General features: G+C 39.2%; 2 protein-coding genes across 12 annotated transcripts in view; one reads left to right on the top strand and one right to left on the bottom strand.

Annotated features, from left to right (window-relative positions):
• Positions 1–2,721: 2,721 nt before the first annotated feature.
• On the bottom strand, positions 2,722–49,420 carry LOC132956298 (cyclin-dependent kinase-like 5). Of its 4 annotated transcripts, none has more exons than XM_061029684.1 (19): positions 49,220–49,420; positions 45,982–46,203; positions 43,465–43,499; positions 22,898–22,943; positions 22,627–22,763; positions 22,397–22,517; positions 20,881–20,940; positions 17,998–18,088; positions 17,688–17,877; positions 13,635–13,715; positions 12,630–12,796; positions 10,776–11,814; positions 10,286–10,387; positions 9,776–9,881; positions 8,222–8,318; positions 7,888–7,993; positions 7,565–7,687; positions 3,740–3,907; positions 2,722–3,247 (listed from the first exon to the last, which is right to left on the bottom strand). In XM_061029684.1, exons 2-19 carry the CDS (start codon positions 46,043–46,045, stop codon positions 2,912–2,914), a joined length of 3,069 nt encoding a protein of 1,022 aa, XP_060885667.1. In that variant the 5' UTR covers positions 46,046–46,203; positions 49,220–49,420; the 3' UTR covers positions 2,722–2,911. The 4 variants fall into 4 exon arrangements, with proteins under 4 accessions (XP_060885667.1, XP_060885659.1, XP_060885672.1 ...); XM_061029676.1 differs by having other exon boundaries at positions 8,222–8,336; positions 49,220–49,418; XM_061029689.1 differs by lacking the exon at positions 10,286–10,387 and having other exon boundaries at positions 8,222–8,336; positions 49,220–49,419.
• Positions 49,421–55,063: 5,643 nt separating this feature from the next.
• Positions 55,064–57,165, top strand: part of LOC132956355 (sex comb on midleg-like protein 2) — a 486,888-nt gene continuing 484,786 nt past the window's right edge. For 7 of the 8 annotated variants that reach the window (XR_009666014.1, XR_009666015.1, XR_009666017.1 and 4 more), the window contains exon 1: positions 55,064–55,160. The gene's annotated coding sequence lies outside the window, so the exon portion shown is untranslated. The remainder of the gene's footprint in view (positions 55,161–57,165) is intronic. The other variant, XM_061029774.1, reaches the window with a different exon arrangement.

The raw sequence follows: 57,165 nt of genomic DNA, 5'->3' as shown, positions 1-57,165 counted from the left end.
AGGTTACAAGAGTCAAATCAATGTTGTTTTATTTGAGATTTACTGTTACATATGTAAACATGAATATTCTAAAATGGTTAAGCATTCGTTGGTGTGTTTATGTTCTCATGTAAATGCTTTGTTGAAAAAAAGAAAAGAAAAGCAGATAAACACTGACTATGCTACCAATTTGTGTAATTAAAGCACAAAATTAATACTTGATTTCATTTAAACAGTTGATAAACATCCTCTGTTATAAATATTACCAAACAAGTAGTCACACATCAGTATTAATATAATACACGGTGCTCCTTCAGCCAAACAAAAAATCCAAAGAGAGAGAGAGAGAGATGTATTGTGTCGGGTACAGAGTGTGCACAGTCCTTACAGATTGCACATTACACAATACGACACTGTAACCATGGTCTCAGTGTGTGACTGCGTTTGCTTCAGTCCTCGCACACCGCAAACATGATGAACGTGACGGGAGGAAGAATTTACAGAGTCAGAGCGAGATTGCTGAGCCGCACAATCTCTTCAAAGTGCAACATTACAAAGCTTAGGATTTGTTGTCGGCTAAGCTACTTTCATGGCACTTTAACCCAAACAGAAAACAATATTACGGCACAAAACTTCACCCCCCCCCCACTGTGCTGCGGTGTTAAGATTTCTCAGAAGCTAAACTCCCAAGTGGTTCAGGGAGTGCAATCAGTTAAAGATACGCAAGTGCAGTGATTCCCAACAAGCGCGGGGGATACTTCTGCTGTTTCAACAGACTTCATGGAAAGAGTTTAGAGTCTGAACTTATTCAAATCCACAGAGATAATCAACTGATTAAACTAGAGTTCAGCTGTAGCCTCACACCTGAACATTTATTTAGTGTTTGTGAATGAGGACACGACCTGCACGATACGAGACAAATGATAACATTGTTCTATGTTGTGGTTACAATATGAAGTGAGATAAATACAGTAAAACTTTAAATAAAAGCCCATCCCAATTTAATCCCCCAGTCCCTTTTACTAGCCTGGTGCTGCTGCACGTTTGACAAATACAGCAGGTCTCCATTAGAGGCCCTGATGTGTTTAGTGTTGGTTAGTTTGCAGATTAAAATATAAGAGTCTCCCTCTCTCCCAGACAGCGCAGCAGCTTGTTATGGAAGAGCTGTCTTACAAAGTGAGACCAAAGTGATTTTTAACTACATTTATTCATCAACATCCTTCATTTTTGTACACTTTTAAATATTCTTTGTAGTGTACATTTAGAATTTCATGTTCTTTCCCATCTTTGCTGTGCACGAGTTGTGTTAAAATAATTAAGGGCCCGTCTCGTATTGAAGCCTGTCCCAAATAAAGGCAGGGTCATTTCATAGACCGAAGTAAATCAAAGCCTGGCCTATAAATAGAAGTTTTATGGTAAATATGAAATAGTTCACATTAGCTAAATCACAGTTTTCATGTGTATCCTAAATGTTTTGGAAGGACCTTTTTGCAACATGTTTCAAAATTAAAAAAATAATTTCCACCACTAAATTGGCACCACTTAATGTGAGCATAGCTGATAGCTAGCTTAAATGTTGGGAACCACGGCACATTAACACCCAGAATGGCTTTTGTGTTCCTCTAGCTGCTGCAAAATTGAATATCTAACAATGAGAAAAAAAAAAGGTATATAAAGCACATTTTTACAGCTGTTAAACTTGCTCTACATTTTGGATGCATGTGTAAATGAATTCAACTGATTACACGAGGAGAACCAGCTGGAAGGTGCTTGTGTTAAATCTTTAAGTATGAAATGAGCAACAAAGAAACTTCCAAATGAGGGTAGTTATCATATGTCTAGAACTGAATTAACTGGATCCGTGAAGTTTATACTGTATAATCAATCCTTAATGGTGCTTCATAACTCTTTTATATAAGTACAGATTCCAGTAAATAACTGTAGATTATATTATTTACCACGAGGATAACTGTTGAAGTCTGTGTGAGGAGGAACAGTCATGTTTTTGTTCTTTTTGAAATGACTGAGGTGTTATTATAGCTTACATTGTATATGACTTTCTTATATATTATATATTATCTGCACATATTGTGCATGAGGAGTCTGTGCCTAAATGTAGGTTAGTGCATGGTGAGCTCAGTCAGTAGATGCAGTGCTTTGTTTTCGCCTACAGGGGGCAATGTTGGTTAGGATTTCTGTCAGTTAATGGCACCATATATAGTCTAAAATGGCTGCATTACAAAAAGACATAAAACCCCTAAATACTCTTAAAAGAACAAATATATTGAAGCTTTATAGATTGTCAGTGCCAACTCAGAAAAAAAATGCACTTTGATTTCAAGAACAAAACCGCTGTAGCGTCTGTAACCAGTCTGAATGAAGAGTCCCAGTCCCGTGTGAGATGATGAACACAATGTAAAGTTAGCGACGTCACCGACCTCTAATGTAACAACTGATAAAACTTGATTTAGAATGCCTTAGATAGTCTTAAGGAAATACTACGCAGTAAAAGGTACTAGATTTCTATACTGAATAGAAACAAAAATACTTACACTTAAAATCTACACTTGATCTATCCATTTATATATATATTTAATTTGCAATATATTTACTTTATAATACAAATTATAATCAGAATTACAGAAGTATTAATATAAAGTCTATCAAACATGGAAGCTTTAAAAAAAATTAAGACAGAAAAAGGCTTTTGGCCTGTTTGCAAGCAGAGTTTAAAACTGAGGGTTTAGTATGTTTATGTGTGTGTGTGTGTGTGTGTGTGTGTGTGTGTGTGTGTGTGTGTGTGTGTGTGTGTGTGTGTGTGTGTGTGTGTGTGTGTGTGTGTTTTCAGCAAGTGTACTGTTACACGAGGAGGAGCGACAGAGGGGACAAGAAGGAGTCTGTATTTGCTCTGAGAGCAGTAAGGTGACTTGGATCACAGAGCCGTCTCTTTTAGGTCATTCAGGTTCGGCATGCGGGACCTGGAGGGCCGTCCGAAGCCGTGCCCGTTCTGGCCTCCCTTGATGCTCATTTGCTCGGGGTAGGGATTTCCCTCGGGGCGGCCCAGGGCAGTCGGGTGCCAGTTGGACTCCAGCTGTCCGGGCAGTGGGTAGGCGGTCTGGCGGCTCTTCAGCTGGGGCGTGCTGACCCCTGAGTGACCGCGGTTCTCTGGATTTGGCAGCGGCTGGTAGCGCATGTCAGACGGAGCCGTCTGATTGGAGGACGAGGACGAAAGGTGCAGGAGTTTGCGCAGAGACTTCAGGGGCTGACTCTGAGAGGAGCGATGGACAGAAGACATATTTCATTCATATTTTAGAACAACAGTCAAAAACAAAGTGAATGAATAAAAATAAATAATAAATATCGCTCATTTCATCAGAGTCTGAAGACACTTAGCGACAACCCTGGAACAATAAACTGTGTAATAATTTAAACATGAATAAAACAGACTTTGAGAAAAAGAAGTTAAAACTAGTAATAAGCAAATAAACACACAAATGAAAATGATTTGGTTTTTGGTTCTTTTAAATTATTTTGTTCTCTTGTTTGTTTCGCTCAAAATGAAGGAGAAGCAGAAATTAATAACACTTAGGAAATAATAAAATATGTGTAGAATCTAAATGATTATGAACAGGAAGTGTATTAAGGTAGTGTCTCTTTATCTTTATTTATAATTAATCTTATCAAGTTGGAACAGATTGTAGATCACTGAGTTGAGCTGGTTAGTTGACGTGTGTGTTAAATGCTTGATGTTGTTTCTTACCGGAGAGTGTGAGTCGGACAGTTTCTCCGGAGGCCAGTCCTTGTCTCTGTCTCGGTCCCGGTCCTGGTCCCGGTCTCTGCTCTTGTCTCGGGACCTGTGGCGGCTGCTCTGATGACCCGACGACCTGGAGGACTTCTGGATCACCGTGTCCACACCTTCATTGGGAACCTTATCACAGCAGGTAGAGACATCAATCCACCTGTCAGTGGTTATCATGTGACACCTTTGCTCTCCACACAATGTTGAGGACGACAGGAAACACACCAAATGTGCTGAATTTTATTTTGAAAGTACAAAAGAGTATGGAGTCACTAGAGTGCCAAAATAGCGAATTAAAAAACAGATGTGGGAAAAACACTTATAAAGAAACCCTAAAAAAATAAGAAGTGATTTTCATACTTTTCAGAAAATATATATACATTTATTTTTTTAAGGTTTAACTATTTATTTATTTATCTGTTTTAGTCCCTCATTTTCTCTCATTGTCCTCTAACAGATTTCTTTTTTGGCACTCGGATGACTCCATAATAATTTGTCTCTCATCTGTATTTTGAGAAACGAGGCTTTATATAGAGTTCTATTTAAACTTCCACTTTGAATATGTTTGTGTGTTTCCTGTTGTCCCTCTGTAGTTATTCTCGGAGACAGACCTTTTCATTGTTTGGTCACAAAAATAATATAACATAACATGCACAACATGAAGCCGGACACTCGAAGAGTTAATTACAAATGATTTCCTGATTGATTAGATTCTGTTGGGAGATTTTTTGAATATTTATACAATCTGTGAAATATCTGAAGCCTGAGAGTTTTTCAAACGGTCGACTCATTATGCAGCCATTTTCCACCGACTGGAGTCTGACTGCCTGATTCCTTGAGGCCAGATTGTGTTTATTTGTGCTCTGTCATCAGCTGTAACCCCCCCTCAGAGAGTGAACAGAATGAGCACAAAAATAGAAATGTGAAGGGAAGACAGATCTCCAACACCTGTCTCCTTCTGAACGTTTACTAGCACTGAGGTGGCAGTTGGTTTGTCAGGTTCAAATGTTCAAAAACATCTGAAATTTAGCCACTTCACCCCCTCCCCCTCCCTCCCCCTGACTGATGTCTTTAGTCTCATCATGACTTAAAATACAGACCAGATTTGATGTTCTTGACTAAAAATTGAAAGCTCTCTTGTTTATCCTGAGTTCATGAATACAGAGCTGCTGTCAGGGCATCGGCTACAATTTAAATCTGAATCAAATGAATCAAACACAAAAACAACCAACCAGATCCGTTCGTTTCACGGGACACAGCTCTGTGTGTTAGTAAATATTTTCAATTAAAATATATAAAAATATCCACAATCTGAGCATTCAGAGGAAATATACTGCCTCATCCCAATTACACCAAGTGATATCTGTAGTGATTATGTTCCTGATAGATGGATCTGACTGGTTCATGTCAGCAGTGGTGGACAGAAACAAAGGACATTTACTTGAGTACCCTACTTTACTTGAGTATTTTTTTTTTTTTTTGTGGAAACATGTGACTTTAAGTCGACTACATTTGAAAGACAAATATCATACTTTTTGACTCTCGTTACTCGCTTCTTTTGCTCTGAAGTCAACAAATTCATTTTCTTTTCCTGTTTTGTTGCTGCATCTGTATGTGGCACGTCTCTGTGGTTGAATGAAGAGCAAACCCGACTCAGAAAAGATTAAGTAACGGTAATGATGTCCACGGCAAAGAAGGGGCACAAATGTCCAAACTGTATCTTCAGTCCATGTTTGAAACATGAATGTTGTCTCACTGTGGAAAGCCTGGCTGACATTCTCCCTGCTCATCAGGTATTTTTGGTTGCTCCTTTTATTATCCTGTTTATTTTGGAGCGGCCAATCTGTAGCATGTGAGTTTAGAGAATGTAAATAATCACAACATAGCAGAATGTTCTTGACTGCACTCAGTATATTAAAAAGAAAGTCCTCCAGAACTTTAACTCAACTAATAATCTGACTGAACTCTCACGTGTTGGAGGAATATTATTTGACCAAGAGTTTCTATACTTTGACTCAAGTCATGAAGTTGTTTACATTGTCCACCACTGCATGTCAACAAACTAGTTTCTACGTTAATGAATACTCACAAAACGATCAAGGAATATACTCAAAGGGGAATTCTGCCATTTTTAAACCTAGGCCCTCCTTTTTTTTAATATATATATTTTTGTGGTAAAAATATGTTCAAAAACTTGAGGAATTGCTCCATTAATCTGCTTCAGCCTGCAGCCGCGATCAAAGTGTAATGGCTCCAATGTAATCCTGGGGGGCAAATGTATTACAACAGACCATCTATGTTGTTTTTACCCTGACAGACTCAGTGTTTGACATCATAACAAAGAGCATCATCCCTACAGAGACAGACCTTTTTGTTAAAGAATAAGATGCTACACCGCTCTCTTCAAAGCCAACAGACTCCATAGACAAAAAAAGAGTCTACTGCAGGAGCACAACCCCTGCAGGGTATGGGACTGTCACTTTAGCAACAGCAGAATGACAAGTAAGGTAAGGGGAGACGTCCTCGTGTAACTAATCAATCATAGCTGTGAAGGGCATAGCTCTCTCCAATGGATAAAAAAAATAAACCAAATGTTTCGAAATTCCCTCAAGGCGTTGCTAAGATACAGAATGAGACTGAAGTCTGAGTGTGACCTCTGACCACCAACATGGGAGCAGTCATCTTTTAGTCCTAGAAAACATTTCTGCCAGCTTAAGACAGACTCTTTCATTTGTCTGAGATAAGACACCTGAACAACTAGGGCTGTCACAATACCTGAGTTTTAAACTTGTAATAAATAAACTTATCTTAACATGATTCAAGTAAATCAATACCTGTTTTAATACCACAGCAGAAAATATAGAAGTCCAAGCTACAAAATATACAGTAGGTTATTTTCTTGTTTTAATTACCAAAAATCAAAACAAAGTCCTGCACGCTGTCTAAAAACATTTGGGTACTGGAATGTTGACAATGTTTTTGTGTAATCTACACAATGCTCTCTTTCTTTTGGTTCATAATATGAAAATATCTGAAGTGTTTCTAAAGCTTTGCTAATTTTTAATATGATCAATCATTAAAGTTATAGAGATCGTATCATTAAAAAAAACAAGGTATCTAAAAGTATCAAAGTATGTAGGACTTTGACAATCTTAAAAACAACAATGTCACTAAATGACTGAATGAAAAGGGTTTTCCAGGATGTAATGATGTCACATTAAAATTGACGTTTGATCTTTTGGATTAAAAAACATAAAGTCATCATTTTGTTGGACTTTTTGTTAAATGATGTCAAAACTAGCTTAAATAAAATCATCAGTTATGATCAAAAAAACATTTTCTGAAGGATCATAGCGACCCTGGACACCCAGTTCTTTTCAATTCATCTTTAGGTCTACAGTATTTGTTTGTGTTGTTTATTCCCTCAAGGCTCCCTGAAAATGCCACGGATGGATGAACAGCATGAAAACGATATTGTCTGGCCATGGTGCTGTCTGCTTGAAGGTACAAAAAAGCATCTCTCTTAGAAGAGGGGGAACATTTGCCCTGAATGATTACGTTGAAACAATTACAAACGGTTTCGCGGCTTCAGGCGACTAATCAAACAATTTCCAGACTTTTATTTTACCCGGTTAGTCATCTCAACATTATGTAAGAAGAGAGCCCAGGTTGAATAATACCACAATTCACCTCCAGGTCAAAAATCAAACAATTAATCAGTAGTGATTGGTGTTATTTCTGCATGCTGTGAGAGGAGGTGAGTAGGATAGTGAAAAACAGATGTACCATGGGAGAGGACACTACAGGGAGGACTCTCACAGAGGAACTATGCTTTATGTTATTCTTTGGGCTAAATAGAGGGAAAAGACATTTCTTGATGACAGGCGGCCGTCCGTCAGGGGCTTGAATCTGGAATAAAGAGGAACATGACTGGTGGCACAGGGAGACATGATGCACATGACAACAAGAACACATGGTTTTACAACTGTGTCACAGTGCTACAGTAATAAGACAAAAAGCATTAAGAGGAGGGCAGATAGAAATATGCATGGCATCAAGAGCATCCAGACATAGCTTACACAATCAGACGTACTGTACATGGAAGTTACCATTTGAGATTTTTTCTTTTTCTTCTTTATTGCTCTGAAGAAACCCTGCTTCTCCTTTTCTTTGGAGGGCTCTGAGGAGTTCAACACTACGGTGTCTGGGCCAGTCCTGGAAACAAAACAAACAGTATCCAATGTGCAACTTAAAATCTCAACTATTATGAACTCCTAATAAGACTGGCGGTGTCTGTTAAAGCAATTTAATCTGCCAGAAAAAACTGCTTTACAGAGGAAACTAAAGTCAACAAATATGTTTTTAATGTTGCAGAGAAGAATGGTGAACAAGATTTAAAAAAAAAAAAAAAAGGTTCTGTTATGGTTAATAAAGATAAAGTACCAGGGGTCAAAGGTCGGCTGGCGTTTGGAGTGGTTGGATAAACCCGAGCCGTCGCTGGAGCCCCGGCTCTGACCTCTGCTGTCGTGAAAGGAGTTGTCTGGCCGGGGAGAAGGGACTGTTCAACAAACACAACAAATGTGTTCATGGTGGTAGGAAAGGCAACATCAACTGTTCAGCCCACCGCTCCAGACTTAATGAGATTTGCAATCACTGAATGGATTTTCATGTGGTTTTGTACAGACAAACATCATTTCAACGCACTTATGAGTTAAAACATTCACATTTCATTTAGCGCCTACTTGATGGTCAATAACTTTTCTTTTATTAACATATACCTGCAAAACTACATATCCCTCAGATGTATTTAAAGGATTTATATGCGATATTTTGATCCAGCAGATATCGCCCTTGAGCACCAGCATGAAACCAAAACAACTCGCGCTGCATTGTTATGTTAGCATGCTAATGCTAGCGATCTTTATTATGCTCGTATCTTCACACTGCATGTAAATTTACCTGAAATGAGCGTGATCTAGAAACACAGTTAATCAGTGAGTACAGTATGTTATTCTTCTTTTCTCTAGTTCCTCAATTAAACAACTTTTATACACAAGGGGAGGAGTCAGCCGGCCGTCCGGGGCGATGTAAACAAACTGAAGATAGGACTCTGAAAACTCTGAAAACATCACAGACAGTGGGACTCCGGTGTTACACCCATTGTAGACAGTCATGACTCACAGAGTTATTTTCAGAGGAGATACTTGATTTACATTATATTTAAGTGTGAAAAATCACATATAAAGACTTTAAGTAGGGGCTATTAAGTGTGTGTTAGCATGCTAACAAAAGTAAAAAGTAAAGCAGACCGGGACACCTGCAGTGAGGAGTCTCCTTATGACATTTTAATGGACCAAGAATGACATGTGCAGCACTAACTATTATTGATCGAAGCGCTATTCTTCACATGTATATTAGACCAATAGTAGCTCAGTATGTGGGGACTTGGCTTTGCAATTTGGAGGGTCACAGGCTGAAGTCCCAGTATGGACCAAAGTGTGAAGGTTTGGGTCTGGTAGCTGGAGAAGTGCAGATATATACTTCCTGGGCACTGCTGTGTTGCCCCTGAGCAAGGAACCCCCTAATTTCTTGGGGTGCTCATTTACGTGCAGCCCCTCACTTTGACATCTCTCCATCAGTGCAGTGTGTGTTCCTGGTCAACATTTGATTAGTATGTCTCAACAACAGAGTGAAAAAAATGCTTTATTTTCCCTCTGGAAAATGGAATCCTTGCCTTCTCTAGCCAATTTTGAAAACACTTTAACATCACTATTGATATCTGCACAAACATCTAGTATGGTTTGGAATGAAAACTAGATTTAAATCCTACCCCCACTGACTTTAAGTCAACCCTGATGAATGAACATACAATTTGCACAAAATAACACTATGAAGTGCAGTAAACAGCAGTCAAGTGTTTGATACCTGAGCATGAATAGACGGAGCTGCTCTCCTCAGTGCAATGAAAGAAAAAGAAAGCAGTGTGACTAAACCAACCTCTGTAGAAGCTGCCCACCCTCCGAGGCATGGATTCACTGTAGATGTTGCGGTTCTCTTTAGACGAGCCCCCGTCTTCTGTTTGCTGGTCATGATATAAGCCCACCTGAGTCACAACACAAGATCTTGTCACATAAAAAACTAAACCTCTCTATCTGAGCTGGTAATTTTATATACCTAAAAGAACACAATAAAGGGGGCAGGTGCATTGATTTTCACTTTGTCATTTCATTAAAACAGAATATTTAAAGGCTGTATTAATATATCTATCAAACTGCTCTGGTGACAAGCTTGTATGTGCTATCAAAGGTAGTCACATTAAAGGCAGGCAAAGCACACAGAGAAAATGAAGAGGCATCTGATGCGCGGAGAAGGAAAGAGAGAGATAGAGAGAGAGAGAGAGAGAGAGAGAGAGATAGAGCAGTTCATGACAGCAGCATCCACCCACATCCAGTCTACCGAGAGTGCGGATGTGGGTGGGGAATGGTGGGTGCAGGCAGAATGTCGGACCTCGCTTTTTTTCCGCTGTGTGTGAAAAGATGCGGTGTTGTCCCTTGTCGAGTCCCTTATTGGGGGTCTGCTGTGGGTGACCTCAGTGGGTGTCTGGTCACTCTGTTAATGGAGACATGAGCGAAGCATGACGTGAGCTCAGCTTTGCAGCGCACAAGTACAATTACAAGCACACATTTGATAAACTATACAAGTGTATACAGTCTACATAAATATACAGGTCACATCATTATCTCTATATCCTAATATGAAAGGATAAAAATGCATTTATGTTAATTCTGACATTCTTAGAAATCCGGGAAACTAATTAATAAGATCTGGCTGAAAACTGGAACACACATCGTGATATTTTCAGATGCCATGAGTATAAATCCTGTTGTAGAAACTGAGACTGAGGCAGAGTTATCCAACACAACCTGGTGTAGGCATTGATTAGATCATGTAGGCTTTTCTTAAACTGGTAGAGGTTTGATGTGGGCTGATGACTGACCCTACTCATGTCTTCTTCTCTGGAGGAGCCCCCAGAGTGGCGAGGCAGCGTGCGGTGCTGCAGCTGAGGAGACAGGAGCTGTAGGCTGCTGGCTCTGGTGGGCCCGCCCTGCCCCACCACCAGCCCCTCTTCTGCCCCGTGTGTTCTCTGGTGGTCCCTACGTACGTACATGGAGTGGCGGTGCGGCCGCTGCTGAGAGGAGAAGGGGCTTGTGTACCCCTGGCCGTAAGTCAGAGGGTCATGTGGGGCGGACAGGGAGTGAGAGTGGCTCCTTTCGATGCCACCCTCCCCTGGCTCCAGAGTATCCGGTGACTTAGCCTCCTCTGAGGACTTGTGGCGGGCGGACGAGCGCCTGTAGGATGAGTCCAGGGTGTTGCTCTCTCTTTCTGAGCGCATGCTTCCTCTGCTAATCCCACCAGGTCCCAGTCGGTCCATCCGGCGGGCTGCTGGGCTGCCCGGAGCTGTGAGGTCCAGGCAGCTGGAGGGAAAATAGCGAGCTGTCGGCTCGTCAGCGTAAAGATGCACATCGTTTAAGTTCCCCACTGACTTGGCATCACTAAGCGTGCCGTAGCTTTTAGATAAGTTCAGGTAGCTAAACTTGGAGGGGTTTGAGCTGTGAGCCTCCATGTAGTTGTGTCGACTGTGTTTTTCCCCTGACTGAAGCGTGTTGGTCTTCCCCTCTACAAAAGAGTGGCGGTTCTGCTGTGAGCGGAAGTTTGATTTTAGGTACTTGGCTCCTGGTCCATCGGAAACCTTGGACCCCAGGTTCATTTCAAAGTCCCCCTTGCTCTTGGCTTCCCCTGGGCTGAGCAGATGAGGCAGGTTGCTGCTGGCCAGGTCCATGCTGCAGGAGGTGGAGTGGTTGTAGATCTGCGGCTGGTAGTTCTTGGGATGCAGCGTGGGACTGAGGTTGATTGCTGCAGGCATGTTTCCGTTGAGGAAGCCGTCATTGCTGGGGAGGACGTCGTCATGCCGGGGCAAACTGGAGCACTCTCTACTGCTGGAGCGGTGGCTTCCGGAGCTCTTACCTCCATGGCTCCTGAACGAGAGCAGAGAGAGAAAAAGAAAGACATCAACATACTATCCACATACATTCAGTTTTATGCAATAAATGACAGACTGATGATAAACCTGCAGACTTAGTTCAAATCAAAGCCTAGATATTGAGGCATTAAGACTGACTCTTGGCGTTCCACAGGGATTAATCCTGGGACCCATACTCTTTTAAGGAAATATAAATTATACTTAGTCGATGCCGATGATTCAGTCACATTACTGAGTTCAAAATGTGTAAAGCCCAGTAAAGTGGAAAATCGGTATATGGCTAATGGGGAAAAAACAAGTATCACAACATTTTCTTGTCACCAAACGTAAATTTTGGGCCTCTGCACGGCCTCACTTTTGAGGAGATTACAGAATAAAAAATTTTGTCAATTCTTTAATTCCAAAGATTCAGAAGACTTGTTATTTTATAATTTGTTATATTTTAACCTATAATCAGCAATGCTTTTGATACTATAGATACATGTTTGCCCATTACTTATGCAGTTGTTTTTGTAGTAATTATGTTGATCATTATTTCATACTGGATTGAGATCTCTTATGTTTTTTGTTATCTATAGGTAAATTGTTACAAAATAAAATAAACCTGATTAGAAATGTCCTTTAAGGCAATACGGAACATTCTTCAAAAGTGTCTCTGCAGTGATTGCTGCACATGATGCAGATAATATTCCTAAGGGGGCTGTTGACTGTCAACATGGTCCACAATTATATAAACATCTAAATAAATTGTGAATGTGAATCACAGAAAGAACATGTAAAGCTTCCAATGGCTATAGTTCCCATTCTGACCTGCTGGGGGTGGTGTTGTCTCCATGGTGAGGCTTTCTCTTGGAGGAGCGGACAGGTGTAGGTGTAGTTGGGCCTGGTCGATCCACCAGCCGCAGGGTCTGGAAGGCGTGGTGGTTCAGGCTCTGCTCGGTGAGAAAGCGCTCTGTCGGGTTCAGCAGAAGCAGGTTCTGAAAACACAAAAACACACAGAGGGAGCCGGTGAGTCGAGGAGAAACCCTGAACATCCAGAGCTCCCAAACAAACTGAAACAGTCATGCTATCGTGAGTCACCGCCATTAACATAAAAGTCAGGCTGCGGCTACATTTAATTGTGTCTTCTTGTCACAAAACAAGCCAAACAATGATGTGAAATATAATGTGTGACATTTGCTTTTTGCTCGCTCGAATAAAAATGTTTAATACCGTGTCTCCATGGACTTTAATGAGCTCTGAATCTTCACACACAGTGTGGACTGCAGATAACCTTAGAACTATTTTATACCTAAAGCTGCATTTCCTCAGCATCAACAGAACTAATTAAACAGACAGCATTGCATTAACATTTATCATGCATTTCTGTTTAATTAATATCTAAACTAGACTCAACAAGCCTGATAAGTAACTGGAGAGATGCCTGTCCTTGCAGAATTCAGTCCTGAGATGACATTATGTTAGCAGTGAGTCATTATCTGCTGGGAAAAGCGCAAGTGCACAAGCACAGCCCACATTCTTGACATGGAGCTCCTGTTTACAGTGCAGACGCAGCAATAACAGCAGTGCTGGAACCGGGATGTGAGCCCAGAGATGCTGAAACAGTGAAGAGGCATCGTGCAGTCACGACGTAAACACTGCGATAATGATGCAATTATCACGTCTAGTTTGTGCAAAATGGTGTTTTCTGGTGAGTATCTTTTTTATCCCTAGCATGTAAAAAGTAATACACTGAACCTGATAAGGAAGATAGAAATAAAAACATCCCTGCTCCAGAAATGCTTTGGCAGACTTGTTGAACCTGCGATCCAGTACCTTTAGCAGGTCCAGCAGGCCTCCGCCAATGATTCCCAGGTATCTTCGCTCCAGAGTTTGGGGGTGGTTCACAGCAGGGAACTTGAGAACATGAGAAACAGAGAATTAGAGTACAGCAAAAAATGTTGTCATGACATATGTCCAAGTGATAAATGACTGAATAATAAAAAATTTGAAGATTGACCAGGCACCTGTACTTTGATTGTCAGCTAGTGGAGTATGTGTAATCAAATCCTTTTCATTGCAAGTGATTTTAACCAACACAACTTTGTTAATTCCGCCCGTATTGTCCATGAGAATTTTTTAACCTGGGACATCTATTTCTTTGCATGCTGACGTTGTATATGTTGTCTTCAGTGACATGTCTGACTTCCATCCAATATATTCAGACAATGAAAAGTACTTCAGTAAATGATTTTTTTCTTTTTCTCGCAGGAGCTTTGGGTTAAAATATGTCTGAAGATCTGTCGTTTTTTTCAAAGCATTAATACTCTTCAACACTACAACTCAATAAAACAGACATTGTTTTAATACAATTGGTATTAAAAAAAGTATGGACGTACAGAAACCTGAATAGGAGAAAGATCAGGGAGGTAAGTTCCTGCAGTGCTTTGTATGAAATCAACCTGATCTGGTAGTTTATTCTGAATTTTACAGCTGATGTTTAAAAGCAAGTACCATGACAGTGTTGGACTGACAGTTGGTTTTACTCACTAACCTGACGTTTGAAGTTACTGTAAACTTCAATGTGCAGCTCGACTGAGGCACACGTGGGAAATATAAAATATAAAAGGAAAGTGCAAGTCAGCAGTTAAAGCAACATTATGAAGGGATTTGCTTCGGTGTGCTTTGGCGCCGACTGAAGGTCTCTAAGTGCAACTGCACTGTTGTAAAACACACAGCTCTGTTATGCCTCCCCCACTACTCCCCCTCACAGACAACGTGCATTTGTTGACAAGCAGAGGAGTAGTGTTGTGAGAAGCCAAAAAAACATGTCGACTGACAAGGTACAGCAATATTACAGGATTTTGTGCAAATATGACTCTGCTAGTGTCTACAGCCTGTAGTGGAGACATGGTGTAAGATGGATTTATTTATTTATATTTACACTTGCATTGGATGAATTTCTTCACCAGTAAAGCTGCTTCACATGAGACAACGAGGACACTGATAAGAATGCAGCGTGACGTTACATCTCAAACTGTCATGAATAATAACATTATCATGTACACTCTGCTTCATGCTCGGTCACTCTCTCATTGTCTCGTCTTCATCCGTCACCTTCCTCTTTCATCTCTTAGCCTGAGCCCTTGAATCAAAGTAACGAGAAGGGCAAACTGGCTAGTGGCATGAAGACAAACCGTGGCCCGCTGCCAAACTTACATAGTGCTATAAACAGGCGACCGATGTGCTCTGTGGATATGGAAGAGGAGTTACTCTGCCTGTTGAAGGTTGTTGTTCTATTAGATCCACTTTGAAGCTATTTTAAGATGGAAAAATACATTTAGTTTGGAGCCGGATTTGAGTTGAAGAAAACATGACTTGACTAGTCAGAGAGATGAAGAGCAAGAATTAAATTTCCTTTTTAGATATATCTCTTTTCACATTATTTTTCCTTCTTCCTTACAAATGACACTTTTCAGACCACTGTCATATCTCACAGGAGCAGAGTTGCAGGTGCATTTTTTCCTCATTCAATCTTCTTGTGTCAACCTCTCTTTCTGACAATTTTTTTTCTTCTGACTGTTGTGAATCTGCTGTTTGCCAAGAGAGAAAAAAAAAGAGTCCAGAAGCTGTTCTTTTTCCATCACACATTTCCAAGCTTTGCAGAAAGCGCGCCATAGGTGGCCAATGTGATAAAGCAACCATCAAACATCCTGTGCTCACTCACTCAGTAAGTGTTGTGTGGTTCCTTGCTGCTCTCATGCATTAATATTTCAATAAAAAAACACTGTGTGGTTCTTTCAGACACCAATCTCCTCTCTCATGTTCCTCTCTGCTATAATTAAAATAACCCGACTGGGAGAGAGGCTTAAACAGAAAACGTTCAGTGATCAGTGAAGTTTAATGGCAGGGTGATGCTCTCGTTTTAATTCCAGCAGAAATAGAAATGTCTTAATGAAGAGAGCACTGCACTGTAGGAGAAATGACTGGGTATTAGGCACGATGACAAGATTTAAGGCTCCATAGAACCAAAATTTGACAACAGCCAGCCAACAATTATTTATTCCTCAGTGTCCTACATAAATAAAAATGCAACATAACCAAACAGGGTCCTGATCAGTCGGTATTCACTGTCAGGTATTAACAATAGGAGCAATTAACAAACTAGTATCTATATCCTGAGGCGTGGGCAGACAGGGGAAGAGAAGGACGACCCTGGTCTGTTGTGCCACCAGCCTGCCTGCCACAGCAGACTTATCACAGCCTCCCTTCACAGAGCATACAGGATACATGATACACGATGACTCATTGTGATCCAATCAGTCACGGCAAAGCAAACTCAGCCAGATAAAAAAAAAAACAAGCAGAGACAGAGCAGAGAGAGAGAGAGAATAAATAAGAGGAGGCAGAAGAGGAGAGAAGATCAAGCTGAGAGCGATGGAAGAAAATGAAGGAGCGGTTCTGAATGTATCATGGACGGTAGGGGTCAGCAGAGAGAGTAGTAGAGACGGTCTGGGTAAAGACTATCAGTTAGCACCATGTGGGATTTCAACATTAATATTTCATCTCAGACCTCTTTAAAACCGTAATTCAAACAGCTAAAATACAACTTCAACACTATTTGGTTTTATAAATTCTTATCTATGGCCCTGTGTCTATCTAGCGTTTTTTTCTAAGCACCAGCGTCTTTTTTTCAATTGTTTTCAATGAGTAGAGAGCGTTCGCAGCAGAAAGTGGCCACTTGGAGAAAAGCGCAGTGACCAGCGTTTTTTCTTCCGAGCGTTCTTTTTTGCGCAGCCGCTCTGAGCGCTCAAGTTGAAGATCATCTTTTCATCTTTCATCTTTTCAGAAAGGCCGTCACCGTCGCTCTTTTCCAAATATTTGATATTCCCTGTAGTTTTGCCACCTACGGATCGTGTCTTGTACACATGTCCTCTTTGCTCCGTGTCTGATCGGGTTATGTCCAAGTGTTCATTTTTCGGAGTAGTTTTTATTTTTTAATTCTTATTTTAATTCATGCATATAAAGATAGATCTAGTGTCATGATTGACAGCTCTCCTGACAAATCAGAATGACCTTTATTGGCCATGTATGCTTAGACACACAAGGAATTTGGCTTCGGTGAACTGTGCTCTCAGTGTACAAAAGTATAACATTAAATATAAACATAAATAAGCAAAGACTAATATATACAAGGCTACATAAGACAATAATGCAGTGCTGAGTAGTGCATTCAGTTCCTTACAGCTTTATTAACTAGATTAGGAGAGCAGAAGAGGAGTGTTGAAAGAAAACATAAAAATACTATCTCAAAAGTCATTGAACTTTGCATAACCATGATTGCCTGCTTCAAACCAAAACAAGAATCTGTTCTTCTGTGAACTCCACCGACCTGAGGGAGCTTTGAAGTTTTTATCAGTAAGTTAAACTGAAACGTTGTCCGTATTTATATACAGTAATTTCCTGTACCTGCAGAGTGAGGGAAGGGGACCGGCTAAATACAATCAAGGCTTCACACTACAGTATATGCAACTGTAATGCAACAAAGCAAACCAAAAATGTGTACCATAAAGCTTCACCTGAAAGACCGGGTTGATTGTTTGGGAAAGTTAGACTTGTAGTGATAGCATACTAGTGTGTGTGCTGCTGCATTGGGGACCATCAGTAAGCATTAAAGTGCTACATGGCCTCTTCAGTAGCACATGTGTTTGTAATCTGATGCTGTTACAAAAGACTTTATGGTGGTGACTGAATCAAATACATTTGAACTTTTAGGTGGTTTCACTTTAAAAATACACCACAGAAAGTGGGGGAAATATGCAGTTTTTCTTCAGGACAGACAGTAGGTTGTGAAATACTTTCAGTGAAGGTAACATCCTCTCTCCTTACCCTCAGCCCGTGGAATCGTGGGTTGTTGTAGAAGAGCTTCATCTGCTCTGGTGGGAGGGGTCCCAACACTTTCTGGATGGTAAAGAGCTGGTCGATTTCACTCTCTCCTGGAAACAGAGGCTGCCCGTCACTCAGCTCTCCTAAGATGCAGCCAACCGACCACATGTCCACCGCCTTCCCGTATGGAGCCCTGCGAACACAAATATAAGGGGTCAGTTAAGGCCAGGCATCAGAAAAGGTACTTATTTGCTGTGTCAGGTTAGTGTACAGTAAAAATCTCCTGGACAAGGTTAAAAAATGGCAGACGAACCCGAGCAGGAGCTCCGGAGAGCGATACCATCTAGTGGCCACATACTCGGTGTAATTGGCATCGGTCCCCTCAGAGAGATTTCGTGCAAAGCCTGGGAACAGAAGAGGAGGAAGCAATAATGTTATAATGAAGAGCTTTTTGATGTGCTCCAAATGCTGAGACACCCAAAAAATGATTTCAGCCGGGCTCCTCTGCGGACACTCGTTATGAACCAGAGGACTAAGTTATAAAGTGGTGGAGTTTAGGAAAATCTGCACTTATAAAGGATGACGAGTCCTGTGGTTGCACTTGTATAAGTTTGGTCGTATATAAACTCTAGATAATGCTTGACAAACACGATTAATGGCAAATATAATGCAATTTGACATCCAGTACAAGAAGATTAAACTATTGAGTTTAGGTTAAAAACTGGATCCCCTTTCCTTATCCCAGAGACATGATGTAAAAATGTTAACATCTCAGGTTTTTTTTGTTTCAAGTTTCAGGTCTTTTTGAAATTAAATGTAAGTAAAAGGAGCAGCAGAAGGTGTTTAAGTTTGAACTTCCCTTTACTTGGACCTGAAACTAAAAGAACTGCTCTCATTGGATGCTTCTCAGGTGATTAAGATAACTTGAAGACAAACACAATGGTCTGTAAATATTCTGCCTGATATATTTAAGACTGTGGCATGTATGAACTGGTTTTCATTTGTTATTTCATGTCTTTTTAGCATTTTATAGTCATGTATTAAGAAGTGAAAATCTGCCTTTTTTAATAGTAATAACAGATCACCAAAAACCTTTGGACAAATAACACTGTGCAGTAGAGATAAAGCAACACTTTACTCTAGACAATTATCACAGCTGCGCCTTCTTGTATCTTTATTTAACCAGGAGAGAAACTTGTTGAGATTAAAAATCTCTTTTTCAAGAGGGTCCTGGCTGAGTCAGGCAGCAGCACAAATAACAGAGTTTCACACAAACAACAATCAGCCACACATACAACTACAAAGAAAATACATAATTAGACTTTAAAAGACACAAATAACAACTTTAAACAGCAAATGTTTTTCAAGATCATCCAGAAATACATCAGGGAGAACATCTACAGCCAGATGTGTCTGCCTCTAAGTTATTTAACATCCTCTTAAAAGCATCCAACGAGACCAGCTCGTTAAGTTTCAGCTTTTTTTTGTAATTCGTTCCAAGTAATGGGAGCAACAATCTTAAACTTATGTTTCCCCGGTTCAGTTCTGACTTTTGGAACAGACAGTAAGATAAGGTCCTGGGATAGAAGACAATAAGTCCCTGTACTCTCTGACTGATGGAGGTCAGAAGGTATTAAGAAAGTAGACCTAAGATAGATTTGTAGATAAGAATACACCAGTGTTTAAGTCCACGTAGGGTCAAAGAAGTCAATCCAACACGTTCCTACAACAAACAGTGATGAGTGAGGGATATAAAATTAGTGATGAACCTCAGAGCTCCATGATACACAGAGTGGCATGCATGTAAAAAAACATCAGAGTAGTCCAGCACAGACATAAAAGTGGCAGCAACCAGCTTCTTCTCAGATTCAAAAGAGAGGCAGGATTTGATTCTAAAGTAGAATCCCAGTTTCAGCGTTAACCTTTTTACCAGCTGCTGAATGTGAGGTGTAATCTACACACTTATTCATTATTTATGTTTATTTTTTCTCCAAAGGGCATTTCAAGGGACCAAGCTGCACTGACACTTTTAACCAGTCTTTTTTTTACAACAATGGCTTTACTTATTCAGTACCCTACTTATTCACACTGTGCCACTTTTTTGCAGTACATACTGTATCTACATTAGCCTGTTTACTAAAACTGAATTTCTTAAAATATACACCAAGAAGGCCAAGAAAAATGTCTTATTTAACCATTTCTGCATTAAAGGGGGAATTTCAAGCCTCTGATTAAATGTTTTTGAAAAATGTCTTGAAAAATGAAAGCCAATGTGGAAATTGCAAAATCCTGCAGTCCCTGGAGTGTCCGCTTGAGGCTGGCTCAAGGAACACCGGGAGTCACATGCACATGACTGGCAAAAAAGTCGTTTTTACAGCATAAATAAAGCCTGGTACAAAAAATGAAGTAGGTCTGATTGGTTAATGTCATCAGTGGCACACACTGAACGAGGGCTGAATTTTTTAAAACGGTCCTCGTTTTGATTTTGAAAACGATACGTTTTATCCATAGTTAGGCGTGTCTCTGACATGATTGACAGTTGGGCAAAGTGAAATGGTTCGTCAAGAGGTTTAAAACCCGCCTCAGCTTCGGTTCTAAGCCTGTCGTTAGGTTGACAGATGGCTGACGTCACTCAGGCTTCGTCCATTAACATTTAAAGTCTATGGTTTTGACAGAGCTTTTCATGTTGATTTAGGGTATTTCTCTAAATGCCATTCAAAATCAAAACACACAATCAAATTAAAAGTGCAGAGAAGCCTCTCACATAAACTTTGACAGCGGAGTATGTTGAGCCTACGTTTGCTCTCTCGGTGCCTTTGGCTGACACAGAGCAAACAGCAGGTCTCCAGTCTCTCACTCCAGATTGCCTACATGATGCTGGCTATGCTGTATTTCCCGTTTTGTTGTGGTGCTACCAGATTGAATCAAAGCATGATTAGCCCCTTGTTTTTCCAACACGTTTCATTAAGTGAGACGGGGGGGGAATAATGCACAGCATCCGCCTGCTGAGACCAGGGAGGAGGGCTGTGCACAGCTTTACAGAACCGGATGAAGCCTGCCTGCTGCCCCTCTGAAACACTGGTTCCAGCCAAATATAGTCTCAGTTGAAAATACTCCTTTTACATCACAGCTTAGACCGTTTGGCCACCTTCCCTTGCAGCTCCTAAGAGTGCGAGCGTCTGATAGATGTGCTCACCAAAGTCACATAACTTGAGGACGTCATCGGAGCTGATGAGAAGGTTTTCTGGCTTTATATCTGAGGAGGAAGAAGACAGATGGGGGGTAAGACACCACATAAGCTGATGAGGGGGCATCATCATTACATCATCACTACCATCAAACTGTCATCTGTCTCATTCAGGAGATTTGAATGTTTCACATTTCCTCTAATTTTGTAAAAAGGCAGCACACCAAGATGAAAGACATAGAATGAAAACATTCACAGATTGAGAATAAAAGACATAACTAATACATTATATCCCCTAACCCATATGTGAGCCTGAGTTTTCCACAGGCCATTTGGATGCCCGCTCTGTTGCATCACTTTGCCAGAAGCTCACATGGACCATCTGGTTTCCTGCTCTGCTGCCACTGATCTGCCCCAGAGCTCACATCTTGTGAACAATGAAGGAGAAAATGTAAAGAGACTGTTTCAGTAGATAAGAGAAGGAAGGCATAAGCTATTGTTCACTGACAATGAACAGCATTAGTTGCATTTGTTTTGTTGATATGATCCAATTGCTGAATCAGGTCTAAAAACTTTGATCTTTGGAGCTACAAGAGCCCCATCCCGCTAAAGATGAAGGACCCTTCAAAACTATCTATAAATCATTGTCTAAATTCCACATTTTAAGTACATTTAGGGCACATCAAACCCATTTTTTTTTATTTAAATGACACATTCATGATTATGATCTGGGCACAAGTGGAAGAGTAAGGTCTATTTACCAATGATATTGAACCTAACTGTTCCAATTTGCACCCAATTTTTCTCCAATTGACTTTCAAAAACATGGTGCTCCTGCAGCTGGCGCCTTGCTTCATACTAAGGACTTTAGATGCTTTTCTTAATAGACTCAGGTCCAACTTGGGCTCATCAAACTTCTCTCCTTCCACTTGTATAGCCAGAGAACATTAGACCACTCTATGAAATATTGTGATGCCACATTTCAGTCACAAAGCAGAAATCTCATTGCAACTTAAAGCTATCAACTTTAAAGGAGAAGCTGTACTCATTGATTCACAAGCAACACAGCATCATAACTTCTTTGATGGTTTAAATCTCGAAACAGATTAAGAGAGAACTGGTCAGAATCATATAATATGTTACTATTTGAATATTGTGTTCTTAAAAAAGATGGAAATAACTGCACCATTGGCTTTAAACCAGGTTTTTGTTGGTCAAAGGCATGACAGCTGTCTGTTGTTTAGGATAGCACTGTGCTAAGAAAGCATCTTATCACACCTCATTTGAATACTTCATGCCTACGGTTGCATGCATGGGCACAAGTACTTAAAAACATGGGTGCTAGGCTCCAAGAGGACCCTTTGTCGGTCTGAAACTAGTTTTGAAAGTTGCTCTTTAGGCTGTTTGCACCACACACAGACTCTTACAGAGACCCTGCTCTGCCTTTCTATGTCTGTCTCTCTATCTGTGATATTTATTGTTTATCCTGAAAGATAAAAACTGAAAAAAAGAAAACAGGACATACCCCTGTGAACTATGTCATGCTTATGGCACCAATGAATGGCTCTGATTAACTGGTAGATGTAGCTGCGAGCTTTGTCAGTCGGCACGCCGTTTGGTAACTCCTCCAGCAGCTCCAGCATATTCTGAAGGAGAGAAAAAAAACACCATGAAAAAATATATGAAAAGTTGGCTGCCACACTGGATGACAGTAACATCCAGAAGACATTGTATATCTCCTGAAAAGATACATACCTTCTCCACATATTCAAACACCAGATAAAGCTTTCCTCTTCTGCGGAAGGCTTCCTTTAACTCGACTATGTTCTCCTGTTTGAGGGTCCGGAGCATCTTAAGCTCCCGTAGCGTCGTTTCTTTGACCTCCTCATTTTCTGCAAAGAGGTCAAGACAGAGGAGGACTCATGGTCGCATTCAGGATTATATGTAGTGACCATAACATAAGTAAAGATTATTAACTGTATATTGAATTTAAAAAGTTTTATAATGAGGATTGATGTTCCCTTACCTTCACTGTCCTTGAATTTCTTAATTGCCACAATTTCATTTGTATCCTGCAATAAAAGCACAAAACAAAAAGTGAGAAATCAACCCTACTTTATGTTAATTTTTTTACATCATGACAGCAGAGATGAAGACGCTTACTTATAACACTATGACTGTTGTTTCTTTTGCTAGTGATACTGCTAGCAGTGGTTAAAAAGAAGATAATCAGTGATTTTTTTTTTTTTTAAATGAACTATTAAAAGACAAAATGTGTTCTCAAATGAGTGTTAAGCTGACTTTAGCTCACCTGAAAAGGAGCTGTTTGAATTTATGAGTACAAATGGTGGCAAAGCTCTTTAGTTAGTGGTCAGGTTGTTAAACGGATAAAATATATTAAAAAACCAAACAGGGCATTCATTGAAAGATACAGGACATCCAGATTGTAAACACAGAAGAATCAGTGTTGGTACATATGTAGAGTGAACCTTGTAAACAGAGAGGACACATAGATGACAATGGCAAAAGGACAAAAATACATCTTCAAAAATAAATAAATAAATAAATTCTGGCGTTTGATGGCAGCCAAATGTTATGATCAAACTGCGACACAGCCACCTGCCACTCCAACTTCAATGAACCTCCAACTAATCTGATGATCCATTGATCATTCCATGTTTTTTTCTGGAGGTGTCTTACCATTATTATTCTTAATTGATGATCTTAATACTTTGTTTGAAATTTCCTTATTTTGCATTTCAAGACTTTGTTTTGTATTTTGTACTGTCTAATGCTAAAGAACTTTAGTTCATTTTTAATGAAATATCTGCTTTTATTCTATAAGAAAATAACGAGATCAAAATTGACAACATTAACTTATCCACAGACGAAGCTGTGCCGCTGTCGCTGCAGGAAGCAAACAGCGGTGGCTGACGGTGCGCCGATAATGACAAAATAACATTCTATGATTCAATTCAATTCAATTTAAAAAATGCATGTGTTCATTTCTGACTTCGCTATTAAAGCGCTAACACTTACAGCCCTTATCTTTCTATTGCTCTATCTATTGGTTTTGTAATGCTTTTGGACAGTTTAAGATGTCACCAGTGAATCTAGGAGACAGAAGGTCAGGGGTCATGTTACTCTCATCAGAGTCCTTGGCAAGAAACTCAACATCAAAAGAACAAAAGAGGCACAGACGCTCTCTCCAGCATTTATAAAAGTACAAACAAAGAAATAACAGAAAGCTACAGCCTAATCTGCTGAAAAAGAATCCAAACACATAGAAATCCCCCACAAGCAGACGTTGCTTCAATAAATGGGTCACTTGCAAATTGATACAAAACCTCAGCTGATAGATTAAGTGATAGATTCAGTTCATCTATCATCAGCAGGAAAAAGTGTACAGCTGTTAGAATGCAATTGCAAAAACCTCTTGTTAAAGTAAATGGCATCCGTGTACCCTAGATATGAACAGTACATGAAGTGAAGAAAGAAATTCAGACCTAATCACCACTGAGTCACTGTTTCAGACACTTTATATCATTACTTTATATCATTAAGTTCTCTGGGAGAGACGACGCCCAGGCACTAGCCCCGTTTCTCGACATGTCCTACTTAGGCCTGGTATTTCTGCCTATGGCTCAGAGCTGTGCTCTAGTTTCCCACCCCCCCTCAGAAAGCCAAAGGCGGCATCGCACCCTCCAACATGGATGGCATTGAGCAGTGAGCCCTCCTCCCAGCGCTGAGAAACACAAGATGACTCACAGCGGGGTCAGCTACATGAGCATCACTGTACTGTGCACACGCACACGCACACGCACACACACACACACACACACACACACACACACACACACACACACACACACACACACACACACACACAGCAGAGTGAGTGAAGGGAGGCAATACTCTGCTGTAAGGTTTAGATTAAATAAGCTGTAATATGTCTAAATATTGTTCACTAACAAAGGTGAATTAAACAACAAAGGCAGCCATGGTACACCTCCACTGTTTGGTACTGGAAATATGAGTCATTAATGTCAAGGTAAGCCTCTACAGTTGTTCCTCCCTGTGAGGAAAATATTCCAGGAAGTCACAACAAGTGGTTAACGTTGTAAATCCACATAAAAAATAAAGGTTTAAGTCTATCTTAGATATTGTTAGTGAAGTAAGAGGTGATGTTCTCTGGATGGATTTTGATTGCACGATGCCTCCAGTTTTACACTGAACACATATAACTATGCAATACATGGCTGACTCTTTCATGTTGATGGTTAGTCTTATTTTGTGTTATTTTATAATCAATTAATTCATATAAATTTGTTCCTTTAATTTTTCTTGGAATAGTAGTTTGATGTAGTTCCAACAAGAAAACTTGTACAGTGGCTAGCATTGTCGCCTCACATCAAGAAGGTACTTGGTTCGAATCCCACCTGGACAGGGGGGATTTCTGCTAAGTTTGCATGTTCTCCCCAAGCATGCCCCCCTCCTCCCAAAGTCCAAAATAGTTGTTGGCTTAATTGGTCAAACTAAACTGGCCTTAAGTGTGAGAAGTGTGAGTGGGACTTGCAAAACGTCCTTGTGGAACCACAGATGGTTGCTGCTTTTTTTTTTATCTCAACATGGTGACAAAGTGACAGCCCACATAGGAGACCAAAAACATGAGGACAGTTTCAACAGATATAGTCCTCCAAACATACACATCAGAGGATTTGGACCAAGACTCGAGATCACACACCTGCCATTTGTAGTTTTGATCACACAGTGGTGATTCCACAGACTTGAGATCTCACAGAAAATTGCGTGATCACATCTGACTTCAGAAGAAAAATATTTAAGATTCAAGATGAGGGAGGCTCTGACTCGATCAGGAGCAGTAAAATAATCGTATAGACATCACACACTTAAGGATTATTTGGACTAATAATCGGTTGTGACAAGCCTTGAATCAGGCCACACCCCCCTGGGCCTTAAATCATCTAGTCTGTAGCCATCTTAACAGAGAAGGACGGAGCTCTATTTAACAAGTCTGCTCTAAGAGTTGTAGAGTATAAAGTGTGTCCACAGACAGAGACCCAAAATCACCCCCAACCTCACAAATAACATCCCAAACTAGTAACTTTACAACTTCAGAGACCCGAGTGAACCTGTCGGAATTATTTGCTCCAGTTCCCCGAACATTTAATCCAACATTTAAGTCAGTTCTGTTTATTTCTGCTTCATATACCAACCACAGAACGAGTTTCAGTCAGGATGAAAACATGAGAGTGTAGAACCAACGTTACCACACTTCCCACTGATCCCTCGTTTGTTCTTATGGGTTTTAGCAGTTTTATTTATTATGTGTGATTGTTCATGTTGGAGGGATCAGTGCAGAGCATCAGCTGCTTCGCAACCCTCTTTGTGTAACATTTTATTTTAAGCTCTTTAGGAATTCCCATGTGGCGATGGACTGTGAGGCTCGTTTGTGTGGGAGAGAGAGAGTGAGCTGGTAAAATAATATTTACCATCAACATGCAGTCATTCTCCCACAACCTAGAGAGAGCAGTTTAAAATCTGGGATCACACAAGACCACCATTAGATACCTTGCACAGTAAGGGTCCGTTAAGGTACAGTGTGTATAACATGTAAAAAGAAAAGCCTGTAGTGTTCAGTCAAAAAGAGCTGGAGGACAAAGAAAACAGCAAAACAAAGTTGACGCTTGAAGCTAAATTTAACGGGACATAGTCTATGGCCTTAATCTGGTGATCCAGTTTACCTTGACTCACTCTGTTATCTATACAAATGATCAGATTAATGTGAATAATAATAATAGATAAGTAAACCAGTTTAAAGGAGGCTACAGAGTTTACTGACGATGCCGTGTCCAAAACAATCGTCTATCATCTGACAACGATATACGCCTGTGGTAACGATGGACAACTTCTTACTCGTTCTAGTGTAGCCAGTAGTTAGTTTTAAATAACTTCCAGACTTCCTTTTTCAATGTGCTGCACTGTTTATAGTCAAATTACTTTAGATGCAACCATGTGGTCAGATCAAAAACAAAGCAACATTCACCCGTTTATCTGTATCTGAAACATCAACGCGGGTGGGAAAAGTGGGAAACAACAGGAACCCGACGTGAGCTGATGGTGAGACACATACGAGTTGGTTGACTTTGAATAATAGTGTTAAACATACAATAAGTTAAGTAGGTGGTTGACAACATTGGTCAAATTTATTATTATCTCTCACAGGGCTGGGCGATATGGACCAAAACTCATATCTTGATATTGTTTAGCTGAATTGCGATACTCGATAGATATCGATATGTATTTTATTAACAGTGAAAACACATGGAAAATGAACTACCTGTTTGTGAATTTAAAAAGTAATATTATAAAATAAAAATGTTCCTTAAATACAATAAAAGAGAGAAAGAGGAGGAGCATGGTTAAGAGACAGTCATCATCAGTGAGATGAGAAAAAGGTGACCTGGCACCTCTGTAACGTTATTTTAATGCAACATAAACTATAGCCATATTAACGATATTGTCTAACCCTATATCTTCTTTGAAAATATATCGATATATCTTAAAAACACGATATATTTCCCAGCCCTAATCTCTCGTCTTAGATTTGATATTTTTATCAGGCTCAAAAAGTCACAAAGCACAATGAAATCTAGCTCCAGATGATACATTAATTTACAACTGATGCTAATGCAGGAGTTGATCATTTGGAAACGTCAGAGTCAAGTTTGCTGGGATGTCGGGGTCGTGGTCAAAACCTTCACAGTGGAGACACTGATACATCCGTTTTGTGACTGTAAATCTCACCCACTGGAGATGGCAAAAGGCGTTTAATTAATTACTAAGTTATTCATTGTTCACAATCTTGATTAAGGAGTCATCTCAAGTGTTTTTCAAAGAGACAATTAGTCAGAGGGGGGATGCAGTCATACCACTGCTGTGCAACATTCCCCATCGTGCATCATGCTTGCTAACTTTTCATCCGCTTTGACGTGGATGCTGCCAAACTTTAAACACTGAGCCTGCACTAAGGGCATCAATTAAGTGTCAAAGACTTTTGCTTTTGCACGGAGCACAACATGATCAAATTGCCAAGCTCCTCAGTTATGTCTCTCACTGTCCAAACAAGGAGATCAGACATGAGCTGCTTGGCTGTGAGAGTTGTTAATAACAGCCTGGTGGATCTGTGGGATGATGAACGATGAGAGCGCAAAGACAACAAAGAGTTCAGTCAGGGTGAGCGGGGAAATTACCTCAAAAAAAAAAAAAAAAAAAGAGACTGCACTCTTTTTTCAGCTAAAACTTTTCCCCCAGTAGATTTCTTAAGATATTTTCACAGCACTCTCTTTAATGGCCCACTGAGAATCTCCCAACAGCAGGTTGCTGAACCAGCAGTTTAGGTAATTTAGAGAGACTGCAGGATCAACGTGACAGCAACAAGAGGACCCCTGAAGTCACAGGACAAGACAACCCCTGTGGATAATAAAGTCTGTGTAGAGCAAGCAAGTTCAGTCACTGGCAAAGTAAACTGCAAAGAGAAAGCTAAAGAGAGACAGGAAATGTAGGGAAGAGAGAGTGGGGGATGACATGCAGCAAATGGCCAAGACCAGATTCGATCCCACGGATGCTGCGATGAGGAGTACAGCCTCGGTACGTGGGGCGCACGACAATACCACCGCTATCAGTCACCGCTCGGAGAGTTCTCACAAATCAATGAAAAGCCACATAATGAGATAAACAAAATGAGATACAACTGCATCAGGAATAGTATGTCTGGTATGCTGCAGTGTGTCACCTTTAACTAACAAAGTATGCTTCTCAGCTTTTTACAACATCATCTTAAGGAACATCACAATAACATGATATTTCACTCACAGTAGTCTCACACTGGTTTGTCTCTGATCACTTAAACTAGCCAAAGTGACACCTAAAAGCTGTCCACAAAGCTAATATGTGCCTTCATTGCAGGATGTAACCCACAAGTTAACTCACATGCAACTGTAACTCCAGCAGAGAGGATCATAGATTTGTTTGTGATCATTGATTTCAAAAGATTCATTTAGGTTTCTGTTTATTTTTACTTCACTGCTGGCATAGAAGCAACTGTAACAAGGCATCCTGCAGATTTTCAAAAGACTTACACCTGACTGTTGAGAAATTCTAAGCTGAACATCATAAAGTTATTCTGCAAAATGTGCACAGCGGAATAATGCTGTTCAAACTGTAGATCAGGCCTGTCTGATATGAGAAAAACATGCAATATGCAATTACACTGTGCAATATTGCTGTTTGCCTAAACAATATAAAGTTAAATGTATGCATTCTCACTGTATTGAGTAAGTATTGCTTAATTATTTGTATTTTTATCTATTGTGATAAATTCAGAGTTTGTGATGTGCTCATCTTAAATGCTCACATTTAATTTATATGAAGCCCTACTTTAGATGGACTAAATGATAAACTTAGAATGGGGGTTAATTTGAGTATAAATGTGTAAGCTTTAGACTATTACTCACCAAACAAGATCCCTTTCTAATCAGGAGTTAGTAGTTTGGTGTCAAAACTTAACCAAACTATGAATATTGATTTGTTTCAGGAAACTATCAGAAAAAATAAGTCAACATTAATCTAGTTCAAATCTAACAATATCGACCCCTGTCTAAACACCATGGTAATGAAAAATAAAGTCCAAGGCACGCTAGGGTAATGTTTTATTTTAAATGACCAAGAAATGGTAAGCAAACTCCTGCCCATTGTCTAATTTACACAAACACGCTGGCAAAGTTTTAGTATGGAAAAGTTGCCAACTTATTTGACGACCTGTTCTTTAGAAAGGACCAAAGCTGCTCTCTCGGATTCTCTCGCAGCAGCTTTGGGTTTTTGAAGCTTCGGTGCTTTTCAGTAATATTGATCATTAAAAGTTTTGAAGTATCAAAAATTCTGACAACCTTGAAAGCAGCATTAAACTGTGGTTGTTATTTGAATTACACTGTGGGTAAAGAGCAAAGTCACAGAGGGCATCAACAGGTGTGACGTCTGTTTCACAACGCTTCAGAATCAGTCTTAAAATAGCCTCCATCTATCAGGGGGAGGATGACAACATTAACATTCAGACAGGAAATGTGTGGCCCCTCTCTCTCTCTCTCTCTGGCTCCTGATAGGACCACATAGACGAGCGCTCCACTCAAGGTGACCCATTTAATGTTAGATGTTGAATGTCCTTTTTTTCCTCTCCTGTCCCAGTTTCTGTTCACTGGGTGCAAAAATAACTGTTCCCTTCAAAGGGGGGCGGATGGACTTTTTTTTAACACTAAATAAATCTGGATGTTTCTGACAGCTACTCAGCTTTTTTAGGATGGAAACAATTTAAGCCAGCCACATCAGTTCTGTTATCGGTGTGGGGAAAAACGATTATGCAACCTGGAAAATGAAATGCTAAAATTAAAGATCTTTAAAAAAAAAAAAAAAAGGAAAATTTATGATCAAGATCGGACAAACAACAGATGACTGCTGAGCGATGGTGACTCACTGGATGTTACATGGCTGCTCCTAAAACAGTGACAGGCCTAATAGATCCAGTCAATACACTAATTTCTCTGTTTTGGATCATTGTACAAGTCAAAGTCACGGGAGAGAGCATTGTGAAAAATTCAGATTTATTTCTAGCAGATCATAGATTTCTTCTCAGTGTGCAAATTGATGCAACTTTAAGTGTCAATTATCTACGAGTCACACACAGCATGATTTAAGAAGGGTAAAGCTTCTATCTGCCTGAATATGTTATAGAACTACACTACCTCTACACACCTGCATTAGTGACATCACAGCAGGTGTTGCCTCTTTGTTTGTTGATCAGAAACACCTGCTGTGACTCTGATAATAAGCATGTTGCAGAATCAGAAGGGTAAAAAAATCAGACTGGTGGAATAATCTGTAACGCTTTGAAAGGTTCCTAATTGAGGGTAATGACCCAGGTGGATAAAAGTATCGGCTTCGATGTTGCCTTTCTTATCGCCTTCAGAATAAGATACAATGGACCTCCTTTTATTAAAAGTAAAGAAGATTACACAACATACTTCTTGCAACAGCAACACATGAGCAACACACAATATCCATGACAATCTCACTAACTAGTATTAAAGTAGATGAATACAGACAGACAGGAGGATGAGCCACTTTATCGATAACACGTGTGTTCACTGTTGTCTTTTTTTCTTTAATAGGCCTTAGGAATTGTAGGGATATTTTTCACAGTGCTGTTTCACAAAAGACTGCAAAATAAATCTGAATAACACAATACCTGAGATCCTTTGCATTGTAATAGTCATATTGTATTTAATGGTAACTGTGCCTAATGTCCTTTGATTTGAAGTTTTGAAAAAAATAATAATAATAATAATAATATGAAATACATTAACAGTTTAATTGTGTGCGAAGACAGTTTCACACTATACAGCCAGTTTTCTTCGCCATGGCACTTTTAATAATTAAACTTAACTATAAATTCTGCACTGTAAATATTCTACTGCCAACAGTTAGCTTTGTGCATTGACTGGAAAGCCAGGCTCTGCTAGCTTGCCCTTTAACTGGACCCAAACAGGAAATAGATTGAGTTACTGGAAAACTTGGGCGTACTCTGAGAATCCAAAAAAGACAAATTCCCTTAAATTTGGAGAATGTATAACTTTAACACAAAGACTCTTCAACAATTATTGACAGTCCCTAACCCAAGCGCATCAGTGTTCCAAAAGTGAAACTATTTTGAAATGAGAGCCAGTAACAACAGCTGATGCTAGGGCCAGTTTTGAAATTGTAATTGAAATGGTGTTGGTGGACAGAGGACCTCACTCTTAATACAAGACAGAGAGCCTGTAGAAGAAACCCCACAGAGGTTCAAAATAATGTTTTTAATTGAATTTTTTTTAAAAGTGTGCACTACTCATTGGATTCATTGGTAGCAGAAGCAACCGAAGTGATAGCCGACTCAAAGGACTGAATACTGAAGGCTGAGGGGGAAGTATAGAAACACTTAAATCAAGTGTTTGTTTAGTCACCACGCCATGACATATTGTATGATGTCTGAAATAACTGACAGTATTGTGCATGTTGCTTCACCACTAACATGTTCAGTAAGGATATCTCAGTGTTGGCATCAGTCAGTCGCCTTGGAGGCTTCTGTGAACTAAACCCTGCCAGGAAAATACGACTTCCTGCCATCCTGGAGCTGCCAGCAGCATTTCACATGAGCAGTGATCTTTGTGCCTGTAGAGTCCTCTTGGCATGTGCCACATATGTTCTCACTCACATGCTAATAATAGGATGAGTCAACGGCACATGTGATGCTTTCTGCAACTCAGAAGACGTCTTGCTGTTTTTTTTACTCCCGGTGATTGATGAGGCATGATTGATGATTCAAACTGTGTGTGTTGTTCTCTGCAGAATACAATTTATCAACATGACAATTTATGGTATTTGAGAAATTGATTTACTTGTTTACTTGGCTGTCTGTTTAGTCACACATGTCAAAGAAGGTGTGCACAATTCTGTCAGAAGTCAATCTAGTCAACAATCAACTCAAACTGATGTCTTTCCTTTTACATTATCATGCCTTCATCACATTGGCTTTTGTTATCAAGATGCATTAGGGTCAGCTGCACCAAATTAGCGTCACTTTTAAGCTCATTTATGCTCTATGTCCGATACACATACAGACAGAGCCTTCCCCCTGTACTCTCTCTGGTATTATTGCACAGTGCAAAAACACCAGAAATTGTGGGGGCAGTGTTGAACAGTGTAGCCAACATTTCAAGCCAGACCAGCTAAACCCAACGAAAAAGAATACTTTGGAAAATGGCTTGAGAAAAGATTATGAGAGTTGGTTAAGAACAGTAAACATATATGATGTAACCTTGCCAGGGCACAGGGACAGACAGCAACAACTGAACAGCTGGGCAGAGATTGGTCTGGAACTGAAAAATTGAGGTCTGCACACAACAGCACCCTCTAGTATCAGGACATTTTAACATCCATCCCAACATAGAGACGTGTGGGAGTATATGGGTAATGACAGTTATATCTTTTTAAAGAGTGGTTCTCACCAGTCTAGCTTCAGGACCCTCCACCAACTCTTCAGCTCATATAACTCATCACAGTAAATGTAAAATAAAAAAAACTTTGTACTGCTGTAGGATTTGCCAAAACAAGGTCAGACCTTATTGTCTATATCAGTGAACAACAGCAGGCAGCCCACCAGCCAGGTCAACCTCACCAGAGTCATTATGTGACCCGCACTGACCCTTGTCATAACATTAAATAAAGTGCTTCAGTGTGAATAAAACAAAAAAAAAGCATAAAGAGTGCCAGCTTTGATTTAGCTTGAACTCACCCTACACTTTACCCTTGAACTTCTGCATATATCTCTTAACCTTTGAGTCTTGCCCTCTGCACTGGCCCAAGACTAACTGGTGCTACTCCCTAGGTAAGCTAATTAATACTGTAGCTTTCAGTCACGTGACTGGCTGAGAGGCCTCAAGGGCAAAAACAGCTTAAGATAGTGGCACCCACCATGGAATACTCTTCAAAACAATTTACATCACCTGACAACCGCTAAAAAATAGAGACATTATGATTGACAGCAAAATTTGGGAACTAGTGACCCTTCTACAGCACAAGTACATTACAATCCCTAAAAAACCCTAACCCTGTCCCCTAACCCTAGGGTTCCCATACATAGACGATACCTGGGCGGGCCACCCAAGTACATTTCCGACCTGTTTTAATCAGATGTTTCATTTATTCATAAAAACTGTCCGTACATCCCTCTTGTAAATGCATCTTGCTCCAATCAAAAACTGAAGCTTCTCATGGCCTAGTTTTAATAATGTTAATTTAAGGCTGCTTGCTGCTGATTCTGTGCTGAACTCTTATAAATAACGGAAAATCGAGTGGAACTTTTCAAAACATGAGGCGTAGTCGTGTTTGTGTCTGCCTGGATAAATTGAGCAGATTAAAGTTGTTTGTTGCAAAGACTAAATTAATTTAGAGAGAAAAACACGTTTGATATAAATACAACTTAATATTAAATATACTTATTCCCACATAGCTTTAAAGTTAAGGCTATTAATAACACTCCGCCTTAACTACCTTTGTAGAAAAATTAAAAATAACTACATTTACTGGAAAGACCTCCTGTAGTGGAGGCTCCGATAGACTAGCCCCCATGGTTCAGACCATAAGTGACCCATGTTAATATGACTTTCCTCAGTTTCATCTCACTGTGTTTCTATCTATCATGCAGGTATAGTATCATCAGTTACATAATAGCCTGTAGTCTGTAGATCACAAGCTCCGTTACAGAGTGCTACACATTCACAATTTGAACAGCACAAGTTGCATCATGAAATCCGATTTTTTCAAATTGGATATGGGCCACTTATTATGTGGTCCAACATCAGATACAGGTCGGATCTTTGCCAATGTGACATCAGCCTAAAAGGCCAGGTCACGATACTTTGACCTCACTCGAAGTGGCACTCGTCACAGTTCATGCGAGGCGGGACAGCAGGAGACATTAATTCCTCATAAACATAAATCTCCTCAGCAACAAGACAACCATTCAACACCATCAATAAAATGTTGACTCGGTTCCTCCTTACAATCATCTGCTCACAGATTGGCTTGCTTCCACTGCACATCAATTTCATCATAATAATGTAAACCAGCTCCATATTGCCCTCTGTAAACACCGTGCTGCGTGTCTTTGTTGTTGTTCTTTTGTGCATGCAGGTCAGTTCAAGACCGGGAATAGTTCATACAGGAGTCTGATTCAGGCCACACCTAAAAAGTATAACATGAACTTTAACAAAAATATCGCATCTGAGCAATGAATCTGAATTGAGCATTATGGCTTGCAGTTTGAATGTAGTCTCATTGGCACAGTGGGGAAAAAACTGTAACTTACAGCTCTTAACCTGGTTATCCTGGCATAATTTGGCCTCATCCATAATCTATCTAAACTCTGTTTACAGTAAAATAGTAATACAGTAATACGTTCTAAATATGATGGGGAATCTTAATTTTGCAGCATTTCAAATACTTACTTCTGTGTACTGTGGGTGGCAAGCTTTTCTCATGTTGCTATTTATATCCATGAAAACATAACATGCGTGATACATGATGCATCAACTCGTGATCTACAGTTCTGACATTTTGGCGTTTTGCATGTTTAAATTCTTAAATGGCAGCTAAGGACATTTAAACACAACCTAAATGTGTATGTATTTTCTGGATCATAAACATGTTCACAGACCTGAATGTACACCTGCTGTTTCTATGTGAACGCTATAATGGGATCTCATTTTAAAATTTGCAGTGTGCCAAGCAGGCAATTAGGTAAGCAGGTAAGCAGGTATGTATCATGTCAACAAACATAAACATGGCAGGCGTGATTTTACCTAGAGCTTAGTAAGCCTACAGTCTGTGCCAAATGTCTCTTTTGATATGGAGAAGATCCATCTTTTCAGATTTTTATAGACGCAAAGGATGACTCCTCTCACAAAATATCTTCATGTAGCAGCCAGCACATTTGATAAAACACTGATTTAACCGGTGATTTAAAGGGTAAAAATGGTCCTTCCTATTGTCCTGGAGACTCATGACGTTTCTTCTGCGTGTGCAAGTACTTTTTGTCAATAAGTACTTAAAAGGCTGCATTTACACTTCTCTGACTCTGGCCGAGGTCCAATCATAATGTAGCCAGAACACCTCCGCAGCCAGGGCCAGGGCTTTACATAATTCTGTTAATCTCCTACGATTGATTTCAACATATTAAAGATAATTGCTTCAAATGGTCTAATCTGAGTCATGTAGCAGGCTGCCCGAGGAGACAGAGCCCTGATGCTGTCAATGTTTTACCTCTGTGTAGTCAGAGTGGCGGGGTAAATGCGTTCACAGGATGATAAGCCTATTCAGGGTGACGCTGTGTGTGTAGTGTGCATTCCTGAGAGGTGTTCCACGCTTAAATAAACACTATGCCACAGCTATGTTTACCCCCTCTCTTCTGCATTTCCCATACAGCCATGCAATGTTAATGAACCGCCTATGGCTGTGTACAAGCCTAATCCAGGATTTAGATTAGCTGCTGGAGAGACGCCTTTTTGTATTTGACTCACTTCAGGGTAAAGTTTCTAACTAAACACAAAGTGCTTCAGGTCCAAGACTCAAGGAGGAGACAAACAGAAAACTTCAAAAGTTTCAAGGACACAAAAATCGCTGCCTTAATTAACTTTATAACAATTATTTTAAAGTTGGTTTTGCCAGTAGTTCTGCAGTGTTGTTTCAGCAGAATCGAGCATCTAAATAAAGTAAAGAGACAAAACTCTGCATCAGATAATAACTGTATCACAATTTAGATAATTATGGTTTTTAATTCATTTACATAAAAGTGTCCAGTTATGTGATTGAAAAGATAAACTCCTGAACTACTCTCTGCTGACTAAAGGGTATAAACAGAACTCATTCCTGTGAAATGTAAACGATTAAATTGCTGAACATGTACACACACACACGCACACACACGCACACACACGCACACACACGCACACACACGGACACACACGCACACACACACACACACACACACACCTCCAGTTTAAACAAACAACTGTGTTCTGGGTAAAATAAGAGCCTCGCTAGGTTAGCCTGCTCTGTAATCTACACTGAGCAAACGCTCCTAGTATTGTGTCAGGGAACTCAGGGTCAAAATGGAGCAGGTAGAAAAGTGTATTCAGTTTGGTCAACAAAGTGAATTAACACAGAAAACACCAGCAGCATGTTATCAGCACTGTGAATGAAAAGCACATGCATGATGAGCAACTGTGGAAAGATTGTTAACTGTGTGATTCTCAAAATAAAAATGCCATTAGATACTGTTTTAGATGTAGAATAATGAGGTAAACCTGTCATTTTTTAATCTGTCTGTGTAGATATTATGATAAACAAGGTAGATGTTGCCCAAACGGCCGCCATCATGTGTATTTTTTTGTATCACTGTAATGGTGCTAGTCCTGATACCACGATTGGTAAATATGTTGAAAGTGGTTGAAATAAGCATTGAACATATTCATCAATGTGTTATCAATATGTAACAATTAGAAAATGCAGTCTTATGGTGGAAGAGTCAAAGGATCATCAATAAGATTGACTTTCTCTGGACATCAGAAGGATAATCCCTCAAACAGCTGATTGGTTGTTTCACTTTGAACGGAAATAGTAAAACCTCCAAACCAGAGCCAACACTACAAAACTTCTCCAACAAAAAAAAAAGAAACATCTTTGAGAATCAGTCATTGTTTGTCAGCCAAGGCTGCACAATTAATCACGATTTAATCCCTATCATGATACAAGCACTTGCAATAAACACAAGTCAGATTTTATTGCAAAAAAAACACGCTGAATGTAGTCAGGCAATGCTTTCTCCCTCTGCATGTACACATTACATCTGTTGGTTGGAGGCCTGAGTATAATGTTCATGTTTTCACACTATGTTGATGAAGTCACATGAAGCCAAAGCTTACCATTAGCTACCCTTTGATTCATTGGTTCCAATTTTGTTGAGAAAAAAAAAGGATTTGGGGGATTTATTTTGGATTCAAGAGGGACGAGTTGTAAACACAGGTATTGTGTCAAACATGAAGAACAGCAGATAGATAGATAGAAGCTGTGTTTTATGGCTAATATTCACTCTTTATTTTTTTGTTTATTTATCCCAATTCATTTCTTTATAGCGATATTGAACAATGTTATCACATATCATATACTTTCTCATATGGTGCAGGCCTAGTGTCAGCTACAGAATGTCTGCAGCAGTAATCTGTGTGACCTCTGGAAAATCTCAACCTCAATATGTCACCCCCTAGAGACCACTTTTGGCCACAGACATTAAAAGATTTTCAGCCAACAACTTTCTAAAACAGTAAGTCGTGTCACTTGAGGTTTTTTGAGATCTTCTTCATATCTAACTAGGATTTAGAAAATGGACATCTGATTTAAATTCGGCAGCAGCTCTGCTTGAAGCCCTTCTTGACTTGACGTTTCCCCTGAGGCGCATTGAAGAAACACTTGTGTTTCAAATGAAACTGCATTACTACAATGTTAATGTTAATACACAGTTGGCTTATTCTTGAGATGATGAGACCACTTCTGACAACTCGGCTTGTGGTAAAAACTTTGTTAAAGATAAACACTGAACTAATCTTAAAAACAAGCTGGACTCCACAGATTCATAAAAATCTTAACCACGGTCACTTCATACCAAGCTGACTCTTGTGTTGCCATGTTATGGAGCATGTGCAGGGTACACACACTGTCAGCCTCTTTAACAGTCTGGGTGAGCGTCGGTGAATACACTCTCTACACATTACATCCGTTCTATATCTGTCCCCGGCTCTTTCTTGGATCTAATTATTCCTGTTAAATACACGTACTGTATAAACCAAATTTGAGGGGCGTGTCTCTGGGCGATAAGTACGTTCTGAAAGCACGAGCAGCTGCAACTCAGCAGCGATCGTTACATACAGACACAGCCATTTTCTCTGGCCAGTGCATTCAGTCACAGCAGCACCAAACCCCTTGATAAGCTTGTGTATTATTCTGCTTTGTAAGTGTCGGCATGTGTGTGTGTGTGTGTGTGTGTACTGATGCATGGAGTGTGTGTTTGACTGTTCGCCCACGTCTGCATGTATGCACACATAATTATGCAGCACGGAGCTGCGAGTTAGCCCTTGAAAAAACATGTCAGTCCATTCACACTAACAATACGATATTTCCAGATGGCACTGGTCCACATTGATCTGCATCCAGAGAACTCATCCCTCTTGTGCTCTCACACGTCCAGCAGTAAAACTTACCAACACATACTCGATCAGAGCTGCATATATAATGGATCTCAAACACACAAACAAGCCCACGTATTGAGCAAAATGCCAGACTTCCTGGGGATTGTTACTCCTTTGTTATATGCCTGACAAATAAAGAAATGGTAATAAGCTAATTAAAAAAGATATTCCAAATTGGCTGCATGAATTCACGTGGAATCAAGTGATGAAAACACAGCGAGTTCTAAATGAAACAGCACGGTAAATACATCGCAGACCAGAACCCATAATCAGCTGTTTTGTTTAGCAGTGATGCACACTATTGTCCAATCAGAAGGAGCCAGTAGGAGGGTTAAATCTTCTTCTATGAAGATTAAAAATGACTACTTTGCATCTGTTTCAGAGTTTAAACAAAACGGGGAAGTAACAATCCAACTAAGAGATTATTTCAAACAACGCTGATCATCTATATGTTATTTTACATTGAGGATGTTGAAACGAAGAACTTTTCACCTTAAAGTGATTCAAATCTGAATTATATGGGACATTTTTTTGCCATTGAGGGAGACAGCTGGCAAACACCACCAAAACATATTGTTAGCAAACAGAGACCTCATTATTTATTAGGCAGACAAAGAGAATTTTTTTTTTAAATCATCGGAGTCCAAGCTAGTTTTAAACTTTTTCACTGTCTGACACTGTGTCCTAACAGCACGGCCATGTTGGATATCAAGTCACATCGCGCAGCATCCAACATTAGCTATCCACACTGCCCTCGTTAAATATTTACTTCTTAGCTTAGCTCTGTGAATTTCAGTTTTCCCTTGCAAACATTGCATGATGTGGTGCTTTTGTATTGAAGGTGGACAAGTGTGGCACTTCGTATTGACGAGACATTGACTCAAATCACATCCCTCAAAGGCTCCTCAATAAACGGCTTGTGTTGAGCTGAATAAAGTTTTCCTCCTGTGTTAACACAAGTCAAAGCACAGCTTCTTCAATGCACCACTATCTACATTTTTTTTAAACAAGCTTACAAGCTCTGTTGAGTGAGAGAAAAGCTAAATAAAACCAAAGGCAAGTTTTCCTGTTAGACACTTCCAGGGCATGTAGAGCCCCCTCCTTCCTCGTTCCTCTTCCATGTCTATAGGTGTGCCACAGGAATGGAAATATTAAACGGCCGTTGAGTTAAAAACGGTGTGTTGCATCGTGTTGTTTTGTGCTGCGTTGCTTGCAGGCTGTTAGGACACTCAAATAGGAAACGATTTCATAAAGCTGATTTTGTAGCTCACACTTGCTTGAGTCACATGCTGTTAGGACACGGTGTGAGGCTGTGTGCTGCAGCTTTAGAGCCTTTAGTGTCTTAGCCAAATTTGATTAACAAAATTGGGTGATTCTATTTTGTACTTTCACATTATATGACTTTATTTAAACTCTTTTGAAAAAGAAAATACAATTCTCAAACACCTCAGTAGCCCCTGTGTCCAACAAGTGTTTTCTAACTGAAGCCAGTCTTCCTTTTTAATCCTTTGCAAAGACAGAAACCTGATATTTGTAAGCCGCTACTTCCGCCAGCAGCAAGACGGTTCTGTTTTGACCATTGCACAGCTGATTGTTTCAAAATGCTCAAGTTTGGGTAAAACACTTCACTTGACACTGTAACTTATTATCTGTCAAATCACAGTGGGGGAGGGGCGGGACAAACACCTCAACCTTCACATCCTACATGACGCCTGCAGGTACTGAACAACATCAACGGGTCCCTGAGTATCCCACATACCTACAGGTCTGTTCACTCCCTCTACATACTTCAGCCTTCCCTCCATCCACAGCAGGTAATCTAACTTGCAACGACATCTTTACTTCTGTGGATATTCTGTACCATAGCAACCAGAAGCAGCCAAAGCCACTGTGCTTCCAAAAGTGCACAAACATCCGCTTTCAGTAGACATTAGGGGTTTTTTTTCAGCTGGGGGAATGGTGGACCAAAAGAGATCCAAACAGGGTCCCTCACAGACTGTTTTATCTATTTTGTATTTTCTCCCCTTTGGATTTTCACTTTGTGCCCCTTGTTAATTACAACATATTAACATACTTCAGTGGCATTCATTAGTTACCAATATGTTTAATCACAATTTTGCCAACTTATCTGAAAAAATGACTGATGAGACATTTATTTAGCTGAAATCTTCAAGTTTGCAACTTTTATTTGAGATTGTTTTCTGCACATCTGAATCAGATTTTGTTTATTTCTTTTCCTATGTGGGGAAGAAAATTGACTTTACTTCAAGGCTGTATCAATTGTAAAAATAAGGCCAATACTGATTTTATAAATTAAATGACAATTTAGCCGATTTGGATACCAATACATGTTTTTTTTTCATTACTTCTTCTAAACGAGATATTCTAAATGTGATTTGATGTATTAGTCATTGCTAGCTGTCTCTCCTCTTTCCAGTTTTTTCCAACATGGCTTTTATCGGCCAATACCAATATTCAATTGATGCATCAGTGCATCCTTACTTCTGCTTTTATACTGAACTACTTCTACTAATGCTAGAGTGTTAAATAAAAAGCTAACATCTACCTAAACACAAAGCCAGATCCTATATACTTTATCTAAAAAGACATTCACATATTAAGTCCTATGCATCAGTAGCACTAATGACCTTTGGACATGTGAAGAACATGACATTTACTATCTAATAAAATTATATCCAATCCAGTGCCAAAGGCCAAACTGGATACAGAGACTGATTTTTTTTTTTTCATATGATTCTATATTGGAGAATATCCATGTTCTAATCCTCAGCAGAGCATCTGATGTGTTTTTTTGTGGGCTTTTATATCAAATGTTCTGATCAACCTTTCACTGAACAAGTGTTTGTCAAAAACAAAATCCTCATTCGTTCAGGATGATAAATATTTGCTATGATGATGCTGATGACAGATTTTCACACAATGAAGACGTGTTGCAGACAAAGAAACAGCCTCCGTCTGTTGTGTGGACCAAACTGAGGTCTATTGATGGAAGTTCTCTTGTATAAAATGGAAACATTGGCATTTTGCAGCCGCCTGGGCCCAGGATCAATCAGTCTGAACAATGAAGCGCAGTAATTATAGGCTGTGATTCTGGCTTAAAGCGCAACTTTTCTTATTTTTCTCCTCTCGCTCAACATCCAGTCTGGTACTGCTGCCTTTTTCCTTCCTGACACTTAAAGCTAACCTGCCTTCATCAGAAAACCTGTGCTAATGGATACACAGAGTGAGGTCATCGCTGCAACACACATTGTAATGAAGGCAGCAGATTGCATACTGCTGAGCAGCAGAAGCATCAAGGATTTTGATGAGGAAAGCTCAGAAAGTGTTTTGTTTCCTGCAGATCTCTGTAAGTAGGAGGTAGTTAGTCTCTCTTATTCATGCTGGATTGTCGTCAAATCGTGGCACAGCCTCTTCCTTAAATGGGCTGAGATGACAAAGCTGTAGCTGCAGTGTGGGTCGCCTGCTTTTCATAGCCCTGCTGTTTTATTGTTTTGTTATTTTTCCCTTTCTTTTTCTCATTCTTTTGTCTAGAAACTTAATTGCTTTAATGCAAAATAGCATATTCCAGCTGCTTTTACGTGAGTGAATGAAGTGGCAGAGGAGAGGATGAATTTAAATTGACAAACGTGTTTCTATTCAAAGCAGATCCTCTTCAGCGATTATTCCAAGCAGAGACAAAAGGCTACAATTAATTATCAAGCCAGCCATGGGAGCCACTTAAAGCATTACGGTAAATCTACAGCTAAGGACCACTGCAGTAAACTAACATGGATTACCCAGGTGTGTTAAAACCAGTCACCTTACATGAACCATAAACACACACTGAGGCCAACATCTCTGGGCTTCTGCAGGACATTCTGATCCTTCACAAATTGAGCTTTACAAGTCGCCCTTTTGTCAGATAAACACACAGGACACATTGTCCATCTTTGTGTATATGTATTTGTTATGGTCAGGAAGAAGAAGACCAAAACCAACAGTGTTTTTGTGTGACTTACTGAGCATGACGTTGGCTCCAAGCTAACCTCATAGGTTCGACATCAAGACAGATCAGGTCATATATTTGTAATTTAACAGTTTCTAAAAGCATTAAATAATCTTGGGTCTCAAATAGACTCCAGTCGAAGACATTTTACACAACTATTTCTCATTGCGATTGAGTCCAGATTTGGAACTGGTGAGTTTTTCTGGGCTTTAGAACCATTAATGTGGGATTTTGTAAAAAGAAAAAAAAAATTAACTGTGTGTGTTGTGTGTGTTTTTGTGGCAACAAAGTAACATGTCATCTGGTGCAACATTTAGGCTCATTGACGGGTTTTTAATAGTAATGAACAAAGCTATTAAAAATGTGTCAATGGCTCAATGTTCTAATAGAATCACATTATTGTTGGTTTTTAGCTGATTCATGGAAATTGTTGACAATGGGATAAAAAAGAGGTCACCAGATTTGTCTTTTTTAATCTACATTGGCTTTTTGGTTCCACATTCTTGCTTTCCCATGTTTGAAATATATTCTAAATAGTTTTCAGCTCACTCCAAAATCTCAGATGTAGTTATTTTCTCCAATGGTAAAGTAATTGTTTACAAGGATTGATGAATGAAATGGTTTAACAAGACAAAATGTGAGGTGGTTATAATCAAGGGTATAAGATCTTACCTTGTGTCGGCACTTCAAAACAACACCATAGGCACCTAAGAGAAAATCAAACCATAGTTTTAACTGACCATGGCTTTTGAATACTTTTCAAAATGTTGACTTATTCAACACAATAAGTCCACATGTTCAAGTGGAGCTACCTTACGTAAAAGCAGACCCACATGAAATAATTATAGAAACAACAGCATTCATTTGGTTTAAAAATGGGGGTTTGCAATTCCAGCATGAGAAAACAACGACTTCCTGGATTTAGAGAGTTTAGAGAGCTAGATCATAAGTCCAGAATCTACGAAGTTCCTTTTATTTAAACATATTGCTTCAGTACAAGAGAAACAGACTTCAAACTCTCTTTGTCAAAGCTTCTCATATGTTCACATGAATTAAAGAAAAACATCCCCCACTATAAAAGGACAGGTGGCTCAGAAAGTAGGACACAAGTGTTGGCAGGCTACTGTAGTTCTGATGTTATCGACCCTGGCAGTCACACACACAAATCCCCCCGAGGGTTCAAGAGGAATTCATGAACTGAGCAGGCATATGACAAACTGCTCCGTGCTCCTTCAGCAGCTCATCAGAGCCACAGGAAGTCATCTTGGCTCTACACGAGGATACTTACGTATACTAACAGTCTCTCTGACATGGTTAGGGTGCAGAAAACACCAAATCTGAGACAGAAACGTGCAAACATGTTGTAACGCTGCAGGAGGTGGTACTGTAATAAGTTTCAGTCCTAGAACGATGTGTGCATCTTTTAACATTTCAACTATAGAATGTTCTTTGCATCACTGTTAATGATTGTTAAAAGAAAGGCTCACATTTTCAGTCTTATTTCCTACATTCTTTCATTTTAAAAACATGAAAAACATCTTAAAACCCTACCTTAGGTTACACACAGCACATTGAATATTTAGCAATCCAGGGAGCTGCAGCCCTTCATCTTTTGTTATCAATTTTCTTCTTCTACTTTTTTTTTTTTTTCTCTGTGCCGTTGAATATATAAGACCAAAAGTGGATGAGGAACAGAAATTCAAGACAAGTTTCTGATGGGAGGTTGTAAATTATTCCAGGATTATGACCTTTGGCTCCATCTTCGTCTTGTTTGTTTGCTCAAAATCTTCTAAATTTGCAATATTTGTCCTCAGTTTTCTGAAGGTCCTAATATTTCTATATTTTGTTATGAATTGCCGGATCCTAAAAAGTTTCAAAACTTAGCCATGGTCATCTTCAGTCAACATTTATTACAAGTTCTTCAAGAAATGTTTGTTGGGTAAGTGTTTTTTCATTGATACAAGTGAATCAGTTTGTATCAAATGGCTACAAATTAAAAGCATACATTGATGATATCACTGAATTATTTTAAAGAAATATAAGAGATATGCTTTTTATCATTTTAAATACGAATCAAGAGGACTGAAATCAGCTTGGACACAAACTTGATGTAACTTTTGGCATTAATAATATTTGTAAGCTTACTCTAAAATCTTCAATATTGGTTTTCACCAATGGAAAACCTACTGTTTGCAAGACTGTGCAACAAGACAAATCCATGGAAATATAAAGGTCTTACAAATCCCAAACAACCTGATTTTTATGTGCTAAAAACAGAAAAACCACCAGGAGTTTTGCTCCATCCATTTCCGTCCTCAATAAAGGAGCTCGATATAATTACATAAGGCTCTGTGTATTTGTAATAGCCGGAGTGAGTCGACATGCTGCACTCAGTGCTAAATGATTAGCAAAATTGACTGACCTCAAGATCACTGAGGAAAAAATCCATGATGCTGGATTGAGTGGAGCACACTGTGCTGTGAGTGCAGGGGCAAGAGAGTAGAGCTGCAGAGGAAAACTTCTACAACTTTACAGTTTAATGTGGCACAAAAAGTGCTGACTTCCTTCCAGAACAAGTCATCTTTGGTCGGCCATTCAGCCCTTCAAAATGCAGCTCTAAGTTTCCCTGTGTCTTCTAGGGACACATTATACGCACATTATAAAACTTCTAGGATGTGGGAGTACGGGTGTTAAAAACTGGGACAAGTGGGTGGCTTCACCTCAGGGCTCCTGCCACTTTATATCAACCAAGAGGCTCAAGGGGGAAGAGAAAAGCAGTGAGGAGCATGTTGAGGGGATTTTAACTTTCAAACCACCCTGCCCCATTGATATTTACAGCAAGGAAACTGAATCAGAAAAACCACCTTCATAACAACACAAAAGGAAACATTCAGGTCACCTAGCTTCAGTTTTTGCATGTTAAAATCCTTCCTCGTGAATAAATATTTTAAAAACTGTCCTTGACCTTATTGAGTTGCACAGTCATGAACAACACATCAGGCTTTTAACAGCCTTGTTCCACAGGCAAATTGGATAAAAACAATCAAATGATTGCTCACTGAAAAGCCCTGTGAGTGCATGTTTCACAGCACATCAACAGCTGAGGCTAGAGACTCGACTGGACTCACCGCTGCAGACTGTAAATAAACAAAATATGCTTCATAACGTGAATAAAATCAGACGTCTCACCTTCACCCACAATCCCAAGGACTTCAAATTTATTCATCACATCACCGATGTCAGGGATCTTCATGAAGTCAAAAGGGGTGATGCGTGAGGTGCATGGAGCTCAGGCGGAGGGGGCCCAGCTACAGGATGGTATGAGGCAGCCAGCTGTTGGCTCCCGAGGGGAGTGTGTCGGCTGTTAGCCATAATATCCGCTGCATGCCTTCTTTAGTGGCTCACGTTCACCTGCACAACAAGGACAGAAAATTATATGTTTGTGTTTATACAATTGTATTTACCTTTACAATTGCAAAGATAAACAGCTGAAATCAAAGGTATAGGATAAGTCAACCTGATGTATGATTGCATGAATGCTCAACAAGACGACTATTCTACACTATAAAGCTCATTCTGTAGAGTTAGACAGTAGTACCACAACGACATGAAATTGCTCCTCTACAGCCCTGTCTCCTTGAGTTAAAGGGGCACTTTAGTGATTCAGTAATGTACTTCCATTCAGTTGGGGCATCTGCAGGAGTCAGAGAGAGGAGTTGCAATCAAAGCAGCAGAGGGTAACACTGTGTTTCAATTACTACAGTATGTGTTCCTTTATTCCTAAATTGATATTCTTAGTGCTAGTGGTTGTTATGATGCCAGAATTTTAATCTTGCATATGATACTAGTAAAAACCAAAACGATATAGAAACCTGGTTTGATACCATGGCAACAAAGGCACCCAATTTTTTGGTCATTTCATGAGCACAAATTGCAGGAAAACGTCTGCACATAGTTTAAATTGAACAAACACATCAGCATGGTTTCGGTACAAAAACATTGCTTTGTATTTGTACAATTTACACAGTGAGTGCTCCCTCTCTTTTTTACCTCACTGCAGCTTCTGGTTAAAAATATGACAGGAGATCTGTGGTGTTTTTAAAGCTTTTGTGCTTTTTGATTGTATTGATCATTAAATAATGGAGACTGTATATTTTAAAATCATTGATATCAAGAAGTATTGAAATACAGAGGTATTGAAACGTTAACAGCTACTACTTACTAAATGCATTTTTCCACCCTGACTGACCAATACGGTATTTGCATCCTACTATGAGTATCGGAATGGGGTACATTAACATGATGTCCTCATGGATGACAATCATGAGGCAATCCCTCCCCTTGATGTTTTACAGCCTTTGAAAATAAATTAGGGACGGGTTGGCCTGGTTGTTAACCTGGTGTAGCGCCCATTATAGAAGCATATAGAGGCACATTCCCTCTCTCAACAACTTAACATTTCCTGTCTATCCTCGACTGAAAGTTTGATAGAGACAGCATTTCCAACATGGCCACAGTCATCGATTGGCTTCCAAAGCCCCCTTCAGTAACCAATGGGAGACGTCACTCAGGCTTTGTCTATGTTATTATTAGTAAAGTCTATGGTAAAATGTGACATTGTCCTGCAACCATTTCCGCTCACTTTGTCATTGCAAAGCTGCCTGACCACAATTTCAGTTTGGGCAATCAGATATCTGGTTAGTAGGTTGTAATCCCTCTAAAAGCTCCTGTTGCTTCCTGATAAATGCCCTTATCTGTCAAAACTTGCTGAAAACAGCTGATAGCACATGTTATCTGTCAAAATATTTGAAATGTCATGCCTTATCTCTCATGATAACACCGATGACATCATCAGATAACCTTCATGACATAATGAGGGTTAACTTCAGATCCTAGAAAGACACCATCTAGAGCCCCAGAGGACATTACACAACTACTTTCTAGACCTGGGTCCTTTCAGTGTCAGGTAAACCGACACTCTTGTGTAGAATCAGTGAAGTGCCCCTTTAGAAAATCTGAGTAAAAGCAAACATAATACCTCAAAAAAACAAATGGAAAATACCGTTAATTAATGCCTGGAAGTGCATTTATGTTCTGCAGAGTGAAACAGCACCACAGAATCTGTTAATGCGATTAAAGAACCTCCTCCGGTATCCTCACACTCTTTACTCTTATTGAATCAGATAAGACTCCTGATACCACTCTCTCCATTTCATCCTCTCCTTTCTGGGAAAAGCTCAAGGACTCGTGAAGCCTACTCACTCTCCCAGTCTCCTACGGAGCTGTGGGCACAGGAGCTGCTCATCAGTATGCAAAACCTCGGCACCAAAATAAACTCAGTCTCCCTGAACGCTAAACATCGCTGCGTGGTCTTTTACTCCCTTATCTTACTCAGCCACACACCATCAACACAGGTAAAACTGGAGGAGGATGATAGAAGCCTCAACTTAAAACACTGAAGGCTGCAGAGAAAATGCCTTTGGTCATCCGTTCTTTTCAAACACGAGTGCGTCAGAGTGCTTCCTCCATGCAGTGGCATGCAGCCTATTGTTTTTCAGAGCAGATTTTTTAGCCAACTGCTCTCCCAGGCCCAGACCTAGAAGGCTAATATGATCAGGAATGCACTGGGCACTGCTGTGGATCGTATATTTCTCCTCTATCAACAGAAGAATGACTCATGCGTGGTAATGGAGTTAATCTGTGGAATTCAAAATGCAGGACATTTAAACCACCTCGTATCATCAGTGTGCTATCATCACGTTCATCTATGCCTGATATCTCTTCATGATCATTCAACTTAGACATAATGGTACAGGATTTGCAAAAAAAAAAAATAGTTGGTAAAGCTTACGTCAGTGCATACTCAGGTAACTTAACAACACATTTATAGACACAAATACATTAAATTAGAGAATCAAGAAACAGCAGACATTTACATTTATGGTTAAATGTTACAGAAACACACATAGGATGAGAAAGTAACTGCCTCCTGGAGAAATACCTGTCATTCACCTGTCCTGTTGCTCCTTCTGTCACATCCTTAACAGCCCATTTACACACAGATACAAGATAGAAATGTTGCTGTGAAATGACTGTTTTCACAGGGACTGTACCTTTGTGTGTGTGTGTGTGTGTGTGTGTGTGTGTGTGTGTGTGTGTGTGTGTGTGTGTGTGTGTGTGTGTCAGCTTCCACTGCCCACAGATTAAATTGAAACTAGCTCCCACATTTTCAATGCAGAAGCAGCCATAAATCCAACAAGTCAAACATATGGCAACACTCAGGCCAACTTAGTTCAACACTGGCTCCCTTAAACATCGTTTTTTAAGCCTGGACTCTGGTTAGTTCTCTTGAAATCAAGCTAGTTGTGCTCTCTGCCTGTTTCACTAAAAATAAAAACACAAAACCGCAAATTAGCTTAAAACAAACCTGACGCTTGAAACGCTGCTCCCCCTCGTTAGCTCCAACAGAAGAAATTCTCACCATAGAAAGAGGTTTAATGTGTACTGATAAAATAAAGTACTCACTCAGTCAGTGCTTGGTAAAAAGATGATGGACCTCGGCCCATAAATCCACCCACAAACGGAGATATTTTCATTGCAGCAGGCAGCTACAGTAACTGGATCGTGCGGTTGACAAGCTGCGAGCAGGATCACCAGGCAACAGTTTTGAGCGGCGTGACGACAACCAATGAGAGCGCTTGGAACGCTTGTTTATTTCAACGCCTCCTCCTCTTGGACCAATCAGAGAGCAGAACGGCTGTAGAAACTGTGCTGCGGTCTGAGGGTGTTTCGTACGAGGTGGGATATTATTGTTCTAATTTCTCAATTACATAATTCACAAGCTCACACACACCCTGCACTTTGTATGATAACATTATTTATCTAAGGGACATACCAAAGTGATAATAGCAGCAGAAATGTTGCATTATAAGGGATGGATAAATAGCATTGCAAAAATATGTAATTGGCCTGCAGTTACTCACACCTTCACGTTATTTTGATTGCTGTGTGAGGGTATGACAACATTCATATAAATTCTATAAAGTAAACTTTTATGGGAACATTTTTGCAATAAAGGAGGAAATGTGATGCTTTTAAATTGATCCCTGTCGGAAACTTTGACCAGTAGGCTAACAGTGGCGGATCCAGACGGCTTGCACAGGGGTGAGGTGGCCAGCAGTACTGCTGGGGGAAATAAGGGACACACAGAAGTGTCATGCCCATTCATAACAATAATGATTTTAAAATACTGCAAAATCTTTTTTAGCAGTTAGAATGTAGGGAATTTTGCATAATTCAACTGAGGTTACCCTGAGAACTGATTGAGAAATATACTTCCCATTCTTTGATAATAAATGTTTCAAAATGAAGAAAATGGCATCATTTTTCACGTTTTTTCTTCGAGAAGGACCCTGTTGACCCCACTCTAACTTAGCCCAGAGAAATATGGCTTGATTGATGCCCCTAGGGACACAAACACTGTTTTTTTTACTGCATTTTGTGAATTACATTATTTGTTATTCAGGATGAAGTCAGATATTGAAAACTAGCCTATCAGGGCAAAGTATATTAAAGACAAACCTTTAAAAACAAGCTGATGATTTTTGACATTTAACTTTATTGTATGTTCGTCTTTGTGTTCAATACATTAATATTTGACTTTAATGTTCAACTTTCCACTTTGTACTCGAAAAGCAACATCTTTATTGGTAAAAATGTTTTGCTCTATGAAATTCCAAGATGGCCCTAAAACAATGCGATGTATGCTTTCACTGAACATATCTTTTCTCCATCATTATCATTGATAAAAACTGATATATATATCTATATATAGATATAGATATAGACATACACACACACACACAATCACTGTATATATGTATACAAATCCCTCTTGAAAATAAAAAAAAATACTATTGACTTTCTAAAAACTCTGAAGGAAGTAAAAGTCTTTAATGCTTTGAAATCAAATGAAACCATGCTGCCACCTACAGGATGAACCTAAAACTGGATCAATCAACATAAAGGTTACTTACACTGTTATACTTAACCATGCAAATATATTGTATGGGTTGGTTTGATGATTCATGATTTATTTAGTTTTATTTCAGAATGAATCGACAATGCAGGAGTGACTGAATCTTTTACAAAGTCTGGACATCTTCATCCAGCCAGAATTTTCCATCCAGCCAAAGTAAGAAGACATTTCATAAATATAACAAAAAAACAATGTCTTGCTCATTTCTGTATGATCGATCTGTCAGATCTATAATATTTAGGTATTTTTATTTCACTGTTTTTCTCCAAATATTTGATAATTTTATAGCCCACTGCAAATTTGTTCATGCAACAATCATGTCTATCATGCAAGTCCCCAGCTCCTGCAACAACATGTCAGATGTGTCCTTGGGCAAGACACTTAACCCCAAGTCGCTTCCGCTGCCTCGTATGCAGCGTATGAATGTGTTACTTCTGATGGTCACTTTACATAGCAGCATCTGCCATCAGTGTGTGAATAGGTAGGTGTGACCTGTGGTGTAAAAGCACTTTGAGAGTCAGAAGACTACTCAGCTTTGAGTCCGATTGGACACACAGGTGCTGACAGACATTGCACAGAGGCAAAGCACAACATTGACGGCAGTTCTTGAGAGCTCTAATCAGTATAGAAACCATCTTATACGTCCTCTTTATCAAACAAAACCATCGTAATTACCATCATCATCATCAATAATATCGAGACCATCGTCATGAAGGTCATAACTATTCATGAAAGAGCTGGGTCTTTAGCTTTTTCTTAAAGGTGCAAAGGGCCACTGCAGATCGAATGGAGTTTAGAATTTCATTCCACCACCTCTGCATTAGCATCATACCCTAACATTTAACGACATCATTAGTAAACACTTGATCAAAGAAAGGGTATCTTGCATTATTAACATCATACAAAAACATGCAATGCAGTGTAAATGCTGACAAAATATTAATATTTACAATATGCTGATGTAATCTAACATTAGTTTTTACACAAAATTCTGAAAATATAAGTAAGTAATGCACAGTAAAAAAAAAAGATGTATGTTTGCTGTTGCTGCTAATTGGGGTGACATATTGAGTCAAAGAGTCTGGCACTCTGATGGAGGAGTGTGATGACCACAGGCAGAACGACTTCCTGTAGTTCTTTGTGGTTCCTGCTTTGAAAAGCTCTCCTGAGTTTGACCAGCGTGTCACAGAGTTTGTTGGAAGCTCCGGTAAAAATCACATGTAGCTTTAAAAGCATCATCCTCTATAACCCCCACACCACCACAGAGTCCAGCTCCACCTCTACAAAACCACAGACTTTAGGGTTCATCAGGTTCTTTGGCGCCATGCATCTTTTGAACCAACAAACCACAACCACAAACAGGACAACTCTGTCCACAACAAACTCATGAAACAACCTCGGCTTTGTTTCTGCAGATAAGGACCTCAGAGTCCTCAGGAAGAAGAGCAGCTTTGAATCTTCTTTCAGAAGTAAATGAATGAAGGACTGCATTGTTTAGCAATCAGGTATTTAAAAAGAACATACTCTGATATTCATGATGGAGATTTTACCTTTGTAAAATGTTTTCATAATGATTTATATAATAAAAAAAATCACTGACATAAACAGTAGGAATCATCATTACAGCTCAAACATCCATTCACCCCGAAGTCAGAATCTTCTTGCATGCAGGATATGAAGCAGGCTACAGAATCTAATAAGTGAAAGAGAAAGAAAGACAGTGAGTTGAAAAGGTCAGAGCAGCTTGGTTTGATGCCAAAAGTTGTTTTTATAGAGAAATCATAAACAATACATTTTGAACACGTGTCCTAGCTTTTATGTCTCAGTCAAAGGTCATGTTGCTCATAGCGGTGAGATCTACTTACTCTCTCCTGCAAAGAAAAAAAACAATTGTGTTTTCCACAGTATTCCCAAAACAATTCTTGCAAAATAGAAAAAATATTGTGGAAAAATATTACATTGTAGATTCCATTTTCAGGTCAGTATAATGATAATGTGTTTTCTTATATTTCGTGTGATCCTTTTAAATACATACAGTAGTATACAATTAAAAGTCTTCCTTGTGCTTCAAAAAAAAAAAAAAAATTAACAAAATAAATTAATAGTACAACTTTATGTGTGTGACTTAAGGGTAAAGAAAAGACACAGTTTGCAGATACGCTGACATCAAACAACGGGGCGGCAGTAGCTCAGTCTCTGGGACTTGGGTAAGGAACCGGGGGTCGCCGGTTGAAGTCCCGGTCCCTGTCCCCCTCATTCTGACATCTCTCCATTAGTGCATGTCCATAGGATCCTGTTTGTGTATGTGTGTATTTCAGCCTATGTGTGTGTAGCATGTCTCAATAACAGAGTGTAAAACAGATTTTTTTCCTTGTGGGATCAATAAAATATATCTTCTTCTTCTTCTTCAGTACACAAAAATAATTGTGAAAGACACAAAAACATTTCAAAAGGATAGGAAAATGAAAGCAAGTGCAAAATAAATTAAAAAAAACTGTACAGCAGCGCACAACATGGATTCACACCCAATCATGACTCAGTAAAAGAAACAATATCTTTCTGTTAAAGCTGGACTATAAGCCAAGATCACATTTACACATGTAAACATCCCATATGTACATGGGACAGTATAGAGACTTCTTTTTTAAAGCAGTTTTCATCCCTCAGACTATCTCAGATACAATGAAGTTTAAAAATATATGTAAAGGAATATATGATACATATTGTGTTTCAAATATCACTACACTCTTTCTGGAATATGACAAATAAGTCACTGCTTTTCTTCAGTTCACATTATTAGAGTCCAGCTCTGAAAACAGAGACACAGCTGCTGAACAAAAGCAGACAACAATGACCTGAGCCAGCTGATGAAAGCCTCTACGGTAACAATATAACTAATACACATGCATGTGTAGGCCTGCTGTTGACACACAGACATTAAGTCATTTGTATGATTTTACACACTGAGGTTAAATAGGATACTTAATTCTTGGTAAACAGAAAATAAATTAAAAGGTCAATAAAATTAAAAGGTCAATAAAAAACGATGTGACAGTTATATGTAATGCAGCAGAAACTTTCCTTCTTATTGTATTATACAGGCATTTATTATGTATGAATGACTCATTATTAATGCATTCATTATAAACGTACCATATTTAATTACTAGAGCAAATATACTGTTAGACACATGGCCTATGACGTGATAACATGCTTAACAGGAAATTTGTGGGCGAGGGAAAACACAAGAAAGTTGTCATGGAAAGTTACTCTGAGTCATGTTATTATACTTAGCATAATGTGACCATGACGTAATCCCTGTTTTAATTGACAGGCGCGCTGTAAAGTCACCAACTTTCACTATAATAAACTCTTGAGTGGACCTTGTTATTTAGGATCTAATTTGTCCACATTTTTTCCGATTTTGTAACACACATTTTTAAAATATTACAATTGGTTTATAAATCAGAAATTAAAATGTTTGATTATATTTCCAATTCAAACTTTTGTTTAAATATATTTTAAAATTGTATAGTTTTTGTATCCAGTCGTTATTGTAGCCTTAACTCATAATATATTTGATCAAGATATTGCAGGCATATATTATATGTGTATGTGTATATGTTATCAGGGTTGTTGTTTTTTTTAATTGTAAACCCTTTATTATAGGTAATGCATTTTTCTTTTGAACTTTTAAATAACTTTAAAATGGGGAAATTACTGCTTAATGATGTGTTGACTAGTTTAAATAGGTTTCCCCTCCCTAATTAAATCAAACAGCCTACTCAAAATAACGCTTGAGTTGTTTGTCCGAAATGACAAAGCGTTTGGTTAAAAATCGATTTTCATGTTTGTTTCTTTGTTTGTTTGGTTCTTTATTTCCCCTCAATATGTATCTTCTTTCTTCTTTAAGTCTATTTGGAAAAATACAGTACACGTTTTTTCTGACATTTACTGTGAATTTTGATCATTTTTGAACCTCAACGGGGGACGCATGAGATAAACCCATCAAAGATATGAGAAAAAGAAGATGACTAACGTGAACTACCTTCAGAAGCCAAAATCTCTGCCATGGTACTCAAGACGCTGATTGGACAAAATGAGTAAACGTTTTCATGATTGGCTGAAAGCGTAAGTATCATGCGCTTTAATTGGCCTATTGCTCCGCACCCCCCGCTTCGTCTCGCTGTTTCGTTTTTGTGTCCTCTTCTCAAGATACCACCTTCGGCATAAATTACATGCGTGTAAGCATACACTACATTCGTGAAAAAATGGCAGCTGACGATTAGAGGAAAGTGTGTGGATTTTTACTCGAAAAAAGACGGTACTTGTAAGTTTTTCTTTTGACTAAATATTACAGAGTTTCAGAAGAATGTCAGATGAAACTGCCTGACCCGGATTATGAGGTTTTTTTCTTGATATTTTGGAAGAAACTGATCTCAGAGGGTTAACGCTAAGGTTAGCCATCCTAGTTATTAGCCAGCAATGGTAGCTAGCAAATGGAGCAGTCCCAGTTGTCAACATTGGGGCCAGACTATTACCTGGTAGCTTTATGTTACACATAAGACACGCCAAACGGGGGCAAAGACACGATATTTAAAAGTGAAACTGCCAGAAAGTAAACAATTGTTACACCTATTTTCGGCATTAAGCTTGTTGTTACCAGATAAATAACCATTATAAGGCTAATGGAAGATGACATAACCAGCAGCTAACACTTATAGGCAGCTAAAGGAGAACAATAACAGAAAGTCAGATTATAAATGTCTCCTAACATATTTATTAAGTTTTATTCATCAGTATCGTAGGAAGCTTAATTGATTCATAAATGAAACTGTAAATTGGCGAATAAAGCAGCTATGATAGCTTTATTATAACTGTTTTACATACATTTATACATAATAAAAACTTTATTCACAAAATGTTAAGTGCATCAAGTTTCAGTGACAGACTCGAGATACAAATTCAGAAAATACAGTTATTACAATAACAGTGCAGTAAATATAATATAATATATAAATATAATACAAATATAATGGCAGATAAACAAAAACAAAATTGAATTATAATTAAAGTATGTCACAAAAAAGCTTTGTTATTTTAGGGCTTTAGGATTTGTGCTATATTATAATGTCCCCAGTTAGACATGAAAACAACAATGCTGGGCTTCTGTTCAAAACATGTGCTTGTGTGTATATGCAGTTTTGCTGATAAAAGAACAAGATTAATGACCTACTTTTTGGTGTGATAATTAAACATTTTGAATTTCGGTTCAACATCTAGTTTTCTACCCCCCCTCCCAAAAAATGACTCAGATCAATCCAGAAAGTAGCTTGAAAACTACCTTGAGAAGCAGTCCCAGAAAGAGGGTCAACGTTTTGCCTATTTTTAACCTTACACAAATATTTTCTGGTTAAAAATAACCAAGTATTTTTCCAGGCAATGTCAGTATACAGATTATTCCATTCAAATATAGATGCAGGTTTACTACAGGTGTCCCTTATACATCTGTTATTGTTTTTTTAACTCAGAAAATGATCTGAATTCTCTATTAACAATTCATCAAACGTATTGCGATTCCTATAATCTCTCACAGGTGTTGACACAAGTATTTTTAAACCAGAAGGAGGAATAGCATCAACCATTAATAAATTAGCTTGTGTTTTTACTGTTAAGACACTAAGTGCCTTCACATTTCTTTGTTTTTCATCCAACGATGTCAGACAGCTCTTTTTATTTTTCCATTATAAGTTTACTCTCTAGAGCTTTTTTCACAAGTGTGAACATCAAGGAACTTTTGTTTGAGATATTAGCATATCAGTTAAATTTATAAACGCAGGGGGAACGTACAGTAAGTTAGACAAAGTATCACATAGGCTGTCCTGCTAATACACCAAAGGATTGTCATTTCAGTGTTAAACCTCATAATAAAACCTTCTATGTCATGCTTCCCGTCTCTGAAGGAGTGTCTATTACAGGAAAACCACAATACTGTATATAAAAGAGGATGTTTTACAATAACACATACAAAGTCTATTTTCCTTTTGCCTTCAAAAGCGGCCAGCATGTTATTTACTTCAGTAGTCCTGTAGCTTCCTGCTGCTTTGATCCTTTTTGCTTCCAGACTAAATCAAGATTATGCACTTCTTTTTAATAACAAGTCAACGAAGACAGGAAGTTAATACAAGTAGTTGCAAGTAGCAAGTTCTAAGGTCGTCCTTATACCAGAGTTTTAAACTTCGATATGATACTAGTAGTAAAGCTGTTTTGATACCACAGTATCAAAAGTAGAAGTCCTATAGGCACAATACTCAGTCATTTCTCATTTTCAATGA

Source organism: Labrus mixtus, chromosome 3 (assembly GCF_963584025.1).
Source record: "Labrus mixtus chromosome 3, fLabMix1.1, whole genome shotgun sequence".
Lineage (NCBI taxonomy): Eukaryota > Metazoa > Chordata > Actinopteri > Labriformes > Labridae > Labrus > Labrus mixtus.
This window is presented reverse-complemented; position numbering and strand designations above follow the sequence as displayed.

Coding starts and splice junctions, on each gene's coding strand:
- LOC132956298 (XM_061029676.1), bottom strand. CDS start 46,045: ATGAAGATCCCTGACATCGGTGATGTGATGAATAAATTTGAAGTCCTT. Junction 18,089..20,880: donor CCTCAAGTTATGTGACTTTG/GTGAGCACATCT, acceptor TTCTGTTCCCAG/GCTTTGCACGAAATCTCTCT. Junction 8,337..9,775: donor GGTGGGCAGCTTCTACAGAG/GTTGGTTTAGTC, acceptor TTTGTTGAACAG/TCCCTTCTCCCCGGCCAGAC.